The sequence below is a fragment of the Aristolochia californica genome, unplaced genomic scaffold (genome assembly GCF_029961685.1).
Source record: "Aristolochia californica isolate CCGP_79_NKW_82.1479 unplaced genomic scaffold, dmAriCali1.0.hap1 SCAF_10, whole genome shotgun sequence".
NCBI classification, from domain to species: Eukaryota; Viridiplantae; Streptophyta; class Magnoliopsida; order Piperales; family Aristolochiaceae; genus Aristolochia; species Aristolochia californica.
Window position 1 is genome coordinate 5,839,640 of NW_027181771.1, and position 71,855 is coordinate 5,911,494.

General features: G+C 37.2%; 5 protein-coding genes across 10 annotated transcripts in view; 3 read left to right on the forward strand and 2 right to left on the reverse strand.

Moving 5' to 3' along the window:
• Positions 1 to 9,580: 9,580 nt before the first annotated feature.
• Positions 9,581 to 17,160, reverse strand: LOC137934578 (ubiquitin-conjugating enzyme E2 7-like). Its single transcript, XM_068779008.1, has 6 exons — positions 16,972 to 17,160; positions 16,785 to 16,887; positions 16,088 to 16,185; positions 15,900 to 16,000; positions 10,582 to 10,659; positions 9,581 to 10,197 (listed from the first exon to the last, which is right to left on the reverse strand). The coding sequence occupies exons 1-6, from the start codon at positions 17,018 to 17,020 to the stop codon at positions 10,120 to 10,122; spliced, it is 507 nt and encodes a 168-aa protein (XP_068635109.1). The 5' UTR covers positions 17,021 to 17,160; the 3' UTR covers positions 9,581 to 10,119.
• Positions 17,161 to 22,674: 5,514 nt separating this feature from the next.
• On the reverse strand, positions 22,675 to 23,266 carry LOC137934855 (uncharacterized). Its single transcript, XM_068779411.1, has 3 exons — positions 23,145 to 23,266; positions 22,901 to 23,063; positions 22,675 to 22,812 (listed from the first exon to the last, which is right to left on the reverse strand). The coding sequence occupies exons 1-3, from the start codon at positions 23,264 to 23,266 to the stop codon at positions 22,675 to 22,677; spliced, it is 423 nt and encodes a 140-aa protein (XP_068635512.1).
• A 4,005-nt stretch (positions 23,267 to 27,271) lies between these two features.
• LOC137942430 (CASP-like protein 4C1) lies at positions 27,272 to 28,760 on the forward strand. The gene is made up of 3 exons (XM_068788068.1): positions 27,272 to 27,679; positions 27,844 to 27,979; positions 28,240 to 28,760. The coding sequence occupies exons 1-3, from the start codon at positions 27,459 to 27,461 to the stop codon at positions 28,459 to 28,461; spliced, it is 579 nt and encodes a 192-aa protein (XP_068644169.1). The 5' UTR covers positions 27,272 to 27,458; the 3' UTR covers positions 28,462 to 28,760.
• A 380-nt stretch (positions 28,761 to 29,140) lies between these two features.
• Positions 29,141 to 49,623, forward strand: LOC137940911 (phosphatidylinositol/phosphatidylcholine transfer protein SFH8). Of its 6 annotated transcripts, none has more exons than XM_068786026.1 (8): positions 29,141 to 29,326; positions 29,416 to 29,725; positions 30,163 to 30,741; positions 31,095 to 31,237; positions 32,792 to 32,887; positions 41,659 to 41,915; positions 42,386 to 42,606; positions 49,079 to 49,623. In XM_068786026.1, exons 3-8 carry the CDS (start codon positions 30,391 to 30,393, stop codon positions 49,442 to 49,444), a joined length of 1,434 nt encoding a protein of 477 aa, XP_068642127.1. In that variant the 5' UTR covers positions 29,141 to 29,326; positions 29,416 to 29,725; positions 30,163 to 30,390; the 3' UTR covers positions 49,445 to 49,623. The 6 variants fall into 6 exon arrangements, with proteins under 6 accessions (XP_068642127.1, XP_068642160.1, XP_068642135.1 ...); XM_068786059.1 differs by having other exon boundaries at positions 30,231 to 30,741; XM_068786034.1 differs by having other exon boundaries at positions 29,453 to 29,725.
• Positions 49,624 to 71,481: 21,858 nt separating this feature from the next.
• LOC137942834 (uncharacterized) overlaps positions 71,482 to 71,855 on the forward strand; it is a 2,899-nt gene continuing 2,525 nt past the window's right edge. The window contains exon 1 of the mRNA XM_068788567.1: positions 71,482 to 71,855. This exon is cut by the window's right edge and continues 172 nt beyond it. Coding sequence (XP_068644668.1) covers positions 71,482 to 71,855 — 374 coding nt within the window.

Here is a 71,855-nt window from a genome sequence, read left to right on the forward strand (position 1 = left end):
CTTGTGCTCATCGCAGGTTCTCTGCTAATTGCGACCCCCTCGTGCTCGTGCCTTCATCTATGGCTGATACAGACTTCTAGTGAAGTGAATCTCTGCCCTCCTCTGTCTTGGTCGAGTTGACCACAAGAATGATTGAAGCTTTGACCAAAGTTTCAGCCCCGACCCAGACCATTGATATTATTACACCGATTGGAATCGTTGGATGTCATCAACTATGCACTTTGGTCCCAGGTTGTCGAGATGTATATCTCAAGCAAAGATAAGTTGGGGTATTTGAACGGTGATCTCCCTCAACCTCCTGAGACAGATCTTACCTTTTGACAATGGCGCATTGACAACGTTATTGTCAAATGATGGTGGATTAATTCTATGGACTCTTCCCTCATCAGCAACTTCATTCCATTCTCGACAACCAAGATGGTCTGGGATGTCATTGCTACTACGCATTTTGATGGTAGTGATACCTCCTAGATGTATGATCTTCGACAACGTGTGACACATCTCAAACAATCTGGTGGCTCTCTTAAAAAATTCTACAATAATCTCGAGGGCCTCTAGCGTGAAATAGACTTCTGCCGACCAAACCCAATGGAGTGGTAAGTTGAAATTCAATGGTACAATACCTTAGTTAAAGAATTGCGGGTATATGTGTTCTTGGATGGTCTCGATGATCGCCTAGACTATATCCGAAGTCAATGTTCTCTAGATACAACCTTTCCCGGTCGTGGAGCAAGCCTATGCTCACGTCCACAGAGAAGTTGTTTATCAAGCAGTGATGACGACTGGTAGCTCCGATGATACTCCAGGAGCAGTTATGGCATCCAAGAACTTCAAACATAGCTCACATTCTCCGTCACACTCTGGGTCTATCACTTTGCTTGGTGGGAAATCTGGTTCCAATTCGAAGTCATGAGCTACTTCTGACAAAACTAGATGCTCTCACTATGGTAATCCAAAACATACCCGTGAGACCTACTTCAAACTACACGGGTACCCCGACTGGTGGCACGAACTCCAGGCTAAAAAGCATCGTGATGTGGTTGAGAATAATGAAGGCACAAATAAGGCTACGGTGGCTACTGGAGAACCACATTTTTTCCTCATTCTAGTTGATAGTTCAAAATCTATTCCAAGTAATGCTCTCCTCGAATCTACTAGAGAGGCTAATTGCAGTGCGTTGATACTTTATTCTGAAGCAATGGACCATATCACATTTGATGCAAATTATTTTTCTCAACACTTTGCTCCTAGAAGGACTAGCATTGCCAATGCTAATGGAGTTGTCTGTACGATAACAGGGGTTGGAACAGTGATGTTATCACCAGTCCTACCATTATCTAATACATAATTTGTGCTTTCTTTTTCTCACAAGTTACTATCAGCGAGTCAAGTTATCGACTACTTGAATTGTATTGTTCTTATTTATATTTTGTCTTATTTAGGATATTCTCACTAAACAGATCATTAGACGTGGTACTGGGGTGGGGGGGGGGGGGGGGGGTGTTTGTTGTCTGTTACAAGGAAAGTTTCAGCGTAGGGCGAGCATATCACATGCACACCCGAGTGACCTCAAAATGGAACAAATTTGGATGTGGCACCATCGGTTATGTTATCCTTCATTTGAGTATTTGAAACATATGTTTCCTGATTTATTTTCGAATTTGTTAGTTCTTGATTTTAATTGTGAGACTTGCATTCTAGCCCAAAGATGTTAGGTCTGATGTCTGCTGGTTTGTAATATTTGTTGATGATTGCACTCAAATGAATTGGCTTTACTTTTTGAAACATAATGATGAGGTATTTCATACCTTTCAATCCGTTTATGAGATGATCCAAAGTCAGTTCTCCGCTAATATTCAAATTCTTCAATTTGATAATAGTGGAGAATATGTGAATCATCAATTTCGTGATTATTTCCAACCCCATGGACTGATTCATGAAACCTCATGCCCCCAGACTTCTCAGCAAAATGGTATTACAGAGCAAAAAAATCGCCACATTCTTGAAACAACTTGAACTCTTTTACTTGGGGCTCACATACCTAGCCATCATTGGAATGATTTTGTTGCTACGACCGTCCACCTCATTAACCAAATACCTTTCAAAATTCTTGAGTTTAAGACTCCACTGCATGCCCTATCAAACCATGTTTCATTACCCATAGATCTTATGCTTCCCACTCAAATTTTGGTTTTGTATTCATTAATCTCTACAAAATCCATTGCTCGAAGCTTGATCCAAGTGTCATTTGATGTCCGTTTTTGGGATATGCGGTTCATAAAAAAAGGTACCACTACTATGATCCAACTACTAGGCGTACATATGTAACTATTGATGTCATGTTCCTTGAATCCAATACTTTCTACTCGTCTGTTGTATCCAATTCTTCTCTTCAAGGGGCCACACAAGAAGAAGAGCTCAATTAGCTGACATTTGACTGGTTCAAGGATACTGATATAGTGACCATTGTGTAACCGAATCCAGAGAAGACATCTTTAAAGTTGATGAAGCAGTATCCCTCGTCCCCTCAGTATCCAACGATCCATCTCATGAGAATATCATTGAGGTAAGTACTCCTGTCATACCTCAAAATTCTAATAATGTGAATACTCTTATCGGTGACCCATCTCCTGAGAATATCATTGAGGTAAGTACTCCTATTACACCTCAACATTCTAATGATGTGGCTACTCTTGTTGGCTGTAAATTACCTACCAGGCGCAATCGGGGTAAACCACTGAACAAATATTCCCCTGAAGTGAATGAACAAAGCTTGAAATATCTGATTGCGAATTATGTGTCTACAAAAGAACTATCTAAACCCCTCAAATATTTTGTAAACGAACTTTCTTCACACCATGTTCCCACAAGTGTTAATAAAGCTCTAAAAGACCCTAGGTGAGCTCAAGCCATGAAGGAATAAATGGAGACATTAATGAAAAATGAAACATGGAATCTTGTTCCTTAACCTGAAGGTAAAAAAACAGTGGAGTGTAAATGAGTATTATCCATCAAGTACAAATCCGATGGAGCAGTTGAATGGTACAAGGCAAGGCTAGTAACACACAAACATATGACGTAGATTATAAAGAGACGTTCTCACTGATGGCCAAGATGGCCAAATTGAATATTGTTAAAGTTTTTCTATCTTGTAGCTAACCTTGATTGGCCACTGTACCAGTTTGACATTAAAAATATTTTTTCTCCATGGAGATCTTGAAGAAGAAATCTACATGGATGTTCATCTAAGATATATGGCAAATTCTGAACCTAGGACGATGTGCAAACTACTTCAAACTCTATATGGTTTGAAGTAATCTCCTAGAGTGTGGTTTGGGCGATTGAGTTTGGCCATGAGGAAATATGGTTCTTAACAAAGTAATTTAGATCATATGTTATTCTTAAATCATCAACGAGGTAAAGTAACAACTTTGATAGTGTATGGAAACGATATGATCATTACAAGAGATGATCCAGAAGAAATAGCAAGACTTCAAGAGCAATTAGCAACAGAATTTGAGATAAAATATCTAGGAGGATTCAAATATTTTTTGAGAATCAAAGTTGCTAGGTCTAAGCAAGGCATATTCATTTCCGAACGAAAATATATCATAGATTTATTGTCAGAAGTTGGACTACTGGAGTGTAAGCTTTCAGATAACCCAATAATCCCAAATCGCATATTTGGAAAATACCCAAACCAAGTACCAGCAGACAAAGGAAGATACCAAAGGTTGGTTGGGAAACTTATTTATCTCTCCCATACACGACTTGACTTCGCCTATGTAGTAAGTGTAGTAAGTTAATTCATGAATTGTCCAAGTGGAGATCATATGAATGTTGTGAGTCAAATTCTTCGATACCTAAAGTCCTCCCCTGGGAAATGACTCATGTTCTCAAGAAACAATCACCTAAGGGTTCAAGGTTATACAAATGTTGACTAGGTAGGAAATATTTTAGATAGAAGATCCACCTCGGCCTATTTTACATTTGTTTGAGGGAACCTAGTTACATGAGAAGTAAGAAGTAAATGGGGGTAGCGTTATCAAGTGTTGACGTCAAGTTTTGTGGGATGGCTAAGGCTATTTGTGAGCTTTTCTAGCTTTGAAGATTATTATTCAAAATTGGCTTTGGCTTAAGCTTTGAGACAGACTTATTCTTCGATAACAAGGTAGCTATTGATATTTCCCATAAGTTGGTTCAACATTGTCAAATTAAACATGTGGAAATAGATCAACAATTCATGAAGCAAAAACTAGAGAGCAAGATAATTTGATTTTCGTTTGTTAAATTTGAATTGGCAAACATATATACAAAAGCAATATGCAACAACAACTTCTACGACTCACTTGGCAAGTTGGGCATCAGAGATTATACACACCAACTTGAGAGGGATTGTTGGCATGAGATGTCATCCAGGAAGTCTTCTGTAAAATAGAGAAAGAAATCCTTTGTAAAATTAGAGGATAACCATCATCAAAGGAGAAAAAAACTGTAAATTGATGTATGTGTGTAAAGGTATCAAAATGCAAGATGAAATAAAATTTCTCTAGTAAAAGCTTACAAAAATTATATACCGTTGGAAAGATATTTGAGTATAGTTTCCAACTCAAAAAGATTTTTTTCATTAAAGTTTTTCTAGAGAGAGAAATCTATATCTGAAGTAGCAAATGTCAAATAGCAGAAAAGTTTCGAGTAGTAGCAGAAAGTGTCAATTTTTTAAACCGTTTGTACAAAAATTATTGAGAATTATACCTCAAAAGAAAGTTATGTGAGTCCACTTTCTATCCCAGGAGACCATTTCTCAATCTGATCTTTCTAGAGAGAGATTTCCACATTTGAAGAATCAAAGATCATGTTGGTATCCTGTTGGCTATGAAATATGAATTTAAGCCGAATTCTTTGCTTCACTTTTTGAGTTGTTAATGTTGATTAAGTTTTCTATTTGTTTTCAAACTCTACTCAAGATTTTAACAACTTGAGTATTTTTCCTTCATTAAAATTTTACTTTGATCTCACATCACATTAGTTTCCTAAAGAGAAGTATTACCTTATATGAGTTTAGTTTCCTTTTTAACAAAGTCTGAAATTTTTGAATTAGAAAATCTTGTTTCCTCATTATAAATTCCAAATATTAGTGTCCTAAGTTTTACTTATTCTCAAATTTATCTCTTGAATATTTTCCTTCTAAATTGGTCTAGTTGTGTTTAAAAGTAATTACCTTATATGAGAAGTTTATGTTTAAAAAGTTTTCATTATTATGTTCATCTCAAAACTTTCTTATTGGAGATTTTTTTTTAAGTTTCCTCAATCATTATGTTCATAGAGGAATTAATTTTTATCAGAACCTCTTAGGTCATATTTGGTCAAATTTGTCAAGTTATTTCAGTACAACCATTACAACATCCTTTGTGGTTATTTTCTCTTCCTTCAATCTCCCTTGACCCTTTTACTCAGTTTCCTTTCTCCTACCATCCATTTTGATTCTCATTTACCCTCTTAGGCCAACCCCTTGGTGTGTTGCTTTGGTTGGTCTTTTTTTTTATATATATATGGGTGATTTTTAAGTCCATTGAAATTTTTTTATTGGAACCCTCTGGATTTTCATCGAGGTCCTTGAGTAATAAGCATTACCCTATTTAGTGATTATTATAAACATTTTGTTCGAAATCCTTTGAGGTTGGTTTCGACTCATTTATCACTCATGTTTTTACTTTTTGAGAGTTTGTGTCTAATTGAATACTTATCCTTGGGACACCTTGATGGATGAGATACTTACTATAACAATTTTGTTTATTTCAAGTTGAGATTATTAACATTACCTCCCTGCTTGAGGGAAAAGTATGAAATGTGAGATTGGAAGTTGAGCGCTATAGTGGTTGTGCCTGCTTCCAAATTGAAATATGGATGTTGCTATCATTTGAGAAGAAGAAGAAGTATAATCTACAATGAAGAATTCCACGTGTTATAGGATCAAATTTTATGTGACTAGCATATCCAAGGAAGGAGAAGAACAAGATGAAGACTGCAAGCAAGATGTGAACAAGAACAAGATAAATTAAAGTAAGACAATAAAAATATCTTTTTCAAACATTCAAGTTTCTTGATCAAATTATTTGTAAAGTTACAAACACCAACTTGATAGGGAATGTTAAAAGACTTACTTGTTAAGGGTGGCTTGACTAGTAAATAAAGACATCTTCCATAAAGATGACAAAATTATAATTATACAAGCTGATATATATCCTCTTATGTCATTTTCTTTTGTAAACATAAAGCCCTAAGGGTGAGATAGTCATTGTAAACATCTTTGCATAACTATAAATACAACTTCAAGGCATGGGGTAGAGCATTCAAATCTCTTCCTCTTAGCTCAAATTCGTCCTAACACCTCTTTCTTTTCCTCTTCTTTCTCTCTCTTGGTTCTTCTCTTTTCTCTTCCGAAAAATAGAGTTACTATCTTCTCACCTTCCCTTGAAATCTCTTGTGTTTATGTGTTGGCCGTAGAAACCAACAATTACATCATCATCTTTTTACGCTCCCCCTCAAACTAGTGGTACAAAGACATCAAACACCCCACACTTGAAACATGAATGTTGAATTGTATTTGTTGAACTACTTTAGTTAGGATGTCTTTAAGATGATTCTTGGAAGGAATGTAACGTATGCTAATAGCGCCAGTCTTAAGTTTTTCACGAATAAAATGACAGTCAATCATAATGTGTTTTATCCTTTCATTAAACATTAAATTTGTAGCAACATATATGGTTGCTTGATTGGCACAATAAAGTTGTGTATGAGTCTCTATTGAAAAATCAAGCTTTGTAAATAAATATTGAAGCCATAACGTTTCACTAACTGCTTAGGCTATAGCCCTTCATTCAACCTCTATGTTGGTCCGTATTATAACACTCTGTTTCTTACTGCTCCAAATTCCTAGATTACCACCAACCATTGAACAAAAATCAAAAGTAGATTTCCTGTCATACGGAGAACCTACCTAGTCTGCATTTGAAAATCCTTCTACTTCAAAATAGACATGGTTCTTATAATCTTGCCTTGAATTATTTTTTTTAATACCTCAATATCCTATCAAAAGTTTGCCAATGAGAGTGTTGAGATTTATACATGAAAGACAAAATTAGCAGTTAAATAAATCAGGTTACCAACCTATATATGGGGGGGTTAGTCCCCCAAATGGATTTTTGAAGTTCAAGTTTATGTCCAACATGAAGATCATGTCAGTCATGTACATGAAAATCATCTTCGTACTTGGTGTTAGTGTTGACGACTTCATGTGCACTAGAAAACAGTTTCCAGTGTTAGTGCCTAACATGAGAAAAACATAAAAAATAAGAGAATCCCTAAACCTTTACAGTACACTTAATTACAACATAATCCTTAAACCCCAAATTAGGTAAAACAACCATTATTACTACACGAATAAGTTATTTAATGTATAATTAAATATATTAATATATTTATTAATGGAATTAGATATTTTATTGTGCATTAATATGGTAATTACATGAGCCAATGAAATACGTACATGATTAATTACAAATAATAAATAAATAACGTTATAAATAACAAAAACGAAAGTAATACGTTGAGTTATTAATTTATTAGTTGAGTTATTAATTTATTAATAACATATGATATACTTTAACCTAAAAATGAATAATTTAAGAGAAAAAATTGATCTAATCATAACTTTAACACATTATATATTTGTAAATAATATATTTTATGTGTTATTAATTAATAATATATTATCACAAAATTTAAAACCATTGGTTTAATTAACTATAGCAATCAGATAATTATGTCAAAATAATTTATCGAATATTTATTTTAACAATATTTTAATTATGACTATTAAATCACTATTTTAATATAGTAATTATAAAACAAATATATTAAATAAATAAACAATTATTTTATATAAAATTTATAAATTAATGATTTTTATGACGATTGTTTAATTTTTCCTAACTTAGGAAAAATTAAACCATCATTGTCTTCCTCAACGACAAACCAGCGGGCAACGCCGACAGAGGCGACGCTCCGACGGTACGCCGAGAGGGAGAAGAGCGGGAGGCCGAGAAGCTCTGCAATAGATGCTCGACCTCCCGTGCTCTGCGACGGAGGTCAAGAGGGAGAGGAGAGGGAGGATGGCTGTTAAACCGAAGCCGATGGCTGAAATCAAAGCTAAATGGGGAAATCGATGCCGAATCGACACTCAAATGTCAAAATCGAGCGGAGAGCGAGTCCGAGATGGAGAGAAGGACGTTCGCAGCAAGATGGACGCCGTAGAGAGGGAGACCAGAGAGGGACGATGACAAGAGAGGGAGCAAAGAACGAGAGAGAGTTGCGGGAACGAGAGAGGGTTGTGGGAATAAAATGGCAGAGAGGGTGTGCGGCAGAGAGAGCCCCGCGATAGTGTCATGTACATGATTCTCAAAATTGGGCGAAAAACATTTTCTGCCGTTTACTCTTAGGACATGAACTCCTGAGTCGTGGATGATCACGTACATGACATGAAGTTTGGCGTTCCCTAACGACTTCAGGGCATGAACTGAGTAATGCGCATGAAGATCATGTCCAGAGTCATGTTGACTAACCCCCCTATATGTATGTTCCTTTATATTTTATGAATAGAGGCTAGCAAAGTCATTTTAAGGCATTTTCTTCAATTGTGGAACTTTACTAGAAACATGAAGTCTACTACATAGACTTGTTTTCCTTTTTAAGTTTGTAGGTATATTTATAAATGTGGTGATATTATACATTTGTTTTGTTGCCAAGTGTTTTATGCTACAGTAAGTAAGTTTGTGAGGTAATTGCCTTCAACTACTATAAATATATGCCTTGGAGTATGTAGAGGCATCGCTTGGCTACCATTCGAGTCTTTCAAGTTTCAAGAGCAAGAGTTCCCCCTCTTTCTTAAAGTTTGTAAAATTTTTATGTAATGTTAGTTAAGTTTGAGTTCCTAATAATTGAAGTTGTTTTCTTTCATTTCCATGAGTAACTAAACCCACTTCAGTATTTTCTTTCATTTCCATTAAGTAACTAAACCCAGCTTAGGTTGGAGGCCTATCCTTAATTAGTAGTCTGAATTCATGAGCATGACCAGTATGCTCTGTAATTGTTGCTCTCACGAATCTTGTGCAACAAATAAAAAAAAATAAAGTGGTGAACAAATAAATACTTGAGCTGGTTGCCATATTGATAAAATCACATTCTATACGCGAGCACCACCCATTCTAATGAAACTGTCCAGCAATGATTCTCAAATTCTTAATTGACAATCTGGAGTTAAACTTGTGCCTTGTAGTTTCAGATCGAGTGAATATTCAACTTTTCTATTGTGCTCGATTTTAAAAAAAAAAAATTGCTTCCTCCAATTGTAAATGACCATAATTACAAAATCCATGGGCTTCAACTTACAAATCTGATCAAATCACATTTATTTTTTTTCTATTACCTTAATGGGAATATTAATTTTAAGATATGTAGTGTTGAATTCATATAACCTTTGCTTTCTCCTATGGACAGACCTAGTGTAAACAAATCCACATCCAAAACCACTACTCACATTACAAAAGGGCCACCACCCACTTCTTTCATGAGCGATAAGTCAAGAGTGCACAAAAAACTACAGATCCATGCAATGGTAAGTAAAACATATTATTTGGAAACAAATTCTCTCTCATCCACATCGCGAAACTCCCAGTCCAGTAGAATGAATATAACATAAAAAGTTCTTGTGGGAGCAGAGCACAAATTCCATCAATTGAATCACTAACCCAACAATGTAGAAAAATGCAGAAAACCGAAAAGAAAAGATGACCCAAATGAGAGAGAACTCACACTTCAAACGGACACTCACCAGTCAAGTCCAATAAATAGAAAAAACACCCTCGTTATGTGTATTGACAGTTGTTGGCTAGAAGAAGAAAAAAGTATGAAAAGGTGAAATTAAATAGAAATTCCACATGAGAGACACCAACAACCAGATTAACCGACTCAGACATCATCAAATTCAACATTGGTAGGACAGCGAGTATAATAAAAGCTGGCTTGAAAAGCTTTTGACTAGTCTAATGTGGCTATGTATTACACCATTTCTTGAGATTTCCTCACAATACGACTAACCTTCTTTTTGAAATCATCCCTTCGCTCTCTCCATTCTTTCTGGAAAAAGAAGAAACTGCCTCAGAAAACATGCTATTACTCATTTTGATACTAGTCCCATTTTACAACTGATCTAGCAGCATATTTTTAATAAATCAGGGTCTCAACACTCAACAAAATGTTTCTGAGCTGGTTAAGAATGTGTTATTATCTACATCTCTCCATGAGAGCTGAACTTAGATTGCACTGTTTTAGATAGACATCGGAGGTAAAAAAAAAAAAAAAAAAGGAAAACAGGTAATAAAAGTGCAATAAGAATTGGAAAAATATCTTGTTAATTACTCTGTTTCAAGGATGGAAAGCAACGAAAAAAGCAATTATGTTTAGGAGCCCCCACAAAGTAAAAACTTGAGAAAAAAAATGCTAGTAATATTTTTCACTTACTGCAGCTTCAATATTTGCTGGTGATTCATCGTTAGGACTTGAAAGCATGGAAATAATACTCAACACTATGCTTTCAACCTGCATATTAGCACCACAAACATCAGTAATAATATTAACGAACTAAGAGGCTCACCAAAACCATATTTGACATCCCATATAGTATCCATACTATTTTTTTTGTTAAAAATATTTATACCACATACTTCTGTTGTATGCAAGAAACAACAAAGTACACATGCAAGAAACAAGATATAGAGCCAATATCAAGCTTGTAATACAAAATGCCATCAAAATACTAACAGCACAGTAACAAACATAATCGGATGAATGAAGCCAAATAAACTTTAGCATTGGGGACTTTTAATCAGCCAATTCATGAAGAACCCTCACTAAGTTCAACTTTTAACCAAGGAGATCAAATTCTGTTATGACCAAATGAACCGCAACTCACTCAAAATTCACACAAACAGAATTTCGTATATAAGTTCAATATACTCAATTAACTGAAATGGCCTGTGATCATCAAATTTCCTCATTCTTGGATACGTATAAAACATTTTCCAACAGAAACCTTTTTTTATAGGGAATGTAAATTTAAAATTCATGAACAATGTAAAGAATTATACGCTTAGTGGGATATTTAGGATATCGAAATAGTCAACTGGAATCAAATGAAGTTGTTAAAATATTAGTCATCTGAAGAGGTTACTACTTAAGAAGACTTAACAGCACTCTGGGATATTGCCTAAAGAACAATAGTTTGATGTAGGCATTATGTCGGAAAGGTATCTGTCAGTATGATCATGGGCCTCATCTTTTCTTAAAACCATGAGATTAGTATCTGTTGCAACTTACAAGTTATACCAAGTGATCTTCCTGCAAAATACTTAGCAAATTTTGAAGAACATATCTATTACAACTTCTAAAGGCAACAAGGGGGCCAGAGTATACCAAGTGATCTCACTGAACAGTACATAGCACAGCAATTGTCCTTTCAAGGACAATATAAACTGGTTATCAATTTTGTAATGGAAGCAGAGGAAGATAAATTGATCTTAGCAATGATTTTCTAGTGGTTGAAAATGGAATTATATGAGGCAAGTGTTTCAAATCTGGTGCAAGCAAAGGAAGAATTGTAGAGCGACAGAACAAAGTGTGAGCACCGAGCTACTGACAACATGTTATACATATGAGTACACTAGTTATGCAACTTCACCTTGGAAAGAAGTTTTAAAACCATACAGGACAACTTGCAATGGAAAGGGGAAAAGGAAAACAGCAATAAGACTTTTAATTGTTTCATACGAGATAAAATCTGCAGTCCAATATATTTTCTAGCTGCCTCTTACCCATCTTTCAACAAATGCTTACTGTTATATGGGGACCCACCCCTTCCCACCAACTGCATTAATTTAGGTTAGACCTAGAGCCTCAGAAAGCACATTCAAACCAAGATCGTTTTACAGATAACAATCTTAAATATATCCTAGTAACAAGAAGAAACATCTACAAAGATAGGAAGCTCCCAAATTAGCAAGAGACACCATACAAAACAAGGAATTCTTAAGAAAGACACTTCAATATAATTAGACTATAAAACAAAAGGCAGACAAAGTTAGGGCACGCCAAGAAGTATTATATAAAGTAGGAAGTTCACTTTTAAGTGGCAATTGTCAATTGTTTTGTTCTTTTTTTAAGCGTTCAACACCTGTGATTAAATCACCTACATGTACATGGTAACCACTTTTTTGTCAATTTCATGTACAACTTGAGTATCATGACTAGGATTACCTCTGGAGCTACTATCACAAGTTGGCTCAAATCAACCACTTTAGTACATGATATATCTTTTAAATTTCAAGGCAACAGTTACTCTTAGACATGCCAGCTCCTCCCAATTTACCAGATAGCATTTGTTATTAGGACCCCCTCACGAGAAAACTTCCGTGCGTTACCACAAAGGAGAAAATTCCTAGTTCTTCGAGGGAAAAAAGACAAAATAAGGCTTCCAACAGTAAACTTTTGAGAGTTACTCGACAAGCCTACAGAGGTTTCCCTTCAAATTAACTTTCAAGTAGATTAAAATAATTCATAGGGATTTGGAAAGTTTATGCAGAAGGAATTGAAGGCGCAGTGGAAAAGCAGCAAGTTTCAATCGAAGGACATCACCCTAAGAAAAATAAACCACACATGAAGACTTCAACTAATATCACATTGCCCACACTATTTTGAGGAGCACTTTACCATTAATAACTTGGTCATTCTCCCACAAAAAAAGTATATGGTACTATCACCAAATTGTGGATACATACCTAAGGCACAAAGACATAGGAGAACAGAGATGGGAGCACACCATCTTTTCAACCAAGAAAGACAATGATAGCAACAGCTTTCCCAAATGTCAAAAGACAAGAACAACAAAGGGTCTGAATGCCTAAGAGTTTTGAACATAAAAATACACTAAGAACAACCGAACAGAAAACCACTAAATGGGAAGGGGAACAGAGAGAGACCAGACTGGCCATTCCTAAAAGAACGGAGCAGCTCATGGGCACTGAATGTACAATCGAGCAGTCTCCTTTTTTGAAAGGCCTTGTAGTCATAGAAAGGAGGGTAGCAGGTCTGCATCGGAAGACAAGTGGTGATGTCATTGCCTTGACAAAGATAAACCACAAAACAAGGGCCTTTGACCTTGCCCAAAAATTAGATTGTAATTTGAGAGGATGGCAAGATACGTGGTCAATAAGCATGGCCCAGATACAAGCATGCCAAGAAGTTGGCAGCAAACTACATCAAGGCTTTTTCCCTGTCCAATTTGAGAGTCACCAGAATGGCCACTCCTGTTAAAAGAACAAAGCAACTTTTGGGCTACGAAAGTAGAATTCAAGCATCTCCCTTACAAAAGACAATATAACAGTCACTAATATCTAGAAGGAGGACAATACTTGCCCTGTAGGTGAAGACCTTGGCTATATATGCTAGAAAGTAAGCCAACAAGACGAAAGTCACCTAGTCATTCTACATCTTTTATGAGGGTCAGCACAGTTAAGGAGGAAAAGATTAGTTGTGCAACTGTGAAGAAGGCACCAAAAATATCCAAAATTTTATGTAGCAAAGATTTATGAATGGAAATGAAGGAGGTTGCCCTTTCAATTTCCTTAAAAGTTAAAGGTAGCTCAATAGAGGCAGCAATCACAAAACCAAATATCTTGAGGAACATGGTGAGCCATGGCCGACGAAAAAGATTGTCCAAGTATCACTCAAAAATAAATAAATAAGAACCTTAAAAGTCAAAGAGCTTGTTAGCGACGTGAAGGAATTGCTTCTCTTGTGAGCAAAGAAATGATGCAAGATAACTTGTATGAGCATTGCATCCTTCAGCAACTTGAAATGAGTCTACTGCTTCTAATAGATTTGCACATGAGAGGCGACCATGTTAAGGGTAAACATGCATGAAGCATCAAGAGGTGCCTCATCAAGGAGTTTCAAATTTGTACTTTTGAACACTCCAATAACACCTCTCTAGCCCACTCTTTGATTTTGCCATTTAAAAATTGTCAGCTTGCAAGAGAAGCTAGCAGCCAAAAAACTAACTATTGGTAACCTATCCCCCATTCCTCGGAGTAGCTCAGAAAAGCCTTGCCCCTCAAACAAGAGGGGTTCCTAGAGACTCCATAACACCTTCCCAAATCAATCTTTGATTTTACCTTTCAACAATTCCAACTTGCAAGAGAACCTGAAAGCCAAGTAAGCAACTAGCGATGACAGCAGAGTGGGTTCTCATAGGAACCCACCCATCCCACCCTGCTTCACTAAATGCGGGGTGAGGTGGCTTCTTGACCCCACAGAGCAAGGATAGGAAGAAGTCCAAAACCACACATGGGTTCAGGGAGAGGAAGGTTTTTTTTTTTTTTTTTTAAATATTGGGAACGGATTTTTCAATCCCCAACAACCTCATTGGGTTTTGACATATATACCCTGAACTCTTTTTATTTTATTTTGAATTTTTTATGATTTTTTTGTAAACAACTACATGACACAAGGTAGAAAAAAGACCAAAAAGCAAATCTTTGTAGGATGGGGTGGGGTTGCAAGATGAGATAGGGTTCAAAGACCAACCCCATGGCAAAGTAGGGCGGAGACAGGGTTGTCAGATAGGGTTATGGCGAGGATGGGATTAAAAAAACCTCCTCTTCATAGAGTAGGGAAAGGTTAGGGGGTGGGGTGGTGGGCATCCATATAATCAACTACTCGAAACCTATCAACATTCCTCAAGTAGCTGAAAAACGCCTTGTTCACACAGTCAGAAGTTAACCAAGGAAAAGCACAGCAAAAAATTGGGGAGTCAAAAGCTCACAAGGAACTGATCAAGCTTTGACAAATTTTGAATCAATCATGCAAATCAAAAACAGGACAGGGTAAATCAACAAGGCTCGGGGTATCAACGAAGCCCACAAAGCTTGCATTCTGGCTTAGATAGAAGCCCATCATAGGTATTTCTCACAGCATTACCGAATCACGCCAAAGTCTCTAAAAAAAAATAAGGACATACAACTGATGTCAACTGATCATTCAACCAGATACCAAGACACAAAAACTCTCCCTTTCATCTCTCTGATATTGGGGCCATAGATCTTACAAATAAACCAAATGGCACCATCTTAAACTGAAAGATAAAACAATGAGCACAATTTTGACTGCAAATGTTCCATAATGTAACTATCCATGTCAGACGAATAACCCGTGAAGACGCCAGTATCACCAAAATGACTGCAAATGTTCCAAAATTATCCAATGAAATCAATAAGGTTTTGACCTGACATTGGTGAATCAGAGGTCATCGATTTCTTGAAGTAAGACAAACAGTTGGTTCAGACTAGCAAAGAATGCCATAAATAACGACCTTTCAAAGGATTCTACCATCCTTTTAAAGTTCCAGGATATCTACTCTAAAAGGAATCATGAGCAGTCTTTAGATTGGGACTTTTGGAAGAGAAGGTTTATCATATTGCATATTGCTGCACTAAAGTCAATTCCAACTTCTGACAAAAACATACAATTTTGGGTTAAACAGCATTTTCCGAGTAAGTAGAAGGCAGGGCCATCTTTAAAAATGAAAGAGGGAGTTGCAGCCTTGAGAAAGGGGACTGATGACAACTGCTTAACATTGAAAAACCATGCATTAACAAACAATACACACAAAAAACCATCACCAAAAAGCCATTACGCTATAGATACTTTGGTCATTTTTATCAAGGAAGAAATACAAACAATACCCAAAGCAGAATCAAATTATTACTGAACATGCCAAATCTTACTGTATGGACAGGTGTCCATCGTTCACTTGCAAGCTCATAACCATTTGGGTCGTCCCCAGGAGCATGAAGAATAGATATGCAGACTCTTCCATCGGGATAGACTGCCAAGCAGGTCAACAGAGTGTTTGTTAGCACATGATCCACACAAACCAAGAGAATCAAGAAATGTAAACAAATAAAAAGCCAACCATTAGGATGCCACATCTCTGACGTAAACCTCACTGAAGGAGGACTATTTGGGTAATTCAGTGGGAAGCTCATAATGGCATTGAAATAGCCTCCATCGCTGAATGTTCAGATGATATTAGCTGAGAAAGAATTAATGGAGAAGAAACAGGAAAGAGATAGGGAGGCCACATATTGAGCATGCAAAATCAGGCAAAGTGAAAGTAGAAGAGCTACACTAATATCAGCCATGAGAAAAATAAATCAACAGCAGCACAAGCTTATGCAGATTGACGGTAGCTGGAAGAAACAGAGAAGCCTAGAGGAAGAAAATCAATGTTACCATAAACTGGAAAAGCCTTAATCAATTAACACTTAACAGTAACACGAGGAATTAAACCCAAACGTATACAGCCCAATAAACTCTCACAAACTTCTGCACTTCAAACAATGAAAACAAAATTATCAGAGCAAAACCCTATAAAGCACAACAATTTAGAGAAAGCCCTAAAATCCCATAGGAACCAAAAACCTATAACAGCAAAGAATTCAGTGGTGAACAAGACTCTTTGGACAATCAATAACCAAATCATAATCAGATCGAGTGGATAACACACCGCAACAAACTGTTATAGGAGATCACCAAACCCTAACAGCGATTGCCAAGAACACCAATGAAAATGAATTTTTAAATTAGAAATTCAAAAATAAGGAACTCACTAGAGAGTGTCCGGCGGGCCGATAATTGTAACGCTCCATTCAAAGATATTGCTATCGTCCACCAATCCGGCAGAGAAACCGTCGACTGGATTTCTTGTGAGATCTGTACATAGAGATAGCAATTTACACATAATTGGTAAAAAAAAAAAACCCTAACAGCCGACACAGAAGAAAGAGCGATGAATACCTTTGAGCTGCTTGTGAAGGAGGAGAGTTGCTTGGGTTAGTCCAGCCATCACAAAGCGAAAGATTTAGCAGAGACTGCGTAAGTTCTCTTTCAAGACTTTTTGTAGAGGTGTTGGATTAGTGCGACGCGATCCACAGAAGACTGCGAGACGGGGTTTCACAAGAGCAGCAAGAGGAGTTTTCGGGATTAAAAAGAAAAAAGAAAAGAAAAAAGAGAACGGAATCATCTTCTTTGCACGTGTCAATGAGGTCGTGTAGTGGTTTTTTACCGCCGTTAGTCGGTGACTGCGTTCGAGTCACGAGTCGCTCAAAATAGCATGTACTAGTTGAACCCGGTCAAACTAGATGGCCCGGTCGGCTCTATTATGTACATAATTTCCTTGGGATTGACTTGAGTGAACCAACCAGTCCTGGCCTCATTTTCTTTGTACTCGTTTTTTTCAAAACTACAAACTTCACACATGTGGAATTTTCACACATGATGTGGATTTCACATAAACGATATGCTTTATTTTCCCCTCACTTTATACATATTTTTCTTTGTTCTCTATTTATTTTTTTTTCAAAATATGCAAGTGAATTTTTACAAATAATTGAAAACCTGAACCCTACGTTGAACTTCAACCCGAAAAATCGTTGTCACAACCTTGACCATGCCCCATCTCCTTGTCCCCAACCCATCTCCATTTTGGTCCGTGGCTCAATCTACCATTCATTAAATATTATAAAAAAATAAAAATTAATATATATAAAATTACTATTATATATAATAAAAATAAAAATCATAAAAAATTAAAGAAGTTTTATTTTTACTTTTAAATATATAATTAATTTTTTTTAAAAGGTAGATAACTTATTAGGCTTGATTAAGGTCAGGATCTAGTCGGGAACCAAGGTGAGTTTTTTTCTCAACCCTACCTAAACCATAGGGTGAAACTTAAAGCTTGTCATCAGGGTTTAAGTCAAGTCAAGTCAAGTTCCCCATGGAACCCGACCCTATGAGCTCCTCTATTGATAAGAAGCCACAGTTGTGCCACATCATTACCATCAAGCCACCACATGAGTGAGAAAATTAAGTCTTCACATTTTTGTGCATGTGTAGTTGGCAAAAAATTTGTTAATCTAAGAAAGAGAAAACTAAATATAAAAATTAATTCATATACATACCAATTATAAAAAAGGCTTAGTTTAGAACATATATATCTTGGCAAATCATAGTATGTTCATTTGAAATAACTAGATTATTACTAGGAAAGTTACTATATTTCATATTTTGGATGCTTGTTGGCTTCATAGAAAAGACAAACCTCTACTCCATATGCATGAACTCTAATTGCCTTGTTTTGACCTACTAAAGTTTAATAAGTCAATCTTTATTCATTTGGAAGAGTGATACCCTTGAGGTAGTACAATAGGAACTCACCATCCTTCACCCAATCATTGAATTCTTAGCCAAGGCAAAGTCACTCTTTTAATTGCCTACAACTAAGAATCTCCTTTTATGACCACTTGTGTACATCTAAGGTTAAGAAGAAACTTTAACATCAACTTAATTGTTTTTGGTTTCTTTACATATTTGTTCATTGGTGTTGGTAAATTTGTATAACTAAGTGATACCCTTGAGATATTAAGATTTAGAGACTCTTATGCTCTATTTATAATTTAAATAATATTCAAAGTTACAATCATATTTTTCCTCTGCTTAAACCCTAAAAATATAGTTTCTATTGAAAGTATTTTTTTAAAATAAATTAGTGCCAAAATTCACGAAATACACTAAACATAAATCACTAAATGCAACCTAAATGTGGTCAACTAGAACTCAACATAGCCAAAACCACCTACATATACTCTTTAAGGAATATATCACTAAGGAAGAAATTACCCATATAGACCAAAATAAGAAGACCAACCCAATGAACTCAAACTAAGGGATTAACGCGCTCAATTCCTAAAGCGTGGGACCATTTTTCTAACGCATAGTTCAGATCACACAAAATCCGAATATAAAAGAAAGAATTTCAAATGAAAACATAAGGAATAGCTTTAGAACTATTGTTTCCAGGTCTCCATAATGATTTAGTTATCAACGTTGAGAAGATGAAAGAAAGAAGAAAGGAGGAGAAGAGGAGAAGGTGGAGGTTGAGGAGGAGAAAGAGAAAAGGAGTGAGACTTTGAGGAGAGAAAAGGGAGGAGGATTTTGGGTTGTCAACTTAACCAAACCCTTCTCCTTAAACTTTATTTATAGATGTTAAAAATACCAATATTATAAGTCTACCCTTTACCCTAGTAGGAGTGAAGAAGAGACAAAAAATATAAGATAATTACAACAATGACACCAAATCTTGTCTATATCTTCTAACATTCCTCCTTAAGCTGGTGGTGAAAGGACACCATATATCCCCAGCTTGGTACATGCAGTGGAGAGAACCTTGGAGTTAACTAACTTTGTGAATATATGAGCAAGTTGTCTATGAGTTGAGATATGTTTAAAACTTTTAATTCTTGCTTGCAAGTTTTCTCTCACAAAGTGACAATCCACCTCGATATGCTTAGTTCTCTCATAGAAGTCCGGGTTGGAGGCAATATGGATCGCAACTTGATTGTCACAATGAAGTTCCATCGTGCCTTTTTTGTGGAATCTCAACTTTATCAGAAGAGATTTAATCCATAGAAGCTTGCTTACTGCATGACCCATGACTCTATATTTCTACTTCTGCACTGGTCCTTACAATTACATTTTGTTTTTTACTCCTCCAAGTAATAAGATTGCCTCCGACTAGAGTACAGTATCCTGAAGTAGATTTTCTATCATCTGGTGATCCAACCCAATCTGCACCGGCTAAACTTTTCACATTGAAATGACCATGACACTTATATAGAAGCCTTTGTCCTAGTACCTTTTTCAAGTACTTGAGAATCCTCTCCAATGCCTGCCAATGAGATATCTAAGGTTTTTGCATATACTGACTAACCACACTAACTGCAAAAGAAATATTTGGTTTGTCACAATGAGATAAATAAGTTTTTCAACTAGTTCTCACATCAACTTCTTCCGAGCCAGCACATACTTTTGTATTTGTCTTCATATGGGTGTTAGTAAGGCAACATCCCATCATTCATGTTTCTTTAAGAAAGTCAAGAACATATTTTCTCTATGATAAGATAATACCATGTTTGGACTAAAGAACCTCAGTACCAAGGAAGTACTTAAGGAGTCTCAAGTATTTTGTCTTGAATTAATTGCATATCTTGTGTTTGACTTGACTAATGCTATTGATAGAACTACCTATCAAAATAATATCATCCGCGTACACATCAAGTAGTACCATACCTTTTTTAGTATGCTTGACAAATATAGAATGATCCACAAAGCACCTTGTGAACCCGAATTGAAGTATTGCTTGACTAAACTTGTCAAACCAGGCCCGAGGAGATTGCTTCAGACCATATAATTATTTTTTAGGTAGCATACCAACTCTCCCTCAACCACATATCTAGGTAGCTGATGCATATAGATTTCCTCAATATTGCCATTAAGGAAGATATTCTTCACATCTAGCTGAAAAACATGACATCAAGAGTTAGCAACAAGAGATAATAAAAGACGTACTGAGTTGAGCTTAGTGACTAGAGAAAAGGTTTCCTCATAATCAATCCCATAACTTTGAGTATAACATTTAACCATGAGTAGGACTTTAAGGTGGGCCACGAAGCCATCTGGATTCTGTTTGACAGTGAATACCCATTTACAACCCACCTACTTTTTGCTAGATGGTAGAGGAACAAGGCGCCGGATCTAATTCTCACAAAGTGTTGCCATCTCTTCATCCATGGCTGATTTCCATATTGGATGTTGTAGGGCATCCTGATAAGACTGAGGATTAGCAACAAAAGAAATAGAGGCAAGAAACTGACAACAAGATGGGGTTAACCGATGGGTGGATAAAAAGTTAGCAACGGTGTGAGAAGTAGATGGTTGTGTACATGTCCTAGGTTCTTTGCGAAGAGCAATCGGTCGGGTATCAAATTTAGGACAAAAAATAGAAGGTTGAGAAGGAGAACTTACCTCAAAGGGGTCTGGAGACTACAAAGGTGTAGTATCAGCCAATGCTTCAGGGGGTGGAGCGGGTACGTCATCATGACCATGAACAGTTGAGTCATCAATTGGCACTGTAGTCTTACGAAACTCGGTGGGGCACCGGTGGATGAATAAGAGGGTTGATCTTCAAAGAATGTCACATCACTAGAAACAAATATCTTTTTGGGAGAAGGATTGAGGATGTAACATGAACAAAACAAGTACACCCTAAAACCCTTAAAAGAAGAGAAAATGGTTCAACACCAAGAAATAGATGAGAGTATAGTATCTTATTACCAAGCACCGAAGAAGATAACTTGTTAATAAGATAACAAGCTGTATGGATGGCATGTGGCTAGTAGAATTGAAGCATACGCATATGATGTAGTAGAGCATGGGCAACCTCAAGAAGGTGCCTATTTTTTCTTTCAGCCACACTATTTTGTTGTGGTGTGTAAACACAAGAAGTTTGGTGAATGATGCATTTATCTTTGCAAATGGATTAGAAGTCCACTGATAGATATTCTTTGGCATTATCTGAGCAAATAATCTTCAAGGTAGTGTTAAACTGAATAGATATGGCACAAAAAGAGTTAAGGAGAGGTAAGATCTCAAATCTTTCTTTTAATAAGAAAGACCATGAGAGAAATCATCAACAAATGTAATGAAAGAGAAATCATCAACAAATGTAATGAAGCATTTTGAATGGAAAATATTATCAACAAATGTAATGAAGCATTTTGAATGGAACATATTAGAGATGTTCATGATATTGAAGTTTTTCCATAGCTCGTACCTTGTTTGTTTGCTTATCTATTTACTTTAATTTCACTATAAAAAATAATTTTTATTATGTATCTCTATTCACCCCTTTGTTGAGAGGCCACTTGGGCCAGCAACACCAAGGAATTGAGGAAGTTGAATATGAGGCCAAAAGAGGCCAAAGAGCCAAGGATGAAGCAAAATGTAAAATAGAAGGAATTGAGGAAGTTGAATATGAGGTCAAAAGAGGCCAAAGAGCCAAGGATGAAGCAAAATGTAAAATAGAAGGTGAAGGGGAAGATAAGAGTGAAGAAGAAAGATGAAAATTGAGATTTTGCAAAAAAAATGGAGGTGGCAACAAGGAAGACGAGAAAAGCACAGAATGTGTGGTTGTAGCTCATTGCATTGTTGTGTATTTGCTTAGTGTGAGAAGAAATATTAAGGGGGAGAAGAAAACTTCAGTGCTTAATGGGTAATTGTGTGTTTTTAATGAAACTAAATGGGGGAGAAAATACTCCAGTCTCCATGCTATAAAGAGTGAGTAACTAAGGATTTCACCATTAATGTTTTACTTTTGACATATTGGTATTTTGATATGAAATTTTATATTCAATTCACTTGTTGTTTACAGATCCTTTTAAAATAATATAAACCCTTAAACAAAAATCAGAGAAGGTCTTCATCATCATCATCTCCTCTGCGGCTGTTGATGGATTTAAGAGAAATATTATTAGGGTTGTCTCTTACAACCAAGACCCTGGCTAATTGAAATAATGGTGAAATTATAGTTAACAGTGAACACGAATCCTTTTTATTTAGAACACCAAAAACATATTAAAAGGCTCCATCAGATCTGAGTTATCAATGAGATGAAGGCGGGTTCACATGGCTTCCCATTCTAACGACGATACCGTCGATGTCTCGAACGTATCCCACCTTCTGCTCCCATTCCTTTTCATCTGGTGCACTTATAGCCGTCGCCCCCATCTCGATGGCTCTCTGCAAACAGAAACCAATAACAGACGATCATTTCGACAAAAAAATCAATTTCAAAAAAGAGACATGAATGATGCAGCATGTATAGTGCCTCATAAGCAGCATCTACGTCTTCATAATCAAAGCAGATCTCGAGCGGAGCTCTCTGGTTCTTCCTCTCCGGCGTTTGAACGGTGCCGGTAATGTCTTCCGTCTCGTGCTGATGCGCTGGGGTGAAAGCAATCGTCGTCTGACCGCTTTCAAGCTCCCCCCATCTAATATCAACCCAAACTGTCATTGATTCGTATGCAACACTGATTCGTAGAGCATCAAACAGTACAGTAAAACATACCCACCTGCGAGAATCATCCAAACGACGGACTTTGCAGCCAAAGGCCTGCGCGTAGAAAGCTACAGATTTGGCGACGTCTTTGACATAAACCACGGTGTAGGCAAACGTAGGTTGCTTGCTGGTCATGCTTCTTGATCTGATTTGGTAGAGACGAAAGAAGTTACAGAGGAAACGAAAGGAGTTACGTATATAAAGCAGAAGGATAGGATCCGAATTTGCTGACTGAGAGTGTAACAGGTGGCCTTCATGCACGATTGCATGAAGCTCATGACTGCTACGTGTGACTGCCATGAGATTCGGAGTGTCCAACCATCTACCATCCTTCACCTCCAATTTTCCTCCCTTCGTTTTTTGGGCCCTTAATTTCAACAATCTTCCTCGATTACTCAATTAATCCGCTACAAACTAAACAAAACCTGGAATCTCAGCAAGTCTAACCAGGCGGCATAAATTAATTCAGGCCCTTAATTTCAACAATTCAGCACAATACTTAAATAGTCCAAGACAAACTAAACAAAATTCCTGGAATTTCAGCAAGCCTAACCATGCATTCAAATTGATAAATTTCAGAACCCTTCCAGAAATAAAACTTACACTAAATTAACTAGAATAGACCTATAGAGGAATAGAGAAAAGAGAAAATGAAACATCCATAAACATTCCCACAAAACTCGGGGCTCTTGCATGGCCCAACAACACCTGTAATTTGTTAGGTAAAAGGCCGATAACAACAAGACAAAAGTAAACGGTAACCACGCACACACAAAGATTTACATGGTTTGCAAATTGTCTACGTCCACGGGAGCTACAAAAGATTTTATTACTTGAAGAATCTCTGTAAGGTTTTTACTCACAACAGTACACAACTTCACCATTACAACAAGTCTAGAGAGTTCTTTGTAACAACAGTGATGGGTGCCGAGAGCCTCTCTTCCAGAACGACTCCCTGCTGCCTCTACCAGCAGCACTGGAACGACTCCCTGCTGCCTCTACTAGCAGCACTGGAACGACTCCCTGCTGCCTCTACCAGCAACACTGGAATGCCTCCCTGCTGCCTTTACCAGTAGCATCGGGATGCCTCCCTGCTACCTCTACCAATAGCACTGGGATGCCTCCCTGTTGCCTCTACAAGCAGCACCATAACGCCTCCCAACTGCCTCTACCAGCAACACTAGAACGACTCCCTGCTGCCTCTACCAACAGCACCGGAACGCCTCCCTGTTGCCTCTACCAGCAGCATCGGAAGGACTCCCTGCTTCCTCTACCAACATCACCCACTAATGCCGATGTAGAAGTTCACAGAACCCTGTGACCAACCCTGTTTCTATTGGTCCCGAGCTTCTGTAAGTCCAGAGGAACTCTTTGTTTCTCGTCGTGACCCGAACTGCTTTGTTCCGGCAGCAGCGTCGAACGACAGCGCTCACGGGGCCGAGTCCCGAGCCTCCTTCTACCGGCAACATCATTGAACGACAGTGCTCATGACGCTGAGTCCAGAGCCTCCTTCTGCCGGTAACAACATCAAATGACAGTGCTCACGATGTCGAGTCCCGAACCTCCTTCTGCCAGCAACAATGTTGAACGGCAATGCTCACGACTCCGAGTCCTGAGCCTCCTTCTGCCGGCAACAGCGTTGAACGGCAGTGCTCACGGTGCCGAGTCCCGAGCCTCCTTCTGTCGGTAACAACGTTGAACGGTAGTGCTCACGGCGCTGAGTCCCAAGTCTCCTTCTGTCGGCAACAGGGCCAAACAGCAGTGCTCACGGCGTCGAGTCCTGAGCTTCCTTCTGATAACGGCGCCGCTTCTCACGATGGTGAGAAGCCTCCTCTCTTCCGGCACTGGCAACGCTCGTCGAGCCCCTTTCTGTTTCTCAGTCTTGAGATACTCTGTTCGCTTCCCTCTCTCTGTGTACTAAAGAGAAGAAGAATCGACATAAATGAACGACACTTCATTTCATCGATTGAGTGCAACATACGCAACAAAGAAAATAGGAATTGTCCTCTGGGTCCCTTGGGCCCACCTCTCTGACGGTGCCCATCTAGTCGAGTGTTGTGGACCAGACTCCACCACTCAACAATTCTCCCACTTGGAGACTGGTACACCAATTGCATTGCCCTCTTCCTCAAATATGATATCCTCCACATCTACAACTCACTACCCCTGCCTTCATGCTAGAAGACCAACTGAAGTTGCGTACAACTTCAGTTTCTCAAGTATAACACCCTTCATGGCCAACTCCTACTTGCTAGAATTTTCATCTTGCAAGGTTTCTTCGTAACTCTGCTGTTCTCCACCATCTGCGAATTGCAGCTGCAGGAGTGGACGACTCTGGATTTGATTGCAGCATAATAGATTGGTATCATCAATTTTTTGTATCTTTGTCAATCTCGAAAACTTGCTGGGATTACGTCTGACACAATCCAATTTTGAGTACATCAATCCGATTTCCAGTCAGCATCCATCTTATTTCGGGAAGTTGCTGGTAGATAAGAGTTTGTATATCATTGCTCATTGCAGAAGTCATCATCCATTTTTGGGTTAGCCTCGTTGGCAACCTTTTGGAAATTGGTTTTGTTCAGTTTAACACAACTATCTCAAATGACTAAAATACTTTCTGGGTATATAAGTACTACAGGCTAAACATGAGATTATACAATCTCAAAGGAATTATGACCTTGATCGAGTTGAGGAGACATGAATGATGGGGTGTAGACCAACATAAACCCCTATGGATTCAAATACAAAATTATCTACAAGCACTGGAGAAGATGTGGATATCGAAAAAATTCAGACTTGTGGGAAAATTCATTTATCTTTGTGTAACAAAGCCGGATATATCATATGCAGTAAGTGTAGTCAGTCAATACACGAACCCCGACTTACTCATTGGCAAACACTGGAAAGAATATTGCGATACTTGAAAGGAGCTCCAGGAAGAGAGTTTCTCTATAAAAACCATGGTCACGTCAACATAGAAGGGTTCTCAAATGCAACTGGGCCGGATCCCCAGATGACAGAAAATCTACTTCGGGGTATTGTACAATGGTTGGAAGGAACTTGGTTACATGGAGAAGTAAGAGCCAGAATGTAGTTGCAAAGTCCAATGTAGAAGCAAAATACAAGGCTATGACACACAATTAGAGTCCAAGACTTAAAAATAAGTCCTAATATAATTAAACAACCGAATATAACTAAAATACCTTTTAACTCAAACTCTTATGTGAGACCTTCTTCTATAATAATTTTAGCCTTGTAAGATTTCTTATTGCGATAGTCATATAAAGTTCTTTTATATTTTTTCTTCAACAAAAGGTATAATAGTAGAAATGTAAAGTTACAAGCATTGATCCCCACATCTAGCTCTCGTTCCAGTAAAAAATGCAGAAATCAAGAAGCAGGAGTGGGTTCAGACCTTCCAAATTCCTCCACATTGATGCTGCTGAATTCAAGAACAACCATTGAAAATGTAAGCATTTCTGGATTTCTTTTATGATACATCAACCTCCGTTGGTAGAATGGTATCATTTTATATATACAAATGCATTGCTATTTCCGTACTTCTCCTCCCATGCAGAAAAGAAAATGAAACCTCGCTTCTCACGAGCTCCTCTTAAATAATAATGCCGGTGACGGTCCATGTTCCGGAAACCAGGCCGAAGATTCGAGTTTGACTTGGGCTAAATTCTTAGCTGTTCTTACATGATTGATTAGATTCCAGTGAAGAATGAGAAAAACGATTTCGCTCTTTTAAATTCTAGAAGCGATGTCAAAAATCAAAGTCACAGCGTTCAAACAGGAGATGACAATGACCGCCCGTTTTAAAACCTGGGTCAGGTTGGATTGAGTGAACCGGGTTGAATATGGTCCGGGTCATGGCCAGGTCGGAGTTGCTTCAGGCATCTTCTAAGAGAATCTGTTGTGTTGTGGACCACATAATCGGTCGTTCTACGCATATAGTGGAAATGAACCGAAGGGAGGAAAATGGAGGCGAGCTGGAGTCGATGAAGTCATCGTTAACCCAAAAAAATAAAAATAAAAAGTGTATTTTCAACGGACAGTGGAAACGCAGAGAAAGGGAGGAGAGTATAAAAGCTGTGTGAGCAGAAAAAAGCAGCAGCGCATCACACTAAAAAAACAGCCGCTCGGTTTTCTTCCCCCTTTCCCCTTTTTTTCTCCTTTTTCCCTTCCCCTTCTCTCATGGAATCCCTGCAATCCCCCGTGATTTCGACCCAGCCAACCCCATTAAGAATCCCTCTTTTCTCTTCTCTCTCCCGACTCCCCCTCCCATGACTTCCTTCTCCGTTTCTCCTCACCTCTCGCTATGCGGTCTCCTCAGTTCATCCGAAACGGCGAAACCCCGCCTCGTATTCCCACCGCTCCCAATTTCCACTCCACTGTTTCGCTCCAAAAGCTCCGCCGCTTTAACTTGCTGATCCTTGTCCTTCGGGTCGCCACCTTCTGCTTCTCCCTCTCCGCCGCTCTTTTCATGGCCACCAATTTCCGCTCCGGTTCCGCTAAGTGGGTTCATTTTGATGCCTTCAGGTAGGTTCTCCTCTCGCTTGCATGCCTCGCATTTCCACTCTGTTTCAAGTTAGTTCATAGTAGTGGGACTACTTTTGATTTTCTTTTATGTTCTTTTGCTTCTTCGACTTCTTCTTCTTCTTACGGGAAGCCCTTGTGTATACTCTTTAAATGATTCAATTCAGATTCGTTCTCGCCGCGAATGGGATCGTCGCAGTGTATTCGTTCTTCGAGATGGCAATTTCTGTTTGGGAGATTTTGAAGGGGAGTACTCCTTTGCCGGAGGTTGTACAGCTCTGGTTCGATTTCGGTCACGATCAGGTACCTAGTTTTGTGTTAAACAGATCTTCTCCTTGCGAGCCGAGCTCCCGTTTTGAATTTTGAAAATTTTGGGAAATTGAACGGAGCCGTTCCCGTTCCGAGGCCTGCACTTCGCACATGAGCTCAGAGCTTAGAAACAGCAAAATGGGCCTCGTGGAGCGGACCATGAATAGCCCGTTTATTCTGAGCACTGTGGGCCTGTTCAAACCTGGAATCTCACTGCGAGCTGTTTCGTTTTGTTTTTGGGTTTCTGTTGGCAGGGGTTCGCGTACCTGCTGCTGTCCGCGAACGCCGCGGGCACGGCGGAGACAAGGAATCTCCGGGGAGGAGACATCTGCTCGGCTGACGATGCGTTCTGCATTCAATCGGCCATCTCGGTGGCGCTGGGATTCACTGGTTTCTTGTTCCTAGCATTGGCGTCGTTGCTGTCCGGCTTCCGTGTCGCCTGTTTTATCATCACCGGCTCCCGTTTCCATCTCTGAATTCCCTCTCCGGATGCAGCGAGAACCTGATTTTTGTCCCTGTTTTATAAAATTTAATTTTTATTTGCGTAAAGTGTATTCTGAGTCTGTTGCGAGCCCCGATCCCCATTCTTTTTGCGTACCCTTTTATGAATTCGTTACAGGTTATTATACTGGAGTTAATCATCACTGGTGTGGTTTGAGATTTTTGTCTGTTTGTTATCATCTGTAATTGATGCAGAAAAGTCAGTTGATTTGGAAGATTAGCTTATCAAATTATCAATAACTTCCTCTGGATGTAGAGGTGGTGGTGCTTTTTATTTTTTTGTTCATCACCATTCGAATTGTTCAAATGGTTAGGATTTCATTCAAACTGTTAATCCCACTTTTGATTCTAATGCTGCGTTATTTGAATAGTAAGAGAATTAAGATCTTGAGACCAACATACATAACGAGTAAAAAATCTTACTTATATGTGGATTTACCTTTTTACCCACGCATTATTTATTAAATAAAAATCAAAATTACCCTATTAGCTTTTGATAATTAGGTCATACAATCAATTTGCCTATTTCAAATAAAATAGACTATTGAATAAATTCTCATTATGCCTCGCTACAGGAATCAAAACCGAGAAAAAGCTTCTATTTTACTGGAACAAAATTGCCTACATTTACTCGCATCCTTTCTGACGGTCCAAACTACTTTCTCTGTATAGCTACCGAGAAAGCACAAAAATTTATGATCGCTTTTGCAGCGGCACGGCAAATAGCAAAACTAAACAGAATTCGGATCATTCTTTCTGCACTTTTCTTTTCAGAAAGGCCTTTCTAGAGAAAGATCGAGAGATCTAATATTGGACAAAGTTGGCGATTTCCGAAGACGGGTAATCTTTATGTTCTTGATTTTTCATTATAAACGCCTGGTCAATCCAACTAACTGTTTCGGGTTTTGCTTGATTTCGGCTCTATCTAGATTTGAACCGGTCTTTGTTGATTGTTTGGAGAACTAGGGGTTAAAATAAACAGAAGGAGCGCGGAAGATCACTATTCTCTGCTTCAGGCCGTTGACATGGATCAGTCTAAAAGCCCTTTTTTTCTGACTAAATAATAAGATGAACTTTGGAACTCAGAATGTAGAAATTATCGGTTCCTGGGCTCATTTTTTGTTTAATATACGGATAAATTCTTACAGGGGACTATGATAGCTTCCTGGCATATGTTCAGATCAACCTTCGAAGGACAGTTGGTTGTTTCGTCACACTCATTATTTGATTTGCGTTAGTGTAAGTGTTTCTCATTATATATAGAATTTATTGCCACTTGTAGAATCGTTTCAGCATCCAATCTTGTACCAGCATGAGCTTGATATCATGACTACAGGGGGGTATACTTCGGTAATAGGTGTACGTTCAAACACAAGTTGTCTTCCTTAGAAGAAAAGAAATTGCGAAGTCAACATATTCCCTAATATTCACGATTTTTAATTTTTTTTGTTTTATTATATACCCATATGTGGCGTATGCTTCTGTTCTTTATTAATTAAAACCTCAATGTACTAAGATAAATCGTCATTTAGTCTCTTCAATGGGGAAATGCACATAAGCATTCTCCCAACATCCATGCACTGATACATTGGTTCAGAAAGAAAGAGATATTGACTGATTCAAAGGATTATTTGTAAGCATGACATCTTTACTTACTTCAATATTGATGTTTGCAGAGCATAACTCACAGGCGTCACTCATATTTGAACTTTGATCATAAATCGGACTTCCTTTTTTGAGACAGATGAATTGAACTTCCTGAGTGACTTACCATGCAAGTTTGGCACTACCTGCTGCACCTATGGTTTGCAAATAGATGAAAATGATGAGTCTAGAAATTGGCTCAACCACCAACTTTTTAAAAAGTTGAGAATGTGAGTTAGGAGATCTAGTGGACAATTCCAATGGGGGATTCTCTGCACATATCTAGTTCTAAATGGAATAAGGCAGCATCTGGCATCACCAGTAAAGTGACATCCAAGCAACATGTTGTTGCTACAAGGACCAAAACATTTTCGTGGAAGACATTAAATCACTTGCTTTATACGAAGAATCTTGGTTTAGGAGGAGGATCAGCTGAACAGATAGTGGTTTTCCTAGCTAAAGTTGCTGCTTTGGAGATGGTCAGAAGGTTATCCCAAAGAAAGTGTCCATTTATATGGAAGAGCCTGCAAGCATTGCAGATTCTATTGTATCCTCCCTTTAAGTGTGTACAGAAATGGGCTCCATTCAACTTTTTGGTGAAATGCATGCAGGTTTGTTCAGATGTCACTTTGCTTGGTTATTTCCTTCCCCTGCATGATTACTTCCAAAAGCTCTATGTGTGAACTTGTCCCTATGGTGTTTCTGTCTTCAATTCAATCAATTGGTTTGGTCTTAAAGAGCTGAGTTTGGGTTCTAATCTTTCTCAGAAAAGTTATATTTGGTACTAAACTGGATATTTGTTAGGAAAATATGATTTCACCTTTGAGAAAATTATTCGATCGTCAGACCTACTGCTATATCGATTTACTCATTAGCATCATCATTGTCTCAGTTCCTGCGTCTACATATTCCTTTTAATAATATTGTTTCTTTCTGACTCTTTTACTTGAAATTTCTTTCTTAGAGACTTTCAAGACCTTTGCTGCTACTCTCTGTTGCCACAGCCTTTTCTGATCCATCAGATCAATCTAAGAAACCCACAGATCGTGAAAACAAATCTCAACCAAGTGCAGAGGCTTCTGCTTCACAGTCAACTCCTGATATCAGGTATTGATTGCTACTCTGAAATGTCATGTTATCATATTTTCGTCTTGTATGTTTAAAATACTGTAGATATAATGGCAATATGGATTCTGGATGGAATTATAATTAAATTTGAAATAAAGAAAAACTATTAAACTCCATAACACCTTACTAACTGATTCCAGCCCAAAATTTAAATAATTTAATATATCTTTACTTACGTCTATACTCCTCTTGGATTCATTGTTGCTTGAGTCATGACTTACCTTAAAGATCTGTACATGTTGAGCAACTGTCTTACGTTCCTTCTGGTACATGTTCGTGTAGTACATCTTAAACTTGCCGCTCTTTCATTGTCATATGTTTTGGATCTGTGGCCCCATGAAATAATGAAGTTGCACAGGAACAGTTATTCTCTTGTGCGATGAGACTGCATAAGTATTGCCTACTTTTGAGCCCGATGACAAAACATAGTAATTTACTATACTGTAATTTCAGCACATCTGAATTAACTTACCCTTTTCCTGTTAAAATTAGTAGATACTAATAGTAATCAACTATACTGCATTTTCATCATATCTGAAATAACTTACCCTTTTACTGTTAAAATTTGTTGATTCTTTAGTATAATGGTTTACAGTGGTACTATTGTGCACTTCATCTGTTATGCCCTCCAACATATTGCCACTATTATAAAAAATTCAGAACTAACATATTGAAGACACAGTTGGAATATTCTTCCTCCCTAATCAGCCAAATACAAAAGTAAGCTTCACAATTCAATAAAACTGGTTTACTAAATGAGATGGTAAGCTTAACAAATAACATATATATATATATATATATATATATATATGAGAGAGAGAGAGAGAGAGAGAGAGACAAGTTCCTTCCCAAATTAACTAGCCACTTAGAAGGCCTATAACTTAACCTTATAACCCAATATAATTTCATTACACTTATCAATGTGGGACCTTTTCTAACTTAAAAACTCTCCCTCATGTCTAGGCTTTCATGTAACAAGCATTAGATGTGGCCTCAAACTCAATGGAATACACAACATACGAACTCCTAACAGGGCACAAACTGGGCCTCCACTCATATGACATTTTTCTCTAAATACCACTTTTGTATTGAGCCTGGTTCCTTCTCAAATTAACTAGCCACTTAGGAGACCTATTACTTATCCTTATAACCCAATATCATTTCTTAATACATATCAACATTAGACTTTTTCCCTCTCAACAAGATAGACAGTGAATTGAGTTTTTGGCTTGATGGCCATAGGTTTTTAGTGAGGTCTTGGATTTGAGTCGCTTGAGGTTGAGAGGTTCCAACTTTAAAAAAGAAAAGTGTATACATATTTTATATGCAGTCCCTCAGATTTACTTCTTGGAGTGATTTTTTTTGAGGTTTTATTTTTATTTTTTGGCATTCTTTTGTTCCCAAGGGTCTACTACGAGTGTCAGTTTTTCAGATTATTTCCCTCTTCAGAACAAATTTCTCAACTTAGTACTTGTTTCACTTGGTTATATGAAACTAATTTATAAAATTTTTGGTGATTGCATGTGTTATTAGGATCTTAGAAGGACCATCAGAGAACGTTGCTTCTGAGAATTGGTTGTCTGAACTTCTCAAGGAATTGGAAAATCAGGGAATTAGCATACCTGAGAGGTGATGAACTTTTTCTTCTGGTTCAGGTTTTACAGATGAGTGCTTCCTCTTAATCTGTTATTTGTTACTTGTTAGCCAACCATCAGTTTGGCACTTAAATCTCTCCCACTTTTCCTTTTGGTAAATTTGATTATTGGTAAGAATAGTCATGCCTCAGGAATTTCCTAGAGTTTAATTGTCATTGAACTTTTCATCAGTGCAGAAGAGGTGCAGCATGAGAGTTCAGTGAGAGCATTTTGTTTTTTCACAATTGAATAAAAACCGAGTCATCTTTGTGATGCTTTGTTGTGGAAGAACTTTTAGAAATATGGCAGGTTGTTATATCTTGCTTTAAGAAATCTCAAAAATGCACACATAAACTTTTTAGTTATATTTTCTTTTCAATAGTAAAAAAAATTGCATTTATATTTTCTAATAACTGTTTTCAGAGTTTGAAAATGTGAGAGATGATACCATGCATACATCTTTTGTCAGCTATTGTTGAGTTGTGCATGGTAGGATTTTCATTTTTTTTTTCTTTTTTGAGAAATAGGATTGGCATTCTTGATTGCCTCTTAACTTATTTTACAATTTGTACTTTGTTCTGAAGAATGGTGAACTACCTGGCCATTTGTTCTGGATAAGTGTTTCTTTGTCCTTATCTTCCTCGATGATAGAGAATCAGCCATTGTTGGAAGCTTTAGCTTTTGAAATGGGCCATCTTTAGCTGGATTTGTTCAAGTCTTTGTTAAAGATCATAAACAAGCGTGTTTTGATTTAGATTTTGGAAGGTAAATGTGTCAATATTCTTGTCCACTGCAACGTTGATTGAGTGAGAAACTGTTTGAGTTCTCAATGTTTGTGGATTTTGCTGTTGTTGGAAACAATATAATCTCTTCTGTGAATAAGAATATGTCTGCACCTTATTACTTAGTTCTCCCTTTCACTAGTTCGTCTTCTTCTTCTTCTTCTTCTTCTTCCCTAAGTGAAGAGTCAGGAGACATGTGAAAAACCAGCACATGGATCTTGAGAAACCTAATAAATTTGATTTTAATGGTATGCCTCATCTGATGTCCTTGCCTGGAGACTGAATGCTCATTTTGCATAGGTATATTTTTTATTTAGGTTTGTCTACTCTGAGAGTTATGGTAGTCCTCGATGGAATACTTTCAACTTTTAGAAATTTTAAAAATTAAACGGTTTGAAAAAGAGAGGGCAACTTGAGTTAGTTTTTTTTTTTTTTTTTTGATTGGTTGAATTGCGCTAATATGTGAAAATAAAGTGATTTGGGAGAAAATGAGAAAAAGAAGAGAGGAGAAAGAGAGGGTAGCAAGCAGCCTTGGCTGCATTGAATTTTTTGCCAGAAAGGCACGGGCTTCTTCTTTCTATTTCGGGCTTTAACTGATTAATAAAAAAATGACAGAAATACCCCTTGATACAAAAATTAACATATCCTAAAATACATCTCTGATTTGAATGAAACTTGAACAATAGGAATATAAAAAAATTATCTATCTAATAGACATAAGCTAGGATAAAATGTAATATAGGAAATGACCAATATACCCTGAATTGGTATTTTCAAATCCCCCCTCAAGTTGGAGAGTAGATATTGAACAAACCCAGCTTGTCATAGAAGGACACATGTTCACATCTTCCCAAAGACTTGGTAAACACATCTCTCAACTAGTTTGAAGACTTCACATATGGAGTTACCACTTTCCCTTGCATAATTGCATCTCTAATAAAATGACAATGTTTAGTTCTCTCGTGGAATATAGGGTTGCTCACAATAAAGCGGGAAGCTTGATTGTCATACTTCATAACCAAAGTTTTTGGTATAAGGAAACTAAATTCAAAACGAACGGACTTAATCCACATAAGCTCACTAATTGTGTGAGCCATTGCTCTATATTTAGCCTTTGCACTCGACGTAGCCACAACTGTCTGTTTCTTACCTTCAAATACTTTAAAATCCTCTTGGTAGCTTCTAAATGCACTTACTGGAGATTTTCCATAAATTGGCTCACAACTCCCACAATAAAGGATATATCCAGCCTTATAACGTAGTATAAATCAATTTACCTACCAAGTGTCTATGCTGAGTTTTGTCCTTGAGAGTAAGGCTTTGTATGCCATGGAAATTATGGTTGACTTCTATGGAAGTGTCTCCAGGTTTAGCACCCAACAAACCATAATCCTACAACATACCAATACATATTTTCTCTGAGAGAGAACAATACCTTGTTTACTACGACTTTAATGCTAAGGAAGTACTTTAGGGAGCCCAAATATTTCATCTTAAAATGTGTGGCCAAGTACTTTTTAAGTTCTGTAATGCTTCAAGATCATCCCTAGATAGTATCATATTATCTACATAAACCACCAAAATAACCACACCGGTCTTCTTATTGAGTAGGAATATAGAATGGTTGCAATGGCTTTTTTAGAAACCAAACTTCATCATTACTATACTAAACTTCTTGAACCATGCCCGTGGACTTTGTTTAAGTCCATAAATAACCTTCTATAATTAAAATATTTACCCTACTCTCCCCTTGAGCGACATACCCAAGAGGTTGCTCCGTATAGACTTCCTTATGTAAATCACCACACAAGAAGGTGTGTTTCACATCAAGCTGAAAGAGAGGTCATCCTCTATTAATTGCCATAGAGACCAAGATATGAATAGATATAAGTTTGGCTACAGGCGAGGATGTCTCAAAAACATCAAAACCAAAGGTCTCTGTGTTTCTCTTTGCCACCACTTGTGCCTTGTGTCGTTTAATAGAGCCATTAAAATTATATTTAATGGTATAAACCCAATGCCACCCCTTAATAGCTACCCTTGCCGGTGGATCACATAGATGCTATGTACCTTGAGACATTAAATTTCATCATCCATAACCTGTTTCCACTCAGGAGAACACAAAGCAACCTACATTGAATGAGGGATACTGGAAGTAGACAAGGACATAACAAAAGAATTAAAGAATGAGGACAAGAAATGAAAAGACACATATTTTGAGATGGGATGAGAAATACAAGACCATTTACCTTTTTCAAAGACTAATAGGCAAGTCCAATTCTGACAGAACGAGACTTGCAGGCAAAGAGGAAGACGATTGATATAGATGAGAGTTGTACCAAATGGAGGCACTGTTGTAGCATGAAGACGTCGGTTGTAGACACGAAGAGGCATAGAAGAACCTGATGGAGCTGGTACATCCAAAATAGCTATAGGAATTGGACTGTCTAAAGATGATGATTTAGAAGAAATAGGAAGCTCAACAGATGTTGAAAAATATGAAGTATGTTAAAATAAAGTGACTTCAACTGATGCATATGTCATTCATCAGATGAGGTCATAACATTTGTACTCCTCTTGTTGATGAGAATATCCTAGAAAGACACATTTGATAGACCATGGTGACAACTTATCAACTGAAGTCCCCAACATATGTACAAAACACATCCACCCAAAAACATGACGAACAACATTGAACAACTTACAAGTTGATTTCAAAACCTGCAGAGGAACTTGACCATGCAAAACAGAAGAGGGCATGCGATTAATTAAGAAACAAGAAGTCAAAACTGCATCCCCCCAAAATGACTTAAGTACATTCTTGTGCAATGTTCGAGTAACCTCAAGGTTTTTGTTTTTACGTTTTGCGACACCATTTTGTTCAGGAGTATGAGGACAAGAAGTTTGATGGGCAGTCATGTGTCTCAAAAAACAATGAAAATTTTTGATTAAGATATTCAAATCCATTATCAATAAGAAGAACACAAACACCAAATTGATTCTTTATTTTATTAAAAACTTTCAGGAATACATCAAATATTTCGGATTTCTCCTCTAAGAGATACACCCAAGTTACTCTACTAAAATCATTTATAAACGACACAAAATACTTGAAACCAGATAGATGAGGAATTCGTCATGGACCCCATACATCAGAATGGACTAATTCAAACAATTTTTTTGCTACGACTAGAGCTTACTGTGAAACTTGCTTGAGGATGCTTTCCCAACTGACAAGACTCTCAATCAAAGGAAATATCTATTGGCAAAGAAGGGAAAGACTAACACAACTTGATTGATGTTGGATGTCCCAAGTATAGATGCGATAAGTCAGTAGGAGTAAGTGCCACAACTTGAGGAACAAAAACATCATCCAATAGGTAGAGCCTTCATTTCTCATGTCCGGAGCCAATCATCCTCTTCATCTGTTAGTCCTGAAAAACACAAGTAGTAGGATAAAATGTTACTGAATAGTTTAAAGACTTAGTAATATGACTTACAGACAAGAGGTCGACTAAAAATTTTGAAACAAACAAAATTGAGTCTTAAGAAATTTTTGGAGTAGTATGAATAGTACCCTCCTCTTGAATGAGAGAGGTGGACCCATCAGCTAAAGTAACTTGACAATATGTGAAGGAAATAGATTAATAGATTGAATTAAGGAGGACATACCTGACATATGGGTAGAGTTTCCTAAATCAATGATCTGGGAGGGAGAATGAAACACATTTAGTACAGTCATACCTGTACTTTCCATTGTGGCATTTGTAGAGGATGAAGGATGAAACTAAAATAGGAGAAGTAGTAAATGGTGCAATCAACTGGCGTAGTCGTTGTATTAATTGCTGAATCTCTTCATACTATCTAGTGTGAGAAGAAGTATCTTTTTCTATGATTATGGAATTGGCCTAGGTTGGTTTACCAAATATCTCTCAACATTTATTAGAAATATAGTTTGACCTACAACATTGAATGCATTCCGATCCCCTCTATCATTTCGGCCACGGGTAGAGAAAGAGCAATCTCTACCTCTAGTATTAACACTATGAAACTGATCATTGGGCTTACCAGTAGTTGACTGAAGGTTAAGAGTATCAACATCTGATATACTTCCATCTTTTTCATGTTTATTCACTACTGCACCTTCTACCCGTATAACTCTATTCAAGGCTTGCTCTAAGGTGGTCACGTCCTTATTGGCCAATAATTGGGCTCTAACGGTGTCATACTCATAACCCAACCTATCTAGAATCCAGGCTACCGAATCTAATTCTCCTTCTTAGGATTGTCCTCAACATTCGCTGTAAATGGATGAAAGGTGTTGGTTTCTTGTAGCATCCATCCCATCTCAGTGAAATAATCTATCACCGATTTATCCTTGTGCTTCATATTAGAGTACTTGACATGTAATTCATAGATCGTATGAAAATTAGTCTCTTGAGATAAAATAGACTCCAAGGTAGTCCACATTGCCTTTGTTGTACCATAACTCAAAATCTGATCATTGAATCGTATCTTTTTTTCTTTTTTTAAATAATGCTGAGTTATATTAAAAGGCTCAAAAGAGTAAGATTACAAGGAGGGGGAACCGTCCCAAACAATGAGAGATTGTTGGGAGGTTCCAAATGTAGCTAGCCTATCAGCCAAAGAATTGACTGACCTAGGAATGTGATTCTAAGTACAATAAATGGAAGATACAATATCTGCAATAGATGAAATAATTGGCCAATGCCGCCAAGGGAGGGAGACTGAACTAGAGCACCAGCTGATGATCACTTTAGAGTCCCCTCCCCACGCACACAGCGGCCGGTCTAGGGCATCCTAGAGCATTATCATCAAAATTTGGCTTAATGCAATCACTAGGGGGAGGCTCCCACTCTGCAATGATCGAAATGTTCTGGAGACCCTCCATATGGGCTAGAAGACACCAATTCCATCGAAGGGAAACACTGGCTTGAGGAGCAAATTCCTTTTTGGTGTGGAGCCAGCTGGAAACCATACCCATGGCACAAGAGACTGTACTATCCAGATTGTTGAACTTGGAATTAAATCTCCGATTATTTCTCTCGAGCCACAGACACCAAGGGATGTGAGCAAGGCATGCAGAGAGCAAAAGCTTGCCAATTTTAGTTAGGCGAGTCCTCAACACCATATGAAAAGTGCCAAATAGATCCTGATGGAGGCCCACTTGAATGCCAATTTTCTGGAACACTGCCATCCAAACTCTCCATGAAAAGCCACAATGTAGAAGAACATGTTGAATTGACTCCTCACATATGCCATAGAGGGGGCAAGTACTATCTGGGGTAGTGATGCCTCTCTTGTGAAGATTGTCTGCAGTGAGGATTTGTTCTTTTATGGCTATCCAAATAAAGAATTTTACTTTGTTAGGTGTTGAGAGTCTCCAGGAGAGATTTGCCTTGAGCTTTGGTAGACTGGGGACAACTTCCTTGATGTGGGAATAGGCTGAAGCGACAGTGCATTTACCATTGATGGCTTTCAAATCAATTTATTTGGCACTCACTCCCAGAGGATGGTACTATTGAGACTGCCTAGCAGTAAGCAGAAGGCTATAGATTCATCATCATTCAAGCTTTGGCGGAATAGAAGACTCCATGAATGATTACTCCAAGATTCTGCTACCGGGCATGATAGGTCCATAGCAATCCTGGAAAACCTCGGGTATTCATCAGAAAGGGGACGGGAACCGCACCACTCATCGGCCCAGAACAAAAGAGTTCTCCCATTTCCCAAGTAGAAGGAGGTCACGGCCTTGAAGGTTGGAAGCGGCTTATAAATGGATTTCCAAATTGGGGATAGACGGCGGGGAGCGCTTCCCTCTCTCCACCAATGCCCTGGAATCTGAAGATAGTAGCACACCATATTTCTCCACAAATTTATATGGTTGGCATTAAGGTTCCAAATCCACTTAAGCAAGAGGGCATTATTCATATCCTTTGTAGGTCTCCTATCTTGCCCACCCCTATCCCGAGGCTGACAAATCTCCTTCCAATTGACCAAATGGTATTTGAACGTGTCTTCTAAACCTCTCCATAGGAAGTGACGACGAATAGCATCAATCTTTGAGCACACGAAGACTGGACACTTAATGAAAGACGAGATAATTTGGTAGGCCAACCAAGCAAGACTTTAACAGAGTGAGTCGACCGCTGTGGATTGCAAGTTGCTTCTCAAATTTCTCGATAAGAGGGGACCAAAGCCCAGCTGTGGGACGAGAATCAAAAAGGGGGAGACCCAAATATGTAGCTGGTGTATTTTCTAGATAGCATCCCAGGAAATTAGCCATATCTCCAAGCTCAACCTTGTCAATGTAGTATCCCAGAAGAGTAGTTTTCCTCTAATTTATATTCTGACAAGAAGCCAACTCAAATAGACGAAGAACTGCTCTCAACTTCTTGATTTGATCCATGGTGCCCACACTAAAGCAAATGGTGACATCCACAAACTGAAGAATCGGAATATCAAAAGTTGTTGTATCCGTTGTGGGGAGAAGCCACCCAAATCCCTAGGTCGAATAAATCAGAACCGCCACCACATTGAAAAGTAGAGGGGACAGGGGGTCCCCTTGACGGCTGCCCCGAGTGCCTTTAACATAAGCACACACTGTACCATTCAAAAGATTCGAATAACTGGCCGAGGAGATACAACTTTCGGTCTAAAACCTCCACTTAGCACCAAATCCCATTATTTCCAAAAGAATATCAAGAAGCTTCCAATTGACTTTGTCAAATGCCTTTTCAAAATCTAGATTGAGAACAAATCTGGGAAGCTTCAAGCTCTTGAAATGATGAAGAAGCTCATGACAAGCCATAGGGGATTCCAGGATGTTCCTCCCTTTGATGAAGGCACTCTGCCCTTGGTGGATAGCAATTGGAAGAACAGCTCGGAGACGATTGGTAAGAAGATGCACAATAATTTTATAGGTGCTGGTGGTGAGGCTGATAGGCCGAAATTATGAAGGAAGCTCTGCCCCGTCTTTTTTGGGAATAAGGGCAATGAAATGAAGCCCCTATACTCTTGAAAGAAATGCCCCGGTGGTAGAACGAGTGAACCATGTGTGCTATGTCTTCACCGATGAGTGGCCAACAAGTGTTAGTAGAATTCACCATTAAATTCATCCGGGCCTGGAGCATGATCAAGAGGGCTCCCTTTGAGAGCTCAGATAGTAAACACTCTCAACCTATTTAGATAACCACGATCTGGTTGAATGGATGAAACTATGTGAATTGGTCAAGGTCTATTTTGATGTATTTGAAGGCAAGAAGGATGGCTAAATATATTATAGATGATCCCCTTGTACCAATTATTGAAGACTGGGAAGTAGAAGACAATCTAGTTATGACTTAGTTGGTGAACAATATTAAGATATGATTCAGTGCTCTGGATCGTGCTCCAATAAGTAAAAAAAGGGGAAAAAATGAGATTTTTACCCTACCAGTTCAAATTTATTGGAAGAACCTTCGATGAAGTTGCTGAAGATTGAGAAAGAAGCTACAAAACTAGAAGAAATCTGCCCAAGATTGACGTTACTGCTCTACTACCATGAAATAAAGTGTTTTGGGAGAGAAAATGAGAGAAAGAAGATAGGAGAAAGAGAGGACAGCAAGCAGCCTTGGCTCAGTGAAGTTTTTGTCAGAAAGGCACGAGCTTCTTTTTATTTCGGGGTTTAGCTGATAACTACAAAAATGACAGAAATATCCCTAGATACAAAAATTCTTATATCTCCTAAAGTACACTTCTGATTTGAATGAAACTTGAACCACAGGAATATAGAAACATTATCTATCTAATAGACATAAGCTAGGATAAAACATAATGGAGGAAATGACCAAAATACCCCCGAACTGGAATTTTGACAATATGTATAGATGACTATGTAATTTTTTTTATACATTTGTTCCTTTCCTTCTGACATGCTGCTGATATCTTTTTGTATAATAATGTATTCGTCTTAACTCTGCAGGATCACTGAGGATGATCTCCATAGGTTCTATATGGCAGCTAATGGTGAATTTCCATGCTTAGTTTCATCAGTTAAGAGAACCATACAATGGAGGGAGTCTTACAATATTCTTTCTACTCAAGAATTGGAAGTTTGGTCCCACTTGGTCTTTTGGCATGGGCGTGATGTGGAGTTTCGACCTTGCCTAATTGTTCGTCTAGGCTTGGCTTGCTCTAGTTTAGCAGCTCATGAAAGGCCTCGCTTTGCTCAAGCAGTAGGTATGGAATAAATTTGTCAATGGTTAGCATCATTTATAAAGAAGATGAAAGAGAAATGGAATAGCACCAACGTGTGTTGATCCTGGACAGTGGGCTCTCAACATGTGTTGGTTGTAGACAAATGGTCTTTGAGATTCTCTGAGGGAAACAATTTGAAACACAGTTGAAGTTGAATGGTAGTAGTTGTTATACTGAATGGTGAACAAATTTGAGTTTCAGAAAAAATAAAGATCACATACTTCCTGGTGACACTCTCACACTAGGAACACCCCATGTGGACAATGAGCCAAGGGTCAAACCACTTTTCAAAATAAGCTAATAAATAAAAATAAGTATCTTAAGTAAGAGAAGCTGGCCAATAATTATAAGCTCCTCTTTTGTTTTGTAGTATATGGACTAGAGAGAATTATTATGACGGTTGCATATTTTGTTAACCTCAACTGAACTGTTGTTTTTTGTTTTTCTTGCAGTCTCCCAAATTGAACATGGTGTTTTGTATCTGGTTAATGTACAAGATCCTCGAATTACAGTACTTTTGGATTGTGAAGGGGTATCTGCAATAAGATTCCCTCTGCAAATGATGAGATCATTTTGTTCCCTTGTGCAATGTCATTACCCAAATCGACTGTGTCTTTTATTTGTTTTAAAGCTTCCACCAGTTGTTCGAGTAATTGCACAAACTTTATTTCAGGTAAGTTTGTTGATCTTATTGGTGCCATTTTTAAATATATACTTACTGGACTTTATTCATGCACTTTTCATGTCTCTAAGGAGCTCAGCAGTGGGTGCTGTAGCTTTCAGACTTCAAGGTTGAGCTTGAGGCTGTTGCCACTTAGGTCCCTTGTGGAAGCATTAGCTTGCGACAGCTTTGGCAGTCTTGATGTGGATTCTGCTTAGATGGTTTGTGTTTCCTGGAAGTATCTAAAAAGGGGGTGCAGGAACTTAACTATAGTGGGTAATCAGCCTTAAGAAAGCATAATTCCTTTCTTTTTTGGAAAAAAAGAAGCAATCTCCATTTGCAGTAGTTAATCCCACAACATTTTGGACGTTTACTTTAAAAGAAAATTTTTTATATGTCAGTGAGAGTACCAGTAGTTTCAGCATGTTTATATTAGTCTATGGTTCAATTTTCATAGCATTTGGACATGTAACTAATGAGATATAAGGAGTTCTTGTATGAGGAAAAAATAGGTTTTTTTCTCTCTATTCACTTAATTTAATAAAAGAGAGATGGGGCTCAACTTTTTGCCCCAACAAGAGCAGCCTATGCTCTTCTCCAGAACTCTCCCTCTTTTTTACTTTTTCTCTCTCAGCTCTCTTTTCTTCAATATTTTACAAGGTATCAGAGTAGTGGACTCTGATTACTAGCCCGTCAAGCTCCTCTTCTCTCCATTAAACACTATGAAGTCATAGAAAGGGGGATTTCAAGGTTTGATCTTGACTGGTTCACAAAAATTTGAATTTTTGAGTTCTTTCTTTGTCATAACCCTAGGGTTTATGGCTTCTACTACCTTTGAAGCAGTTTGATGCTTGATTAGAGCCCCAAGAGGGACATTTGACTTGGGACTATCCCATCTGTCTGGTGCACAACCCAATCCTAGGTTCAATTGCCTGCATAATCATCTGATAGGCTGATGTCAACCTATTTTATGGAGTTTTTGGTAGTATAAAGGTGGAATTGGAAGATTATTGTGATTATTCTATGATATTGGGGGTGTGTATATATATATATATATGTATGTATTTCAACAAACCCTAATTTTGTGAAGTGGAGCCCACATAGTTAGCGCAAACATCTTACTTTTGTGAAGTGTGTAGTTGGTTTATTTGGCTATTACTTATATCTATATCCTAGTGAGATTATTACTCCCTCAAGAGATTTTGGGGGGTCAAAAAGGAAAGATTCTATTTTGATTACTACAAAAGGATTGAATGGAAACAATTATTTGAGTTGGTCTATGTTTGTTCGAATTTATCTTGAGGCCAAAAGGAAATCAAAGTTTATAAGAGATGACCTTCCAATACCACTTACAGATGATTGGGAAGCAGAGAATAGTCAGGTAATGACATGATTGCTGAACAGTAAATTAGATCATGAATTGTGAAACAAATGTCCTTGAAATCACTATATGTATGGGAGAGTAATTTGTTTCGTGTCTATGAGCTGCATACTAGACTCTTTAGTCTTAAGAGAGAGGAAAAATTGCCATTAGTTACTACAGTGAAATGCAAAACATACTACAAGAGATTAACATGTTCCATCCGTTCATTACAAATGAAAAGAGACTTTGAAAGCAACAAAGACAGTTGCATGTTGCAAAATTTTTAGATGGGTTGGGACTAGATTTTGACGTTGTTAGGGTTCAGTTGCTAGCCTCAGATGATGTTCCATTGCTCTCCATAGTCTTTAATAGAATTATGCCGGCAGAGACTGCAATTATGTCCAACAGAAACAATGATCATAAAAGTGTTAATGCATCTGTATTTAATTCGTTTGGTTAGTCAAAGTCTACTCGAGGCTGTGGTGGGAGTGTTAGAGGCAAAAATGGTTCCGATAGAGGAGAGCAAAATGATGGTAGAAGTGGTAGAAAGTATGTTCATTGTGGACGCACCGACCATTTCTCTTGCAACTGTTGGATTAAGTTTGGCAAGCCTACTTCGGCAAACTCATTGACTCATGACAAAACTGCGCCCTCAATCAGACACATGGTATTTTCCAAGAGCCCAAGATGAGTTGCAACAACTTGCTCGTGCATTGCTGAGCTGACCTCTACTTTAGCTCCTTCCTCTTCAGAGTCTGTTGCACAACCTTCACTTCCTATAACTATCCTTGCGTGTTCAGATATGTCCGTCCTACATGTGCGTCCTTTTGTCTTCTTGTGTAATTGACTCAAAAACTTCTACTCATATGTTAGATATGTCTTCTTTATTTACCAATTTGAGGGATTCGTCTCTAGATAAGTATGTTACACTTGCTGATGGGTCCGTATCTTCTGTTCAGGGAGTGGGTAATATCACACCTACCCCATCTGTCTCTTAAATTTGTGTAGTTCATTCCAAAGTTTCCTCTTAATTTAATATCTGTTAGTCAACTTACTAAGTTTATGAATTGTTATGTAACTTCTATCCTTCTCACCGTGTGTTTTAGGATCTCATGACGAGGAAGATGATTGGTTCTATGCCTGAGGGAGGAGGACTATATCACTTGGAAGGCTCCCCACAAATATCTTCATCTGCCATTCAAGTTGCAGTTTGACCCTTCAACTGGCATCTATGACTTTACATCCTTTTCCAGCGAAGTTGGTTCAATTATTTCCCACATTTCCTTCAAGTTTATCTTTTTAATGTGAGTCATGTCAATTGGGCAAGCATCATCGAAACAGTTTTCCATTGAGTCAGATGAAAAGTAGCAGATTGTTTGAAATTGTTCATTCTGAAGTATGGGACCGTGTCCAGTTCCTAATATTTTTTGCTACAAATATTTTGTCTTTCATTGATGACTTTAGTCACACTAGTTCGGTTTATCTCCTATAGGGAAAATCTGAAGTATTTGATATATTTCAAATATTTTATAAGGAAATAAAAAACCCAATTTGGTGCATTTCTTCAGATTCTTCGTACTGACAATGGTTTAGAATATATGAATCATATGTTTACTGCATTTTGTCAACATCATGGTATATTTCATCAGTCATCTTGTGTTTTTATTCAACAAAATGAAGTAGTTGAATGTCAGAATTTGCATTTGTTAAAGTAGCAGAGACAATGCTTATTCACATGCATGTGCCTAAGTCTTATTGAGGTGATGTGTGCTTACCGTGTGCTTTCTTTTTAACATGTTGCCCTCGTTTGTACTTAGGGGTAGAATTCTTCTTCAATTACTAAGCTCTTCTGCTACATTATTTCCCTTGTCTCCTCATATTTTTGAGTGTGGAAGTTTTGCCCATGCCTTTGGTATTTCTAGATAAACTGTTTTCACGTGTTGCGGTTAAGTGTGTTTTTCTTGGGTATTCTCAAACACAGATTGGATACAAATGTTTTTTGCCCTTCCATTAGGAAAACGTTTGTACAAAAACATTTGTGCTATTGATGTGACATTCTTTCAGGATGTGGCCTCTTTTCTTCTTCTAACGTAGTTTGTCCTTCATCAGTCACAACCCTAGGTGTTGTTGCTCTTGCCCTTGTGGAAGATAGTTCTTGTCAACCACAGTTTGTCATTGTATTTTGTGCTATTGATGTGACATTCTTTCAGGATGTGGCCCTTCTTTTCTACTTCTATTGTAGTTTGTCCTTCATCAAAAGGTGTTGTTGCTCTTGCCTTTGTGGAAGATAGTTATTTTTAGTTTTTTGAAATAGAAGTGGAAGATAGTTCTTGTCAACCACTGTCTGTCATTGTGGCAAGCATCAACAATTGCAGGTTCCAATATCTTCTTCGTCTTGAAATTTTGAGTTAATTGATTTACATCTTCCTATTGCTTTTCTTAAAGGAGTTCTTTTGTCTATTCTCCAACCATTGTCCAATTATGTCTCATTTGATTCCTTATCCACATAAGTAGTTTTGCTTTGTCATTGTCTTCCTGTAGTAGTCCTTCTGTGCAGGATATTCTCGTCTCCTCAATGGAAGCATGCTATAGATGTTGACGTGGGTCTTGATTGATAGAGTTATGTGGAGTTTATGTGATGCTCCTTCAGGTGCTAAAATTGTGCACAGTCATTGGGTATGCATAGTTAAATTCAGAATGAATGGTTCTATTGAGTGATATAAGTGTGGTTGGTGGCTAAAGGGGATACTCAATCATACGTCTTTGATGTTTTTGAGACATGTTGAGATATTTATATCGACTGGGCCAGTCCTTGTAGATTTACCTGTTGTGCTTTCCTAATAGGTTCGAGCCTTTTAGCGCACTAGTTTCAACATGGTATCAGAGCAGGTTGGTTCCGAGTTCGAATCCCGCTCCCGCCGTTTTCCACGGCTTGTTCCCCGTGCTTTATACAGGCCCCGAATTTGAATTTCACGGGTTGTCCCGTGCGGGGGAGTGTTGAGATATTTATATCGACTGGGTCAGTCCTTGTAGATTTACCTGTTGTGCTTTCCTAATTGGTTCAAACCTTTTAGCGCACTGGTTTTAACAAGACATTTCTCCCAAGTTGCACGATTGACATCTATTTGTGTACTTGTGTCCATTATTGTCAACTAGAATTTGTGACTCTTCTAGCTCGACATTAAAAATGCTTTCTTGTATGGTGTGTTAGCGGAAGAAGTTTGAATATGTTGCTTAGGGAGATACGAAAAAGGTATGTAAATTGAAGAAGGCAATTTATGGACTTAAATAGTTCTAAGGCATCGTTTAAGAAATTTAGCCAAGTGGTGATGTCCTTCGGTTTCTCGTGGGGCCACTATCATCATTCTTTATTTGTCATGAAAAGGTCATGATGATATAGTTTTGTCAGTCTAGTGATATGCAAGGTATTGAAGAGGAAAAGCAACACCTGGCTAAACATTTCTAGACTAAAGATTTGGGTTCCTTGAAATACTTCCTTGGGATAGAAGTTGCTAGAAGTAGGGCTAGCATCGTGTTTACATGGAGAAAATATGTTACTGGCATGTTATAGGAGTATGGTCTATTGGGTGCAAAGTCCATAGAGACACCCATGTAAGTTGAAAATGGCCTTCATGATGAAAGCAGTGATGAACTCAATGATAAAACTATATTTTTTAGATTACTTGGAAAACTGATCTATACCAGTGTCACAAGACCAGATATATCATTCTCGGTTAGTGTGGTAAGCTAGCTCATGGAACACCCACGCAGAGTTCATTTAGAAGCTGCTCAAATAATACTGAGATATTTAAAGGGGCCATCTAGAAGGGGACTGTTTTTTAAACCTCACAATCATCTAAAAATAATAGCTGTCTTAGATGTTGATTATGCTGGTTCCAAGCTTAACAAAAAGTTTACTACTGCATACTGTGTATTTGTGGGGGGAAACTTAGTAAGTTGGACAAGCAAGAAACAAGGCCTGATCTAGTGCTAAAGCTGAGTATAAAACTATGGCTCATGTAGTTAGTGAGTTGAAGTGGGTGAGATCAGTTCTTCATGAATTTAGTTTGCAGGTTGATGTGCCTATGACAATGTATTGTGATAACCAGGTTACCATTTTTATTGCTAGCAACCCGATATTTCATGAAAGGGCCAAATACATTGAAGTGAATAACCACTTTGTTTAAGATGCAGTATGAAAAGGGAAGTTGCTACTCCTTATGTTCGATCATGTGATCAAGTTGGTGATGTCTTCAATAAAGTTTGGGACATTTTGTGACAAATTGGGACTTTTATATATATATGCTCGATCTTGAGGGGGTGTTAAATATAATGTATTGGGTAGTTTGGTTATTTGACAGAGTTTACAATGTCAGTGAGAGTACCAACAGTTTCAACATGTTTATATTAGTCTATGGTTCATTTTTCATAGCATTTGGACACGTAATTATAGAGGTATATGGAGTTCTTATATGAGGCATAGAGAGGTCATTTGCTCTCTACTCACTTAAGTTAATAAAAGAGAGATGGGGCTCGTCTTTTTGCCCTGTCAAGAGCAGCCTACTCTCTTCTCCAAAGCTCTCCCTTCTTCTTTTTACCTTTTCGCTTTGTCAACTCTCTTTTTCTTCAATTTTTCACAAAAAAACAACAGCAGAAGTTGTTGCATTCGAAAGTACTTTAGAAATTTTAGCTTTGTTGTCTTTATTTTGCCAGCTCCTCCTCGTCAGGATAAGCAAGTTTACTGGGTGAGTCACTGTGTTTGACTGTTGTTCTCGCTGTATTATATCAATTACTTATTTTACTTATCTTCCAGACAGGGCCATGAAAACTTTCTTATCTGAAAACTTTCAAATCTAATGACAAATTTTCTACTACCTTTGGACTCTGAAATAGGTATAGGTGAATAACTTTTCCATAAGTTTCACTGAGATGCTAGGAAATTGAGCGTGCATTTTTTTAAGACTTTACGTATTTCTATTTGCGTTACTGCTGTTTGTTATTAGTTCTACACCTTATCCTGTGATCAAAATTTGCTCTTCAAATGTGTGGAAATCTTGATTCTGACATGTGCATTTGTTTTTGTGTTTTCTTGTAAACTTGCCAACTGTTTTACCATTGCAGGTCTTAAAACCAACGACAAGGCAAAAATTGAGGGTGTTGGGAGAAGTTGACCACAAGATTCTGGTTGAACACCTTCAGACAATTCCGGCATTCCTTGGAGGCGAATGCACATGCCCCAAATGCATGGCACTTGCTGTTGCCCCTCGACAGCGTCAGATTGAAGAAATTGCAGTAAATAATTCATATCTTTCGGATGCAGGCTCTGTGGAAGAGGATCCTTCCCCTAACAACCTCATGGTGGATGGTCACTTTGACCGTGTCCTCAGAACTGTTGTTGTTGGTATTCTCATGTTCTGGATTTTAATTGCTTTAATTGCAGGTATGTATGATCCCGATACATTTGCCCTGTTCGGGTCTGATACGTAGACTGCATCTTGCAGCTCCCTTGTGTTCATTTTTTATCACATAAAACGTACCACTGATGAAGCTAGGCTTAGTTTTGGAGGAGTGTGGAGAAACTACTGCTCCAAAAGTTGATCGTTGTATATATCTAGATCAGATTAAAAACTATTTGTAGTAATTTCAATTTTGCTTGCTTAGCTGAACTTGCTCTTGTTATTGATGATACAGTATCTTGCTATAGAAGTTTATTCTTTGTGTGTATTTCGTCATGGTCTATGACTCTTATTTCTTTGTTCTGTTACCATCTGGAAACAGCTGAAAAGAGAAACTGATCAGAGAATTAGGGTATTTGAAAGTTTTTATCTGCACATAGTATGAATGAGTATTTGGATTTATCACAGATTGATCGAGATATGAATTGAAATGGATTAAAATCGATCATAAATTTTTGAACTTGATCCGATCTTTAGATATCTAATCTGATTCATTTTTATTTTGGCATTTTCCTCCTAAGATCTGAGTCAACCGATCATTCTTAATTACCAATTTGTTTGCCCTTCATTAGTCCATTTTCAAGCTCTCTATTTTTTATTACTGATCCGATTGCTGTTTATTAGTCCATTTTCAAGCTCTAAAATTTTACTATCTAAATCACCCTTGATTAGTTGCCTCCCAAGTTTTTGTGATTTGCTTTCTTTCTGAATTTTACTTCCAGCTTTGGGTAGTTTTATTCTCCTCTTGTCATCAGCAAAATTAACTCAGACTATCAAATTAATGTATGAGCAAAAATTTGATATTAGTTTGATTATTGAAAAGTTAAAATACAAGTGCATTCAATACAAACCATGAACATAGACAAAAAGGAACAAAAAAAAAAAAACTAAATCTCCTGGTTTGCCACATTCCCTTTTATATTGTCATTATGTCTAGAAAACAAGAGCCAGAGGGATGTCTTCTCTTCCTACAGTTGGTGGCAACTAGAGGGTGTTTTGAGGCTGGAGTGGAGGCAAAGTGTCCAACATTTCCATCCCATCATATAAAAGTTGGTGGTGGCGATCAGTGGGGGGCATAGGGGGCCATTGGGTTTTCCTCCTTCGGTGCCTTGCTTCCTTGGTCTTCAGTTGCTTCAATTTCTTCTTCCAATCTGTCAACCTTGTGTAGCTCTTGCTCCAATACTTCTTTTTTTTCTTCTTCTAGAGAAGGTGACTCTGGTGCCTTGGCTTCTCTACTACTCAATGGGTCAATTTTGTGGCTCCTTCCTCGCCATAGCTACATGAGGAGTGGGAGGTGCAAACTCTTCAAAGAGAAGTCCATCCTCTGATCATCTTTCCACCATTAACCATGTTCTCATTCCTCATCCATTGGATCAACTTCTTCCAAACTTTCCTTTCCTTGACCTTCTTTTTCTCCATCTTCATGTTCCTTTTTCTTCTTCTTATTTTTCTTGTTCATTTCTCTCTTTTCCTTTTCCTTCATCCTATTCCATTTCATTGTCTCTTTCTTCAATCTTTCCTCCTTTGACATCATCTTTACCATTTTCATTCTTAGCTTCTCCATTGTTGAAGAACATACATGAAGAAATCTTATATGACTCTCATAGTAAGAAGTCTTACTTGATTCTCATAGTAAGAAGTTCCACAGAGCCTTAATATGGTGGAGTCTTACAAGAATTTCACATGAGGAGGCCTCACAGAAGAGTCTCAGTTAAATGTATTTTAGTTATATTAGTATTCTATTTATGTTTAATTGTTCAATTGTTTTAGGACTTATTTTTTAGTGTTTAAATTTGGGTGTAATTGGGATAAAAGTAGTTTAATTGTAATTGGATTCTATTGGTTTCCTCTATTATAAATAGAAACTTATTGTACTCAAATTACAACTAGTTAGTGAATTATTTCTCTTTTCCAGAAATTCAACATGGTATCAGAGCAAGTTCTGTGACTTGACTCGGTCAACCTACAAAGACAATGTGAGCATTTTCTGATATGTTATCTCTAGTAGTTTAGGCTCATATTCTATTTTTTTTTCTTTACATTTTGTTTTCTTGGCATTTACACCTCCAAAATATCTTTTTATATTGAAAGTATATATTTATGGAAAAATCTTCATTTTTATTTTCCAACGCAAAAATAATTTCGGCAATCAGAGTTTTCTACAAAGAGAAATCGATATTTGAAGCATCAAAGTTCAAACTGCAATAAAGGTTCGAGCAACAACAGAAAGAAAGAAAGAGTTTTTGAGTCATTTTTGTTGGAAGATGGTCTCTAGCCCACACGACCAAGAAGACCCATATATCTAAAAGTATTATAAGATGGGCCACACAACCAAGGAAGACCCACAAAATGGGCCCAAACACATAAGAAGTAGGACCCACCATGATTACCATGAGTTGGCATCCTTATCACATAAATTGGAAGATCAAAAAGGATTCACAAAAATAACCACAAACTGGCATCTTTATCTTTTGGTCACGTCATAGAAGAGTTGTAGTTTGAGTTATGTTTGTCTTCTATTTATATTGAGTTATTTAATTATGCTAATGCTTATCCTTCAGTGTTAGAGTTTGGGTATAATTGGGATAAAGGTAATTTTATTGTAATTAGATTCTGCTACCTTCCTCTATTATAAATAAAGGTTCATGTACTCTGATTATAATAAGTTAATGAAGTCAATGAAGTATTTCTCTTTTTCATAAACTCAACATGGTATCAGAGCAGCTTTTGTGAGTTGACTTGGTCAACAAACAAAGATAAAGAAATCCTTTTCTCTTAAACCCTAAACCCTAAGTCTAGGTTTGTAGTTGTTTTTTTCAGTCCCTACACCTATAGTTTTTTTTACGCTTTCACCTCTATAATGACCTTTTAATATTTCAAATTATATACTGACGGAAAGATATTCGAGTCTACTTTCCAAGAAAAAAAGTTTTTTTCCAATTGGAGTTTTCTATAAAGAGAAATCAATATTTGAAGCAGCGAACATCAGATTGCAAAAGAGGTTCGAGTAGCTGCAGAAATCTTCAACTTCTGAGGTATTTTATGCTATCAAGAACGAGATTTTATATGAAGAATTATATATCAAAAAAAATATCTATAAGTCTATTTTCTTACCTATTCAACTAATTCTCAATCTGAGTTTTTTATAAGAAGATATTGATCTTGGAAGAGTCAGTGGTCATGCTGAAAAAAAAGGAGAAATAATACTTAGTTCGGCCAGATGACAGAGACCGAAATATATCATATTATTTATCTCCTGATAATTATATTTTATGAAGAGAAGTTATACTTGGATGAAAGGTATTTAAGTCTACTTTCAGAAGGAGAAAATTTTATGTCAATCTGATCTATATTTAAAGATATATTCGCATTGGAAGAATCAAAGGTAATGCTGGTATTCTGTTGCATTGAAAAATCCGAATTTAAGCCGTCATCTTTTGAGTTGATATATCAGGAAAATATCTCACTTATCCCTAGTTTTAGGGCTTATTTATACATCTCTGTTATTTGGGTTTATTGCGATATCTATGATATTTGGTTCAAGCTGGGATCACTACCATTACCTCCCAGCTTGAGGTATTTTATTTCATGTATTGTAGGTAAGTTTATGTGACCAAAATATTCAAGAAAGGGGGAACACAAAAGATGAAGCTTCTGCATCTAAGAAAAAAAATTTATATTGGATTATGATTATTTCATGGGTCCTTCTACAAGGTTTATTATTTTGGTTCGTGTCATATGTGTTGGAAGATGGTCTTGTTATATTCAGCTGCAATTATTATGTCTCTTTGGGGACATTATTATTGAAGAAGAGGTGGCCTCGGTATCCTTTCTCATATCATCATTTATTTGACCTTGTAAAAAAATATCACAGTTGGGAAACCATGACAGATGATACCCTGTCAAAAAATATCATGGTTGGGAAACCATGACAAAGAAACTTATTATTACATTTATGTTATACCCCCCCTGAATTGGCCAGTTGGGCCTCATGGAAGAGAGCACTAGTGTGAGGGGGAGTGTTGGAAGATGGGAGGACTACCATTTTATACAAAAATATTCTATATATCATTTGCACCAAGCTGGGAGTTCATGATGTTCTCTCACCCTCAGCTTGAAGGGGAGTGTTGGAAGATGGGATCTAGCCCACACGACCAAGGAAGGCCCACAAGATGGGCCCAAACACATAAGAAGTAGGACCCACTATGATTACCACGAGCTGGCATCCTTATCATATAAATTGGAAGATCAAGAAGGACTCACAAAGATAACCACGAGCTAGCATCTTTATCTTATAGTCACGTCATAGAAGAGTTGTAGTTTGAGTTATATTTGTCTTCTATTTATATTGAGTTATTTAATTATGCTAAGGCTTATCTTTCAGTGTTATAGTTTGAGTGTAATTGGGACTAAGGTAGTTTTATTATAATTGGACTCTACTACCTTCCTCTATTATAAATAGAGGTTCATGTACTCTGATTATAATAAGTTAATGAAGTCAATGAAGTATTTCTCTTTTTCATAAATTCAACAATTTTAAGCCATCAATAACGAGACTTTATATGGATAAATATATGTCAAAAGAAAGATCAATAAGTCTATTTTCTATCTTATCAAACCAATTCTCAATCTCTATTTTCTAGACGGAGATATCAATTTTGCAAGGGTCAATGGTCTTGCAGGCCAAAGAATAAAGAGTACTCAGTTCGGCCAGATTATAGAGTCCAAAATCTATCAGATTCTTTCCCTCAAAGTAAATATATTTTATGAAGAAAATTTATACTTAGATGAAAGGTATTGAATTTTAGTTTAAGAAGGAGAAAATTTCATGTCAATCTGATCTATATTTAAGGAGATATTTGCATTGGAGTCGCAAAGGTCAAGCTACAAAACGAAAAAAATCAAGAGGTCATAAAAGATTTAAGAACAAATTTTATTATGTCAAAATAGATATTACTTTAAATCTCTTTAAGTCTAGTTTTTATACCAATAAGCCGTTTATGATTTTGAGTTATATTTTTGGATATCAATATAAAAAATGCCAAAAGTCAGTTCTGCCAAAAATATCTCATTTCTTTCTATTTTCTTTCTTATTATCTCTCCATGGATTGACGTAAATTGAGTTTCCGTTTCTTCTAAAATCCGAATTTTTTAGTCAAATTTCTCTTCTAATAAAAGGTTTTTGGTCAGACTTCATCATTCCATGATGTGCTTATTCAAGGTATGCAATATCTTGTTTAAATGTTGTTTTCAAGTTTCGCGTTTTTGTTGCTTGGTTCTATATTTTTCACATAGTTAACTCCAAAAAATTGTGGTCACCCCAAAAAATTTTTACTTGGTCGAATTAATTAAGTTCTACCGTTATAGTCTTCCCTAGTTTTTTTTTAAAGGTCACTTTGGAAGTATGAATGTTGCGAAGTCGCCTCCTTTTGGTTAAAGTTGTCTTCATCTAGTATTTTTTCAGTTTATCATCTTGTGTTTTTATCACTTCAGAGCAATGCCTAAACCCACTACCTAAAAAGCATAGGAGTGTGCCTAACATCCAGCTTGAGTCAAGTCTTTTATTCTTTACCCAAGAGGTGATTTATGTTTGAGCTACCCTTAAAAGTGAGTAGACTCTTTGTTAAGCCCTAAAGTTGGACAATTTTTCTGTTTTTAAAATTGAGTGGAGTGTGTTTTAGACTATGACCATTTTGATTGATTTATGGAGCTTTGTCGTACAACTAGAAGTGATTTTCTTCTCCCACATTGTGTTTTGTTCGAGTTGGGTCTATATATCCTTTTTATCCCCAACTTGAGGGGGAAAAGTAGATGAAGAAGTAAAAGAAAGAGGTATTTAGTTCCAAATGTTGTGGTAATTTTTGTGTGACCAAAATATTCAAGAAAGGGGGATAACAAAAGACGAAGAATTTTGCATATATGATGACTTTTTTTAGCAATTAAGATTGAAGACCAAAAATATTTTTCATTACAAGTTGAAGTTATAAACTCCAGCTGAGGGGGAGTGCTGAAGAGTAGGTATGAAGAAGTCTTACATGACTCTCACTGTAAAAAGTCTCATAGAGCTAGAATTAATATGGTGGAGTCTTACAAGAGTCTCACAAGAGGAGGTCTCAAAGAAGAGTTTGAGTTAAAGGTGTTTTAGTTATTTTAGTCTTCTATTTATTTTTAGTTATTCAATTATTTTAGGACTTATCTTTTAGTGTTTAAATTTGGGTGTAACAGGGATAATGATAGTTTAATTATAATTGGATTATAATTATTTCCTCTATTATAAATAAAGACTCATTGTACTCAAATTACAACCAACAAGTTAGTGAAGTATTTATCTTTTCTAGAAATTCAACATCCATCTTCTTTTTCTTGGGTTAAAGAATTCCTAGGTCTTGCTTCTTCTTCTTCCACTGGAGGCATGTCCAATCTTCTCTTCTTTTGTCCTTATCTCTTATTTCTTTCTCATTTCCAACATTTCTTTTTAATGTACTTGAAACCCACGTAATCGCCATATTCATTGTGATCCGCTCTTTCAATCTTATGGTCATTCAGATCAATTCCCTTCTTAATCAAATGGCAAGTGAGAATCTACCCGTGAGTCCATTTCATAGCCTTCTTGATTCTGCTGTGAAAGATGGTATCACTTATGTATACACCACAAATTTACGAACATCCCCTTCTCAAGAAAGTAAACTAAAACCAAATATGAGTAGCATTGGTGTTTGCTAGTCTTACCAACAATAGTGCACTAGACTATTGATGGTAAAAACCTATCAAGTGAACACATTTTGTCCACTTGGAATTCATCAGCTCCACAACTCTCAACATAAATTTTCTTTTGTGAGATTGAAGTATTTCCTTCCAAGGTGGTGTCAATGAGCCATCTTCCTTCATCTTTTCTTCCAAACAACTCATTGACCTCAATAGCATTCAAGGAAATTCTTATCCCCTGAAACTCTACATTGAAGGATTCTTGTTTCTAGGTTTGTGGCTGTTCTACCCACAAACATAAGTATTGGGTTTTTATTGCCATCTCATAATACCTATGGCCTTTATCTTTATACAATTTTGGCAACCCTTGGCTTTCCAAAATATTTTTTGGCGTGTTCTACACACATATATGAGTATTGGGTTCTTAATGCCATCTCATAATATCTATATTCTTTCTCTTTATACAACTTCAACAACCCTTGGCTTTGCAAAATATCTTTTAGTTTGGCATTTTGTTCAATCTCTTTGGCTTCTATTGGCCTACCTATATTCATCCCTTTCTTCCTAATTGTATTCTCATAAATGTGTTAAAAAAATGCATTTGGAAACAAATCATGCTTGGGAGGCTTACCATACAAGCTCTTCTTCTTGTTGAGCCTAGAAAAAATTGCATTATTGCCTTTAGGGATGGCAATGGGATATAGATGAATGTGTAAAGGGTTTCCATTATCCATTTTATTTACCTTTTATCTATCCCATTTCCCATTTCCCATTTCCCATTTCATTCGATCACCATAAAAGACAATTTCGTTTTCACTTAAATACTTTAAACGAATAAATTTTAATTATAAAATAAAAATCTTAAAAATACTAAATTTTAAAAAAATCTAAAAAATGTAATAATATACCTTAAATTTCATAAAAAATAAATGGCCGATATACACAACTTGATCTAAATAACTTCCCTATTCAAAAAATAATAAAATAATGTTACATTATGAAAATTTTCATTTCAATCTCTCATAATTGTTGCATTTGTGGACAAAAAAGATTTTAATAGTCAACTTCTACCAAGTAACCCTAGAAACAAACAATGATCCAAATAATCAGTTGCTATAAAATAATTTTAGTAACAAAAAAATCTGCTACAAAATGATTTTGTTACATGTTAGAAAGATATCCTATATGTCATAGATGGACAACAAACAAACCATACAAATCACGACTTCTCATGCAAAAACTCTAAATATGTCATCCTTTAGTCATAAAAGCCCTATGACCTTCGTTGTTTCAACTATTTGTGTGCAGTTCTTGGAGAACCATACACTTCATGTACTTGAATATGCACATAAATAGTATAAAAATAAAGATCTTATCAATTCAACGAGCTTTATGATTCTAATTAATTAAAATTCTTCATTTAACAAGTGAGACAAGTAGATTCCCTTCAAGGGGACACTATAGAACACTATCAACCAAACAAATAATTCATTTCTTGCACATTCAATTCTCATCTTAACAAAAATAATTGTGTATCTCCAAATCAAGAAACAAACAAAAACATGAAATACATAATTAAATAGAAGTTTATTGGAGACGCAAACAATTAATCAAGAAAAAATATTATAATGGGTAATTGAAATACAGTTGAATCTTAGGATTCCATGAACACATTTTTAAAGGTTCTTTGAGGAGAAGAGGAGTGAAAAGAAGAGAGAGAGAGAGAGAGAGAGAGAGAGAGAGATGAGATGGAAGAAGGTTGAGAAGAGAAGGAGAGATGGGAGGCTCAAGTGAATGAGAAGAGGGTTGAAGGATTAGGGTTTCAAAGTGAAGTTACTAACCTTCCCCCTTAAGCTATAATGTAATCACTTAAAAGTTGAAATATCACATAAATACCATTTAACAGGAGGGCTGGAAATAAAAATTGAATCATAAGATAAACTATAAGTATGCCACTCTTCTTCTTGTCTTCTAGCACTCCTCTTCAAGCTAGTGCATAAACATCATAAAATCCTTGCTTGGAGAGTGTTAAGTATCTTAGGAGCAATAGGCTTTGTGAATATATCAACAACGTGATCTTGAGATGGAACATATTCAAGGCTTATGACACCAACTCGTAATTTTTCTCTGACAAAGTGGCAATCAACCTTGATGTGGTTTTTCCTTTCATAGAAGACCGTATTAGAGGCAATATGGTTGTCTACTTGGTTATCACAATGGAGTTTCATTGGAACGTCTCTATTGAACCCCAATTTTGAGAGAAGAGACATAATCCATACAAGTTCACTCACTGCATGTGCCATAGGTCTATATTTTGCATGTGCCCTAGATTGAACAACCGCATTTTGTTTTTTTCTCTTCCAAGTTACTAGATGTCCTCCAACTAATGTGCAATATCCAGAGGTAGATTTAGATTTCTTGTCATTTGAAGAACATACCCAGTCAACACATGCAAAACTTATAACATTAATATGTTCATGGTATTTGTATAGATGTCCCTGTCTAAGAGACTATTTCAAGTATTAAAGGATTTGTTCTAGAGCTTGCTAGTGAGAACACTAAGGCTTATGCCCGTATTGGCTAACAACTTAATGCAAAGGAAATGTCAGGTCTGGTTATAATAAGATATATCAATTTTTCTATCAGCCTTTGGTTCTTCCCATATCTACATCTTCTCTAGAACCAACACATAATTTCACATTAGTATCGATAGGAATGTCTATAGAAGGCACCCTAATGTCCTTTTCTCACAAGTAAATCAAATACATATTTCCTTTGTGTCTAGATTGTAGCACCTCAATCCAAGGAAATATTTGAAGAGCCCCAAGTCTTTAGTCTTTATTTTCTTACACCTCTCTTTCACCTTGTTGATACTTTCTGAATCATTGCCAACAAAATAATATCATCTACATACACAACTATGAGAATAACTCCCTTGTTAGTGTATTTGTCGAATACTGAGTGATCCATCACACATATTTTTAAACCAAACAGAAGCATTGCTCTACTGAACTTATCAAACCATGTTCTCGGTGACTATTTCGGCCAATATTGTTTTTTAATTTGCACACCAACTCCACTTCATCCAAAAATCCAGGTGGTTGATCCATGTTAATCTCCTATATGATATTACCATTAAAGAGTACATTTGTAACATTAAGTTGGTATAGGGACCATTTAGAATTTGCAGCAAGAGGTAAAAAAATCTGTACCGAATTTAATTTATCATAGGAGAGAATAACTTCTCATAATCAATTCCATATCATTAGGTATATTCTTTAGCCATCAATTGATCTTTAAGCCTTGCAACTATGCCATCTGGGTTATGTTTAATTGTGAACACCCACTTGCATCCCACTAGTTTTTGTGTGGTGCCAGAGCCACAAATTACCATGTTTTGTTTTCATATAGGGTTGCCATTTCTTCTTCCATTTTTGCTCTCCATCTTGGATGTTGAAGGGCCTCCTGGTAAGACCTAGGAAGAGGGCTAGAAGAAAGAGAAACAAAGAATGTGCAAAAACTAAAAAATAATCGATGAGTGGATAAAAAATGAGGTGAGATGTAGGTGGTTAAGTGCAAGATCGTTGTTCTTTTCTAATAGAAATAGGCTGGGGGTCAAAAGAAGGATTAAACACAACAAGAAAAGAAGGAAGAGAACTAACCTCCAAAGGATCTGTAGACTCTACAAGAGTGAGTTTAGCTAATTGAGCAGGAGGATGTGAATTATTGTTGTCTATGCTTGAACTAAGTGGATCTTTCAATGGCACCATAGGTTTGGGAAAACCAGTAGAAGATAAAACCTAGGTGGTGCACCACCCAATGGATATAACATTGTTCCTCAAGAAAATTTATCCTCCTTGGAATTGTTAGACCGAAGAACCTTTCGATTTAGAACTGAATTGAGTGGAGATCGTAGCACAAAAGGATTTAAATATAGGCTAAAGAATATAAACATATATTTCATAAAAAAGATCCATCCATCTTGCATAGTCATCAACAAAAATAATTTAAATATTTAGACTGAAAAATATTTGAAACATTCATTGGCCCCCATACTTTAGTATGAACTAAAGAGAAAGGAACAACACCTAGAATTTCAGACCAAGGAGAATAAGTAATTTTTATATGTTTGCTTAGGAGACACTTGACATTGTAAATCATGAATAGACTTAAATGAGGGAAACGATGATTGGATGGAGTATAGTGAAGGTAGTCCCAATCTATGATGCCATTGTAGAGCCTTTTCTTTTAAACTTATTGAGGAAGTGACTATTAGGTTGTCTAAGAAGTAAATGCCTCCTTGCGCATGTTCTCCACCAATCATCGATTTGGTTTGTAGATCCTAAAAAATCATCGTGAGTAGGATAAAAAGATTTGGAATGATAAAGCTCCTTTGTTATCTGACTAACAAATTGTAAACTCAATGGAAGTTGAGAAACAAAAAGAACATCATTTAAGTGAAAGGAGGGTGTCAGAGAAGTAGATCCCATTCCTTATACCTTGGTTTGAGATCCATCTGCTATATACACAAACTCATCTTTCAAACAAGGAGAGAGAATTCAATAAACTAACATTACTAGTCAAATGTTTAGAGGCCTTAGAGTCAATCATCTAAAGATATGGAGAGGGAGAAGTAGCAAAAAACATACATGTGGTTGTAGTTGCAATAGTAGTAGAGGTGGATGTTGTGTTGCAAGTAGATGTGAACATAACATTAAGTTTCTATAGTTATTAAAAATTCTCACAAGTTAAGGCCAGTTTGCCTGTTGAGGACTCATCACTCCCTTTAGTCTTAGCTACATTAGTGGTGGAAGCTTGATTAATAACAACTTGTTTTTTCCCCCCAAAATGTCACAACTAGACGATTAAGTCCTCCATAATAAGTTCACAACCAATTCTAATTTTTAATCTGTAGGAACCTTAACTAGTTTTACCATCTCTTCCGTTGTCACCCTTATTATTTCTTGGCCCCTATTATTTGTATTTTCTCTCCTATTCTGGGAATACATGACTGATGATATATTTGTAGGTGTGGCTGAGGATCCATCTAGAATACTGAGCATTATAGCACATGTCATCAAATGAGGGCAATGAAATAGAGGTAAGAATTTAAGTTTTAGCCACTTCAAGGTATAATTTTAGATTTGCAAGTCAAATAACAGCCACTAGTGCTTCCCTTTGCTTCTCTTAAACTGCAATGTCAATAGAGTATGACTAGGATAACTTCCATTCTTGTGTAACTCCTTTCAATCTAGCAAAAAAAATTATGCAAATTCTCCCCCTTTCTAATATTATACAATGTTTGAAAAACATCATACAACTTTTGTAAACTATCAACACTAGAATAAAGCTTTACGCAAGTGTCACAAACAAGTTTTGCTGTTTCAAGGTGGACCATATTATTTGCTATACTCTCTTCCATACTGTTAATCATCCCTCTAATTACATGGGTGTCCTCTTGAAGCTATTTTTTATTCATAACATCTTCTTCATCAACAATAGGAGGTGGCTTAATCAGATGATCAAATAAGTCTTGGGTAATAAGGAACTGCTTATCAGCTTGGGACCAACTTAAGTAACTTGATAGTCCTTTAAGGGGAATAGTGGTAATCTTGAGTAACTCACTTATACTATATATAGTTGAAAAGATTCTTTTCATCCATATGTTAATCTTGAGATAAACTCACACCATGGAATATACTGAAAATGCCAACAAGTTTCAAATTGAATATTCAAGCTTTCAAGCCAATTAACCAAGAGAACCGCAACTCTATGGGCCACCACGACTGAATATACAATATTAGAAGTTTAAGTAATCAACGGATTTCCCCTTAATAACAAAAAACTCAAGAGAAAAAGTCCCGAAGAATTTCAATACTTCTATATTGAGACTGCTTAGTTGATGTTTCCATGACCCTCCATACTTCTATTCTCGGATTCTTGTCCAAAAGAATTTCAATTCAAGTATATGTTATGCTTCCCTTAATCAAGAAGGACTCAAATATCAAGTCTTGAGCAACTGAACCCAAGAAAAAAGATTAACAGCTCACAAAAGTAAAATTTAGAAACTCTTGATCACGAGAGTTTTACTTCAACATGAATGTGTTGTCCTTGTTTGAAAAAGGATTTAAAATCAGTCTCCAAGCAGTCTCAATCGGAGAATAGAAGTATGGAGGCTCATGGAAACATCTACTTGCAGGACTCTTCTAATCACTAAAGTCCAGAATAGAAGTTTGCTAAAAACCCTTGAGATTTCTCAAGGAGAGCTTTAGCAGCAATGAAAGAGACTTTTTGCTGCTCTTATCCTCTCTTCCAGCCACAATGGTAAAGAAAAAACTATTGCTCAAGGATACACCTTAAGCTCACGAGTCCAAATTGATCCTGATGTTCATCTACCTGCGTTGGAAGAAGCCAGACTCTCGGGTAGTGCAAGACAAGAATGAAAAAACAAATCTTGAAGCATATACCAATATGCATGCATGGTTAGTGAATCAAGTATGATTCAAATGAAAAATCATGAAGAATATTGCCTACTGAAATCTTTACGCGTCCACTATGTGTCTTATATTTCAAGTATAGAATATAACACAAAAACGGGTTGAATCAGTTATCTGTTTGATCAACCCTAGTAGTAGCTTGCCCCATGCAACATTCTACGTAAACCAAATAGGAAAACAGCTTGAAATCCTAAGTCGTCTATTCTGATACCATTTTGAATGTTAGGATTCTACTAACATATCTTTAGAGGTTCTTTGAGAAGAAGAGAAGTGAGAGAGAGAGGTCGAGTTAAGGTGGAAGAAGGTTGTGAAGAGAAAGATGGGAGGCTTGAGTGTGTAAGAAGAGCTGAAGGATTAGGGTTTTGAAAGAAAGCTGAAACATTAGATAAATAACCTTTAACATGAGGGCTAGAAATTAAGACTAAATCATTAGATAAATTACAAGTATGTCACTCTCTTCTTGTCTTGTAACAAATACAATTCCAAAAACTAATGTAAAATACTTACCACTATGCAATCTCCAACTTGTCCAAGTGCTTCTCAATAATCATCCATTAATATGCAAACTATAAAAAATAATACAAGAAATTCAATAAGAAACGCTAAAAAAATCTTACATGTAATTTGTCATTGTCAAGGACATCACTTGATTTACCTATCAAACACCTAGACCTAACTCTGACACCCACCGTTCCCTTTCCCTACCGCTTCCGCTGGGATTCGAACGCGGAACGTGGTGCCCAGCTCTGATACGCCTATCCAATAAGACTTCCCAGGAGGTCACCCATCCTAATACTACTCGTGCCCAAGCGCGCTTAACTTCGGAGTTCTGAGTCATACGCCTAGCCAATATAACTTAACAGACCGGTCTATTAAGTGCGAAAATCCAAGTACCTAACCTAGGTGGACCGGAACCACCTAGCTCTGATACCCACCGTTCCTGTTCCCTAGCGCTTCCGCTGGGATTGGAACACAGAACGTGGTGCCCAACTCTGATACCATGTCAAACGCCTAGCCAATACAACCCAAAAGACCGGTCTGTTAAGTACGGAAAGCCAAGTACCTAACCCATCAGTGGACCAGGGGTGGACGAAATCTAACCCAGGTGGACCGGAATCACCTAGCTCTGACATTATCGACATCATTTTCCAATATAAATGTGCTATACAATGTACCAAAAACATTCTCAGTGCTTGATCCTAAAATATATATAATCCTAAAATATATATAGAAAACTTTAAAAATAGTTAAATATAATAAAAAAGTAAATAAATTTAAATTTAGAAACTATAAGGTAATATAAAGGTTTATGAATTTACCTTCAACACCAAATCTCAACCAATCTTGAGGACAAACAATGGCCTCCACGTTCTTTGTTAGAAACCTAGATTTATATTTATCAAGAATTCTACCCCCCATGCTACAAGTTGCTTTTGAGGCGATTGTAGGAACTAGAATTGCTAAAATATCTTTGGCAATGAGACTTATAACTAGGTACTTGAATCTATTATAGTTCTATCATTCTAATACACCTTCTAAGTTTTGAATGTCCATTAGACTGCACTCTTCCTCCAAATCTCTCTCTCTCTCTCTCTCTCTCTCTCTCTCTCTCTCTCTCTCTCTCTCTCTCATATTTTCCCTCATATACCAATCCACATGTGCTCATGGTTCTCTCTTTTCCACATTTTCTCTTCTTCTCTCTCTTCCATGCTTCCTCAAAAATTAATAATGATCAAGTAATGGCTAGAGAAAAAGGATTGATTAGAAATGATGGTTATTTTTGGGATTAATTTATTTCAAACAATGTGTGGTGAGAGAGATTGTTCTTGTGTTAATTCATAGATAGAGAGAAAAACCCATAACAAATTCTAGGTCATAGATGTCCGGGGGCAAAGATAGACACAAATTTAGTCCAAAGATGCAATACAACAAATACACTTGACAAAGTCTCAACGACTACAAGTAAAATAATTTTCTTTCTTTGATGCAACCAATGTGGTGAGAGAGGAGAGGAAAACACCTGTAACTGTGTGCGATTTCTTTCGTAAATTATTTCATCTTCATAGTAGATTAATGCAGCGACGGAAGATAGGACATAGTCTCACCTTGAGTGAACCTGTATAAATTTTGTTTGTTCTTGTGCTTGTTTTTTTCTTCTTCTACATTTATTATTATTGATCTCGTTAGTTTGGAGTTAGGGCATCTAATTCCTAACATTTTGTCCTCAGATGGAAGACAAGATTTGAAATGATATGAATGGCCGCGGGTTGTCACAATATAATTTCATAGATGCTCCTTTATAGAATCCCAATTCAGTAAGAAGAGATCTGATCCATAGAAACTCACTGACTGTGTGGGCCATAACTATGTACTTTGCTTCCACATTGGACCTTGCAACAAAATTTTGCATTTTGCTTCTCCATGTAACTAGATTACCTCCAACTAAGGTACCTGAAGTGGACTTCCTTTCATTAAGTGATCCAGTTCAATCTACATCTAAGAAATCTTCTCTGTTGTAATGGCCATGATTCTTATAGAGAAGCCATTTTCCTGGAGTTCCCTTTAAATATCTTAGTATCCTCTCCAAGATTTGCCAATGGGTAAATTGTGGTTTGTGCATATACTGAATCTCCACACTTACTACACATGATATATCTGGTTTGGTCACAGTGAGGTAAATAAGCTTTCCCACAAGCCTTTGATAGTTAGCATATCTTCTCCAGAGCTTGCACATAGCTTTAAATTAGCATCCATACGAGTGTTCGCCTTCAGTTTGTGGGCTCCTAGGTTGGTTTACAGTCAAGTGATTGTTTTAGCATCTTTCCTTTGAGCCATATCAGATGCTAGGGATGGCTAAGTTAGTCTATGACCACATTGAATCTCCACACGAAAAAACTTCTTAATCATGTGGTGTTGAGGATCACCAAGTAGTGCTAAGGAAAATGATTACCGTGTATGGAGGTAGCTTAGTCTAAGTAGTACTACAAAACCTGCACAATATGTACTTTGTATTTATATCTTTGGCATTTAACTTTTGCTACATCTGGAAGATTAAGTGAAAATACTTCTGATGCTGCTACAAAATTTATACTTTCGGTCAAAGATAGGAACTCAAATTGTACAATTGTCACAACCAGGGCGACTCGTTCAAAACTCCGAAAAGAAATGGGAAACTCTAATGTAAAGATCAAGCAAGAGTCTCTTAGAGAGAAATGAAATTGAACACTCCCAGTCCGCAAAAGTTAGAAGATTCCATGAACAAAATCCAAACATATCTTTGTAGTGATAGGCCAAGGTTAACTAGATTGGCAATACAGAAAGAAGTCAATACTTCATTTTGTTAATTTAGATTGGCAATCCATGAATATTTTGAGATGGTTTAAGTATCGGTTACTATCTCATGTTCATTTAGTTCATTTGGTAACATTGCTTGCACTTGGTTGATCTTAGTGACAAGTTTGATAATTGGTGGTTTACTTCAATTGAACCAAATGCAATATACCAACAAGTTTATCATGGGTGGGACGGTGCAGTTTCCTAATCAAGCATGCATCTTATTTAGCTTCTAGGGGTGAAAAACCATGGAAGTGAAATCATTCTACTTACAATTGGGACCTTGTTTTTTTTGCAAAGATCAGGGTTTTGATAGACCAAAATCGGTGAGTCTTCTTACGTAATCTACTCTCTCTTTTTCTTGTTAGAAATGAATGATAGCTAGGGGTGGCATCGAATCGAGTTGAGCCCGAACCTGCCTATGTTCGAGTTAGGTTTGATTTTAATATTTCAAACTTGAACTCGAGTCGAGCCTAACCTCGAGCCTAAAATTATAATCGAGCTCGAGCCGAATAATTTTAACCGAGTTCGAGCTCCAACCTACATTTAAAATTTTTCATAAAATACATGTCAAATAAACTGTATATAAAATTATGCATATATTTTACATAAAATTGGGCATGACCTCTACCTAAAATTGGGCATAACCTCTATACATTAACCCTGCATAAAATTATCTATACACTCTGCATAAAATCTTTTGTCCAGATAAGTTTTTACTCGATTATTTACATATAAATTATTAAGTCAAATAAATATGAGTAAATGTTATTTTGTATCTTATTATATGGATACTTGATAATTTGATAAAGTGAGGGGTATTTTTTGTAAGTTTTAAGACTACATGCGTAAGTAGAGGGTCTTTCTATATATTCTTAAGGAGAATAACTTATTAAAATATTTATTTAAAAATAATTTGGTTGTATTTTAATTTATATTATAAATTTTTATATTTTATAAGATTTTATACTATAATTTAAGCATATAACATTTCAAATATTTTATATACCTATTTATTTACCTATTTAATAATCAGGTTATAATCGGGCACCAGACATCCGTTCGACTTAATAATCAGGTAAAGACCCCACATGACAGTGCGATGGTGTTGCACATGGAGCGCAGAGCAGTAGACGCCCTAGGTAGGAAAAAATTTCAAGCTAAAAGCCAATCTTTCTATTTTTTCGTCTTCTCTAGCTTCGGTCTTTGCTCGCAAAAATGGGAAGATGGGTTTTAGCTTGAAAATTGGAGAGGAAGAAGATTGGAGGAAGAAATCAAAGAGGAAGATGATTAGAGAGGAAGAAATCAAAGAGAAAAAAATCGGAGAGGAATAAATCGGAAAGGAAGAAATTGGAAATGGGCCATTTCTGTTTATTAAACGCCTAGCCAATACAACCCAAAAGACCGATCTGTTAGGTAGTAGAAAGCTAAGTACTTAACCCAGACCACAAACTCTAACATCCACTGTTCCCGGGTTTTGTATTGCTACCCTCCGGGATTCGAACGCGGAACGTGGTGCCCAACTCTGATACTATGTCAAAAACCTAGCCAATACAACCCAAAAGACCAGTCTGTTAGGTAGCGGAAAACCAAGTACTTAACCCATACCACAAACTCTAACACCGCTTGCTCACTGCTACCAAATCCTGAATTCCCTATTCTGAAGAATGAAACCCAAAGAAGTAGTTTGGGCCCTTGTTAAGTTAACGAGCCAGCTTGCGAGATTTATGAACCGAACCATGGTTTGCTCGAGCTCGGCCTGTTAACTTAAACTAGCCCGATTAGAATCTGAAACTCGGTTTGAGCTCCAGATAAACCAAATCGAACCGAGCCGAGCTCGAGCCACTCGCAAACCGGCTCGGTTCGATGCCACCCCTAGTGCTGGCTGATTGAGATTCCACTCATGTTTCTGCGTTCATTGCATTGAGAGCGTGAATTCAGGAGTTAAACTAGACTACTGAACAGTCTTCAGGTCAAACACCTAATTTTTTTATATATCTATGGCATATTTGATAGTGTTTAATAAAGGAGAGTTTCTTTCAGCTTTTGTGCAAGTGATCCTACATTTCAATAATATCTATTGGTGTACGTCAGAGACTATAAACATATCTTCCGTGTCTGCTGATCAGAGATTGGATACCAATTATCCATCCCCGTGCTTTTCCCATTGCTCCATGTTAAATCGAGGGAGACAGATGAAGAGAGGTCTTTAGAGAACAAAGACGATAAAATCCATGTGAAGGATAACACTCCGTAACAGAAGCTCAAAGACCAGTTCGAGTCAGAAAAACCTGATTTTCCGTTGTAAATACTTTGTTGTAAAATCAGTATAAATTCAATGTAAATCCTCACCATCAATTTGTGTTGATTACGAAGATTTAATTAAATCTTCTCAACCTATAAGGTAACGGGCAAAAGAAAGGTAATGGGTGAGTGGCTGGTTTCATCACCATCCCATGTTCAATCGCTTCTCATGAAAGAAACAAACTTGCAATTATCTGGATAATGGAACCCGTATTCTTACACCATTGTTTATCTCTTCTTCTGCTGCTGCGTCTCCGCTCATTCTATCCTTTTCTCATTCAGTTGTGCTGCTTGTTTCTTTTGTTTTTTTCTGATTTTTTTTTTTTAATCCTTACTAGAAAGAGAGGCAACCGATAAGCAGCATATATTTAGGTTTGTTTAGTGAATCGTGAAACCCACCGCCGTTTGTTGTTTGCGCTTATTAGTAAAGAGTATCCTCCTTGATAAAGAAAAAGGAACGAAGAACAACCCCTAATCCCTCTTTTTTTTTTTTTTCTTATTCATTCAATGGTTATCAAGTTATCACGGGAACCGAAGCTTACCTCCTGCTCACATTTCAGACACAGGAGACAGGATCTCTTAAACCAACTAAAACCATATTAACTAAACAATCAAGCTGGTGATTACTCAAAATTTGTCGAAGGGAGACAAGCGAGAGAGAATGAGTGCTAGGATGAAATCATCTTCATCTTGAACAAACCTGCAGCCACTTTTTCTCATGGCTCAATAAAGATGGCTTCTCCCTCACTCGTCTTCCCCAAAGTTTCTTCCGTAAGTTCACAAAAACACCACATCAATACTATATAATTTGTCTTTGACAAACCTGCTCATGTGGGACCAGCACACGGCTGCCACTCACTCCCACACTTTGGCCACCTACCCACCACATCAAATTGGCTAACTTGTACAGTCATCTTGATATTTATGATCTAGTTCTTTTAGAATGCTTAGAAGCCAAAAAAACCCTAATTTGAGTCTTAATTAAGATTTTTTAATCATTCATATAAAGTATAGATTATATTTTCTAGAGATCGAAGCAGACTATATTGCGGACCGGAGCAAATGTTAAAACATTTGATTTATTTTCTTCTTGAAAGGTTTCTTGAATGCAAAAGAGTAAATTTTTATATTTATAAAAGACCTAGACTAAAATACTGGACATTATAATCTTAAATCTATATTCTATATTATTAACGTAAATAATGAATGAAATAAACCATTTACAGATCGGGTTGGATATCCATTCATCGGATCAGGTTTAAAAACCTAAGCTTTGAATGGGTTTGGGTGAGAGTTTTCTTAGGGTTTTTTTGGAGTCCCATGGAAAAGAAAAGAAAATAAGAATTTGACTATTATTATTCCAAAAAATAATTAGTGAAAAAAAGAATTTGATTATTATCATATTTTCACTAACTATTTTTGGGAATAATAATGATTATATTCTCATTTTCTTTCTTTTCTTTTCTAAGAGTTCCAAACAGACCCTTAGAGTTATCTCAAAATACCTATCCATATCCATATGTGTGCAAATGGGAATTTTCGATCTACATATTAATCCGATTTCAGAGATCATGGGTGATTCGAGTTATGGTTATACTGATTCACTTTCAGTGTTAATCCTCAGCATATTGGATAAGCATAGTTTGTAGATTATCAAAGTGAATTGAACCATGGATACATTTTCAAATTTGTTCATCCTGGTTTTTTTCACACAGTGACTCATCTTGCTTATGAGAAACCCGCAGCATTCGCACGACTCTATATGGACTATGGAGCAAAGGGCGAAGAGAACATGGCTGACTGTGATTATAACCCACGGTCATTCGTGGGCAAACTGTAGAATCGTGTATATGTAACTGCAGATGTAGTCAACTGTTTTGGATTTTTGCAGGGTTTAGCAAGTCAGAGAACCTGAAAGAACACCACCCGCTTTCTGTTCTACGGTTTTTCTTTAAAAAAAATATAAAAAATTAAGGAATGAAGCTTTATGGAGGGCTCTTACATGGGATCGCACCAGAGGAGGAGACAAAGTGGCTGGTGATGATATTAAAACTGGGGTTAGCTCACGCGAGTCTCCGTCATCATATCCAAAGTGGAGAGTGCGTTTCCTCCCCCTCCCACGAAGCTTCATGTGGCCATGGCACCACACCACCCCCATGAAAGAGGAGGGACAACAAGGGTTTTGAAAACTGTAAAGCAATTACAAGTACAAACTTCCCTTTAACAAACTTTTAATCCTTTATTAATTGGATTCTTTCAACGAGTGTTATTAAAAGAGTTTTCCTCTCTGATAGAAACATCAGCAAATCATCTTTGCTTGACCCCTTTCGCCGACTTTGCTTGACCCTTCCTCCTCCTCAAGGATCATAAAGTACAATTCGGACGAGGTAGAGTAGTGGAAATCTGAAACGAACCCCACTTGGATCTTTGGGCTTCGTGTTCCTCTTTCCTTTCTTGTTTGCCTTTTCATCAGAGTGTGGAGAGTAAGTAATTGATGTGGTGGGTTGATGCCAGAAATGAACTTAAGCCAGAGCCGGCCTCCTCGGCTTTAATCGATCGAGTAACCAAGGATAAAAGTCACTGGAGGTGCTCGGGTAGGTAAGGGTAACATCAACAAAATCGTAAATGGGTGACTCTGTTTCTGGGTTTCTGCGATGAGCTAGCCAGGATATATATCGCGGAGGAATTCCAAGAATTAATGGAACCTTGCAGCAATATGAGAAACCGTGTCCGTGTCTGTGTCTGTAGAGGGATCAGTAAAAAGATACTGTTGCCACTCTGGAGCCGCTGATTCAGCCGAGCCAAGGAGATTGCAGCTCTTCCGAAAAGTAGAACACTAGCAATTGTGAATATTTTAAAGGAACGAGATGATGCAATGAGATGATACTAGGGACCCAGCGGAATCCTCAAGGTGGCTTTATTCTCTTCTTCAATTCCCCATATAAGGAAGAACCATCCTCAGTTCTTCATCTCAGGCATTACGTGAACTTCAATACGCCTTCCTCATTAGTCCTCTTACTTCCCAGCCCAGAGAGAGAGAGAGAGAGAGAGAGAGAGAGAGAGTTGCAGAGAAATAAGAGCCATGTTTCTTCTGTTTTAATCTCTCTGTGTCTCCCATTCACTCATTAGTGTAAGTTCGAGTTATAGCAGAAGAAAAAAAAACACCTTGTTCTTCTTCGTCTCAATCTCTTTCTCAGACTCTCATTATTCGTTCTTTTTCTGTGGAATAATGGCAAAATTAGATATACAATCTTCGCGAACTAGAGCAATATGGAGATCCTGCCTGAGCTCATCCCTGCGAACGACCCTAGCATGCGCCATTGTCGCATGTACCAAGTACTACGGTCCTGCCACCCTTAGCCGGCAACTCGCTTTCCCTGCTCTCTCCTACGTGACGACAATCCTTATCTGCGCCGACGCTACGTTCGGCGAGGCCCTATACGGCACCGTCTGCGCGCTCTACGGAAGCCTCCAAGGCGTCGTGCCTGCCGTGGTGGTTCTCTGGGCAGTGGGCCCCGCCAGGTTCACGATCACCGTCTCGACGGTGGCCATCGCCCTGAGCGCGTTTCTGGTGGCGCTGCCGGAGTCGACGCACGTGATCGT

Excerpts from the sequence above, each read along its gene's own strand:
- LOC137942430 (XM_068788068.1), top strand. The coding sequence starts at position 27,459 with ATGCGGTCTCCTCAGTTCATCCGAAACGGCGAAACCCCGCCTCGTATT. Across the intron at positions 27,680-27,843 it reads GTTCATTTTGATGCCTTCAG|ATTCGTTCTCGCCGCGAATG; the intron begins GTAGGTTCTCCT and ends GATTCAATTCAG. Across the intron at positions 27,980-28,239 it reads TCGATTTCGGTCACGATCAG|GGGTTCGCGTACCTGCTGCT; the intron begins GTACCTAGTTTT and ends TTCTGTTGGCAG.
- LOC137934578 (XM_068779008.1), bottom strand. The coding sequence starts at position 17,020 with ATGGCTGGACTAACCCAAGCAACTCTCCTCCTTCACAAGCAGCTCAAA. Across the intron at positions 16,888-16,971 it reads CCTTCACAAGCAGCTCAAAG|ATCTCACAAGAAATCCAGTC; the intron begins GTATTCATCGCT and ends CTCTATGTACAG. Across the intron at positions 10,660-15,899 it reads GATGGACACCTGTCCATACA|GTTGAAAGCATAGTGTTGAG; the intron begins GTAAGATTTGGC and ends GCTAATATGCAG.
- LOC137940911 (XM_068786026.1), top strand. The coding sequence starts at position 30,391 with ATGGGGGATTCTCTGCACATATCTAGTTCTAAATGGAATAAGGCAGCA. Across the intron at positions 30,742-31,094 it reads TTTTGGTGAAATGCATGCAG|AGACTTTCAAGACCTTTGCT; the intron begins GTTTGTTCAGAT and ends TTTCTTTCTTAG. Across the intron at positions 31,238-32,791 it reads CAGTCAACTCCTGATATCAG|GATCTTAGAAGGACCATCAG; the intron begins GTATTGATTGCT and ends ATGTGTTATTAG.
- LOC137934855 (XM_068779411.1), bottom strand. The coding sequence starts at position 23,266 with ATGACCAGCAAGCAACCTACGTTTGCCTACACCGTGGTTTATGTCAAA. Across the intron at positions 23,064-23,144 it reads CGTTTGGATGATTCTCGCAG|ATGGGGGGAGCTTGAAAGCG; the intron begins GTGGGTATGTTT and ends GGTTGATATTAG. Across the intron at positions 22,813-22,900 it reads ACGTAGATGCTGCTTATGAG|AGAGCCATCGAGATGGGGGC; the intron begins GCACTATACATG and ends TTCTGTTTGCAG.